This window comes from Coenobita brevimanus, chromosome 61, assembly GCF_032717465.1.
Source record: "Coenobita brevimanus isolate Jiangsu-jjx chromosome 61, ASM3271746v2, whole genome shotgun sequence".
NCBI classification, from domain to species: Eukaryota; Metazoa; Arthropoda; class Malacostraca; order Decapoda; family Coenobitidae; genus Coenobita; species Coenobita brevimanus.
This window is the reverse complement of record NC_137014.1, coordinates 37,255,911-37,307,214: the sequence shown is the minus strand read 5'-3', so window position 1 is coordinate 37,307,214 and position 51,304 is coordinate 37,255,911. Positions and strand designations below refer to the sequence as shown.

The 51,304-nt window shown below is 42.2% G+C and overlaps 2 protein-coding genes across 2 annotated transcripts; both read left to right on the top strand.

Annotated features, from left to right (window-relative positions):
• Positions 1–19,103: 19,103 nt before the first annotated feature.
• LOC145403648 (uncharacterized) lies at positions 19,104–24,522 on the top strand. The gene is made up of 4 exons (XM_080275335.1): positions 19,104–19,246; positions 20,038–20,268; positions 22,045–22,151; positions 24,388–24,522. The coding sequence occupies exons 1-4, from the start codon at positions 19,126–19,128 to the stop codon at positions 24,430–24,432; spliced, it is 504 nt and encodes a 167-aa protein (XP_080131461.1). The 5' UTR covers positions 19,104–19,125; the 3' UTR covers positions 24,433–24,522.
• Positions 24,523–32,385: 7,863 nt separating this feature from the next.
• Positions 32,386–37,464, top strand: LOC145403757 (uncharacterized). Its single transcript, XM_080275435.1, has 4 exons — positions 32,386–32,551; positions 33,179–33,406; positions 35,928–36,034; positions 37,084–37,464. Exons 1-4 carry the CDS (start codon positions 32,398–32,400, stop codon positions 37,462–37,464), a joined length of 870 nt encoding a protein of 289 aa, XP_080131561.1. The 5' UTR covers positions 32,386–32,397.
• Positions 37,465–51,304: the final 13,840 nt, after the last annotated feature.

The window sequence follows — 51,304 nt, the reverse complement described above, 5'->3', positions numbered from 1 at the left end:
TCAGTGAAACTTTTCGCAACCTGAGCGAGGCGCGAACTCCCGTCTACCAGATGGCAAGCGAGAACGTTACCACTGCACCAGCGAGCGGTGTGTGTGTGTGTGTGTGTGTGTGTGTGTGTGTGTGTGTGTGTGTGTGTGTGTGTGTGTGTGTGTGACCTGAATTCAAAAGGGTGATTCCAGGAGGGAGAATACGAAGAATGGATGAGAGATGCAAGAGGAGGAGGAGAGGAGAAGAGAGGAAAGAAAAAGGTGGAGGAATGATGGAGAGAGGAATGAGAAAGAGAGAAGAGACGGAGGAAGGGAATGGAAAAGAGGAATGGAGGAGAGAGGGTGAGGATGGAGAGAAGGAGAGGAGAGGAGGAAAAGAAGAGAGAGGATGAAGACTGAAAGAAGGAAAGGAGAGAAAATTAAGAGGAAGCTTCAATACAGTGTCAAAGGCTAGGAATCTTTTTGTTCATGACAGTACATTACCTACCAACTTCCCTCCCTTCCTCTCTTCTCCCTTGTCCCCTCTTCCTTCCATTCTTTCCTACCTCCCCTATCCTCTCTTCTCTCCCTCCCTCCGTCTTCCCTCTCATTCCCTCCCTCCACCTCTTCCCATTTAATTCCCTGCATCTTTCCTTCCTTTCCCCATCCTTCTCTCTTTCCTCCCTCCACGCTTCCTCCCTCTAGTTATTTTTTTCTTCTTTCCCTTCTTCTCCCTGCTCTCCCTTCCCTCCCTCCTTTTTTCGTCCTCTCCTCCTCCTCCCTACGTTCCTCTACCCCCCCACTTCCCTTGTCTTTCTCTATTTAAGAAAGCCTGCTTCTCCACTCATCCATCCATTCACCTCTCCCCACCACCAATCTCCAAGTTAGTGCCTCTCTCTCTCTCTCTCTCTCTCTCTCTCTCTCTCTCTCTCTCTCTCTCTCTCTCTCTCTCTCTCTCTCTCTCTCTCTCTCTCTCTCTCACACACACACACACATGCACGCAGTGTTGATTGGTTCCTATGGTTTCTAACTTCATCGATCGGTCAGGCTAGGCAACTCACTCACTAGTCATTTATGTATGTATGTATGTATTTATGTATCTATCTATCTATCTTCTCCCGCATTTTTTTCTATCTACTCTTATCTACTTGCCTACTCAGCGTTCAGTTTAAGAAATCTCCTCTACCCCGTTTAACTGATCGCTATTTGTTACGTGTATTATTATTCTTTTTTATAGTCACATACCGGTAATTTCTAAAATCTATCTACTGTCCAACTTTTGTCTGTCTAGTACCGGGTATCTATCTATTTGCCTTTTCTATCTGTATTATACTTTTATCTGTTAATACCTATCTATCTATCCACATTATCTATCTATCTATCTGTACGTTGCTTATCTCTCCGTCTAGTATCTATCTACTTACCTTTTTTATTTATACGTTAAAAATGTAACGTGCACTAATCAGCTTATACTGTAATAATGTTCAAATCAATGGATGCAAAAGAAACATTCCGATTTATGTATGCGAGTTAATTCAAGCACTACATAAGCCATGATTTATATGGAACGCACGACCTACTTTAGTTACCATTGCTGATATACGCTGTACTGAAGTATAAAACTATGAAGAGGTGATAATATAATCCAACTGTACTGCAAAGGGGATCGTAACAATCTGAAGAGATACACATTCGTTGAGATTTTCGACGGAGTGAAACAACTAAGCTAAATATTAATGAAACTAGCTGCAGTAAATCTGATCCCTATTATATGTGCCACACAGCTATAACAGCATCGTATATTAGATTTTTATTTGTTGTTTCCAAATATTATTAAGAGCTTCTAGTCACTCGCCGCTTGCCGAACAGCTACTATCTTCAGTCTCCAATACCACTTTAGAATGGCTGAGGTGAATACTCATTAAATTAGCATTTAACAAATAGCCAATATTTAGCTAAAATGCATAACAGTATTATGCTTTTGGCATAAAAATGTTATTAAACTTCGTCTAATATTAACACAAAAATATATGTTGCCTTTATTCAATACAGTAAAATAAGTTCTCTTGACAAGTGTCGCAGACTCGCAGACAATCCTTCAAATTAACTTGAGCACGGTCGCGCGTCTGGGTCATCGGGTGATATAACCTGCCAAGTTAGGATAACAGAGTTGCCTGCAACTCATTCCTCGTCATTAATTGTCGCTGTAAGTATCCGTATACAAAATGTGCATCTCGGATGTGTGTTGCAACTGTTGCCACTCCTGTTATCCATACATTACTGTCTACTACGCAGCCTCAATCACTGGCGCTGGCCGCAATTGGATTTGAAACAATAAAAATATAAAGTTAACGGTCGGGCTGCCCTGTCACTATAATAGGCTATCCATTAGGTAGTATGCAAACAAGCGATAGTGTAATCAGGTTTCAAGTAGATTACGAATAAACATCACAGAGCAAGTAAACAAATTATATTTAAAAGATTTCAAACCTAACCAACTTCCTTACAGTATCATAAAGGTCCTTGCCGGAAGTGTATTGCAGCTGCTGTTGCCACTTTGGCTTTATACATATTACTATATAATTATTAACACAATCACTGGATATTAGATACAGTAGTCAGACTCTGTGATATAAAACTACCAAGAACGTAACAAATTCACGCTACTTCCGTCACCTGGTTATGCATTAACGAATATGCAAATACGCCACTGCCTACTTAAGCACTCAACTGTCATCATAAAAACATCTCCGTAAACAGCATATAATTCGATCAACTCTATTACTGTCTGTGTAGGATGCTTTAGAATGATTAGCTACGTTACTGATGATCTCAAATAAAGAGGCTTTTTTACATTTATTTTTCACACCTTTTCCGACGTTCGTTGCGAAAAAGTTGAACATTTGAAAGTAATTTGTTGGAATTTCACATCATATATCTAAATAAATAATAGCTGTGGTTATTAGCCAATTCTGATCATTCCATGTTAGTGTGTACAAGGCAAAATAACAAATGCAGTAATATCTGTGAGGAACACAGTTAGATTATTCAATTATTGATGCCACAAACACAGCTATACAGAAAAATGAGGTGGGACGAAATCAAGAAGGTAGATATCAAGATTATCTGTGGCTAAATAGTTATCTGGTTACAGATAACTACATAATGCCTACCCTCCTATCAAGATAAATAACCAGTATATGACGACTGAAGTTATGATATCAAGGGTAAAAGAAAAAAAAAGATAAATTGTAGTTGTAAATTAGCACAAAGAGAATAAAGAGAATAAACAACCTATAATAAGGTTTCTCATCCGATGTAAAAAGGTAGTCAGCCTAACCGGCTGCAATATATCTATCTATCTATCTATTGCCAGACGCCTCAATCCCGTTTGGGGTGGCCACAAATAAATCGCCTCCAAGTCGCCCTGTCCCCCGCCATTTCACTCCCCTGCTCCCAACTCACACCCCCCTCTCTCATACACCTCTCCACCCCATCTCTCCATCTCATCCTCGGCCTCCCCCTCCCTCTTTCCCCCTCCACCTCACTCACATACACTCTCTTCGTCAGTCTTTCACCCTCCATCCTCTCCACATGGCCAAACCACCTCAGTGTGTTCCTCATAACGCTTCCTATCACATCCACATCAACACCACAACGCTCCTTTATATCCTCATTCGTCAGCCTGTCTCTCCATGTGACTCCACAGGCTCCTCTTAAATAACTCATTTCCACGGCTCTCACTCTTGACTTGTGTCCTTCCAACAACGTCCACGCTTCACTTCCGTACGTTAGAGTTGGTATCACAATACTGTCATGTAGTAACTTTTTCACTTCCATGCTCACTTCCCTGTTTCTTATCACTGCTTTCAAAGAACCAGCAACCTTTCTTCCCTGCTGTACCCTTTCAAGCACTTCACCCTCCAAACCTCCATCCTTACTCATCACACTACCCAAGTACTTAAACGTACTCACATTTTCCAATTCCTCACCATCCAACCTCGCTGTACATTCACTGACTTCACCTCTCTCAAAGACCATCACTTTACTCTTCCCTACATTCACCTTTAGATTCCGTTTCCTACACACTCTCTCAAACTCATCCACCAAGCCTTGCAGCTCTCCTTCGTCTTCACTCAACAACACGGTATCATCTGCAAACAACAATACAGGGAGTTTCCAAACATTATCCTCTCTCACCAAGGCCACTCCAACATCCACTACCCTACCTTGTACCTCTTTTATTACCCCATCCATGTACAGATTGAACTATATATATATATATATATATATATATATATATATATATATATATATATATATATATATATATATATATATATATATATATTGCAGATCGAGCAACCATCTGTGTCAGACTTCTAGTGGCTGAGGTGGAGACTGTCACCAGATCAGCATGTAGCATTATTTTAATACATACCCAACATTCACCAGTTTCAGTAAGCTAATACAGTATTAACAGACTTTAACATACTCGTATATCTACATAAAAACTACACGTTCCTTTCTTTATGTATAGTCAAATGAGTTCTCTCTCAAGTGAGTGCTGTCGGCAAAGAATATGAAGCACCATCTTCCGGATCATCGTTTGATATTAACCTGTAAAGTGTTACAGGCCTCTCGAAAGGCCCGTTCTGCAGGTGCTACAGGGCTCTCGAGAGCCAGCATAATAAATTTCTGAACCCAGTTTGACGTACTCTTTCATCCTGTAAGACAAAAAATGAGATTGGAGCAAGTCAATGTTTTCATGTGTTTTTGCACCTGGGGGGGAGGGGTATAAAATCCCAAAGAACTTCTTAGGTCCTTGGTCACCCGGGCACTTACTGCGGCAGTTAATAGCAAGGGATAAGTTGCCTGCAGCTGTATTCCCCAGATTTAACAGTTAACCTAACTACTGTAGTAGTGAGTATGGAACAGTTTCCTCCGTCAGCAGCTGAGTAATTATGAAGGCGTCTGTTTGTGTGCTTATGTGTGGTGTACATGTGCATCTGTGTGTACGTCCTCCATCAGCCACTCTGTCATGACAAAGTCGGCATTGTGTGTATTTATGTGTGGTGTATAAATGCATCTAAGTGTACGTCCTTCCTCAGAATTTGTGTGATGATGAAGACGTGTGTGTGTGTGGTGCTGACGGTGGTGGTGGCCGTGGTGGTGCAGGTCGGAGCTGTGCTGCCAGCACATGACCAGATCAAGTGTGTGCTGAAGCAGAGAGATTCCAAGGCCCTTATGAACCAGATACTCACAAACATAAGTAAGTCACTGTATTTCAATATCATCGTACTACTACTACTACTACAATACTACTATTGTTTTCATCATCATCATCATCATCCATTATCTTTCATTAATGCTTCATACAACATGCTTAAACACCCTACACTCCACATCATCCCTAATTCACCCCTCCCGTCACCTCCTCAGCCATCACCCTGTGCAAGGCCAGCAGCCCTGAATCCTGCCTGGCCAGAAAACAATCCTGCGCCATAACCCTCAAGCCCGACGACCTGCCCAACACCGTGGACGACAGACTGCTCAAGTGGATCAGGGCTAAGATGGTGGAGGTGAAGCAGGAGGTGGAGGAGTGCGCCGATGAGATGGACTACACCAACATTAACACTGAGGATGTCTTTGTTCCCCCCATCTCACTCAAAGGTTGGTGGTGAGTTGGTACTGGGATTGGGAGTAGTAGGACAGGGTTGGATATAGCAAGGCTGGGGTGGATAGAGTAGGGTGGGACATGTCTAAGTAGATCAAGAGAGAGGCTGAATTCAGTAGTAAAGGGAAGAAATATATAAGCCAAAAATAAAGCCAGGGTTGCTGATGTTATGCTAAATAAAACATTGTAACGGTACGTAAAGAACATGACTCGAACAGGCTCGAGGGAACATATCCAGAGAGGTCAAGGACAGGACAGAGATGAGGCACAGCTAGAGCAGCGCTGAGGTGAACAGGTTCTGCATAGCTAGGACAGCGACGAGTTAAACGAGGCTGGGAAATGGGCTAACAAGATCAGGTTAAGTACAGGTGAAGAGATGGGAATTTATGAATTAGAGCACTTTGGGTAGGACATGATATACATACACACGCACACACACAAACACACAGATAGATGGACAGATAGATAGACAGACAGATCAATAAAGAGAAGGACAGTTTGTGTGTGCCTTGCTATAAAAAAAAAAAAAAGACGGATTTTTATTCTTGCGTCATTTCCGCCATGGGAACATAGCTCCAGTCGCCATGACGGACTTTGCGGACCATGCACAGACTACACTGACTCACATTATACACCCACACAGGACTCGTCACTACATTTACACACCCATACATGCTTAAACACTGTATATTATGACACTATAAACCCACACTGCGTTATATAGTGTGTGGCGCCGGGTAGTGATGTGTGGTGTTTTTTCAGAGCTGAGAGAGAAGTGCATCACCCCGACCGACATCAAGAAGAAGCTCAACTTGAAGGATGATCAGCTAGAGCCAATGGTCACCTGCGTCCTCACCAAACAGGGCTTGGTAGGTATGCTCTACTTTAACATACTCACATGTCTTCTGGCATACTTCCACTTTCTTACATGTACTTGTATATTTATATTCACCCACTGTATTACTTCGAAATAGGGTGGTGGTGGTGGTGGTGGTGGTGGTGGTGGTGGTGGTGGTGGTGGTGGTGGTCGTGATGATGATGATGATGACTATGTATGCCATTGTCGCGGGGTAAAAATATGGTGCACACGTTCTCTCCCCTAACCCTTTCAGTGTGATGAAGTCATTTATTTTACTGCTATTACTGAAGCCCCTGAATGATATGAATTCACAATGGCTCTCTCGTCCTGAACGGATTATGGAAGGTTACCTCTAGGTCGTTCAGTTCACAAAGTCTCTCGAAAGCTAAATAAAATCGTATGGAGATAAGAGTAAACTACAAAAATAGGTTCTGTAATTGAAGGGGTTAAATCAGTGTATTGACCAAACCTAACATCATATTTCCCCTCAGCTGGACCAGTACAGCAAGTGTGTCAACGGGGAGACCTACGCCTGAGCCTGAGTCCTGTCTCTGCACACTACACCTCAACACCTACACATACCTGACCACACATGAAGACAATTAGATACACCTGAGGATACCTGATGACACTTAGACACACCTGAATATGCCTGATGACACCCGAGGATACTTAAACACACCTGAGGATACCTGGGGGCTGACACCTGAGGATACCTGGGAATACATTAGGACATCACGTGGGGCTCTCTGGATAGCAACTAAACCATCGAAAAGCAACTCTCTCTCTCTCTCTCTCTCTCTCTCTCTCTCTCACACACACACACACACACACACACACACACACACACACACACACACATCTCTCTCTCTCTCTCTCTCTCTCACACACACACACACACACACACACACACACACACACACACACACACACACATCTCTCTCTCTCTCTCTCTCTCTCTCACACACACACACACACACACACACACACACACACACACACACACACATCTTTTGTCTCTCTTTCCCCCATCACTCACAGCAGAAAGCCACTGACAAGAGAAGCAGAATGTTTAAAGATAATAATTAGACAACTATTAATAAAAAAAGGATAAAAAACTTAATGTTTAAAGAAAGATACTGGTGGTGTACAATATTAAAAAATAAAAAAGGATAAATAAGTTCAAGCATAAATAAGTTCAATGGAAACTTAACAGGGGCAACCATAGACGGGGCAGGAGGGGGGTGGATCCTTACTCCCTGGACCTCCTTCACCTCCCTGCCGTCAAATCCGCCACCGACTCGCCATCAACCATTCGGACGATCTGTTTTATGTGTGTTAAGTTCATATTTTGTTTGGATTCAAGTAAATAAACATGCCTGGTCAAATATAGCTGCTTGGTGTGCTGTTTTATTATTCATCCTTCTAAGGCAGATTGAGATGTTCAGCTAGGACGATAAAATTAATAATCTTGAGTAAATGGCACTTTCGAGTAACAAAGAAGTCAATGTGGTAGTCAGATAATTGAGTACCTTCCTCAATTTGACTGAAGATTATTTAAAACTAGCGAGATATAAGTAAACTCTTAAACTAAGCCCTGTCCTCGGATGGTTCCATTTTTCCTCTACAGTATGTGCTATTGTGGTTAGTAAACTAATATCAATCCACCTCGCTATGATAAACGCCGAAAATGTCATAACTTTTGAAACTCGGCCATGTTATCTTCGGCACACAACAAACTTTTAAGAATACTGTGTGAAAGTTTCACAATTTTTCGACCAAAGAGTGAAGCGATACTCCTGACCACAACTGTACCTTCCAAAATTTAGGATGATATTTGAACCACTGGAGTACTTATGACGGTCGTGATGAAGTGTGAGAGCGCAAGTGTGGACAAGACTCGATTATTTTTATGATTATCTCTGAAGTACATGACGATCATAGTGCATTTCAGACACTTTGTATTATGGGATGAAGACTGATCAAATCTAATAGTAACAAGTCTGAATTATTGACCGTCATAAATTCGTGGTTTGCTCACACCGTTCACTTAGCTTTAACAGTACAGCCGTGAGTATCAAAGTGTTGGGGGGAGAGGCTGAAGGGTGTGACTGTCACTGTGTAGGCTTTTATGCAATCTTCATTTACCCCTTACCATCATGAACTGTTATCTTATTGCCTCCGTCGGATGATATAGTGCTCTGCTTAGGGAATGACCTTGAAGTACATAGGTTAATAAATTACGGGCCTGAGTGGTAACTGAGAGCAATAATGAATCCCGGGGTGTATTTGCAAAACCTCCTGAATTCAAGTTGCGTATAAAATTGCTTGTCGTTATCTGTCTTGCCTTGACTCATACACCTATACAATGCAATTTACAGTCAAATTAAGATAACTACTAAAATTACAGAATACGAAAAGCAAAATCATCTGTGGCAATATTTAACTGTTACGAGTGACTGACCAAGCTTGGCGGGCGAAGGCTCTTGCCTAGCTTGGGGGGTGGAATCGCCACATACAGTAAAGTTGGGAGGGGAGGAAAAGCATAAACTCCACGTACAAAAGTTGCCACATTTCATCTTCGCCTTTGCAGGGATGCAAACTATTGGATTCTAGTGGCTGTGTGTGTGTGTGTGTGTGTGACAAGAAGAAAGGAGATGAAAGATATAAATGAATAACTGACAACAATTATTTACTATTTTATGTATTCTACAGTATACGAAACCATTCGCTACGCTGCGTGGTAACTATATAACTAGTCTGACGCCTGTTGGTCTAATGAGTTACGGCGCTCCAACAGGATATAATTCATAAGGATTTACCCTTTCAATGCGCCTAGTACAACTTCAGGCTAACACCAGACGATTTTGCTGAGCTGTGAGAAATACCAACAGTCATAGGCCTCAAAGGACAACTCGAGTAGTCTTTGTTATTGGTACACATGGCAAAGTTATTTACGCTAAAACCAGACTAAATGAGGAAGAGAGGCTGGGTTGGGTAGGGTTTATTCCTGACATGATAACTCACACGATGCTGCTTCGGGAGGAACGACTGGCCACTTTTCTTAACTATCTGGACTGAGCTGCCTGGCTCCGCGCCCCTATGCTCTCGAAAAGAGATTGAGGGATTAGATGATGGGAAGATACAAGGCTGTTTATAAAGAGATAAATATGATACCTTAAACTTCAGGGAGGGAAGTGAGGAAGAAGGGATAAGTAAGGACTGAGGGGGAGGAGAGGAGGAGACAGGAGGACTGGGAAGGGGAGGGTAAGAGGCAAGAGGGGGAGAAGGGAAAGAAGGAAAGGATAGGAGAGGAGGGGAGAAGGGGGAAAGGAAAGGAGAGGAGGAATGGACTGGAAAAGACAAGAGGTGAGGTGGGGAGGAGGGAAGGAAGGAAAGGACAGGAGAGGATAATTGAAGAGAGGAGAAGGAGGAAAGGAGAGGAATAACAGAAGAGAGAGGGTATTGTGAGAGGGTAAGGAGGTAAGGAAGAAAAGAACAGGAGAGGAAGAGAGAATAAGGAGAGGAGTAATGGAAGAGAGTGGGTAAGGGTGAGAGAGGGAGGAAGTAAGGAAGGAAATGACTGGAGAGGACGGAAGTGAGGACAGGATGGTGAGAGTAAAGAAGCTTCAATACAGTTTCAAAGGCCGGAACTCTTTTTGTTATGTTACCCGACAAACTACCTTTTCTTTCCATCTCCTCCCTCCCTCCCTTCCTCTATCCTCCCCTCCACCTCCCCGTCCCTCCATCCTGCCTCCTCTCCTCCACCCCTTCCTTCCTCCCTCCCTCTGTCCTTCGTTCTCATCCTCTCTCCGTCCTTCCTTCTAAAATTCCCTCCCCCTCTCATTCACTCCATCCCTTCCTTCCTTCCTCCATCTTTCCTTTTCTCACCCTCCTTCCCTCTCTCATTCCCTCTACACCTCCCTCACTTCCTCTCCGTTAATTCCCTCTCATTTATCCCTCCCTCCATACTTCCCCTCTCTCTCCCACCTTCTATTCTCCTCTCCCTCTATTCTTCCCTGCACCTCCCCCTCTCCTAAGCTTTCCCTCCCTCTGTCCTTTCCCCCACCTCCACCACTCCACCCACCGCTATATAAACACCCCGCCTCTCCACTCATTCAGTCACTCTAATCCACTCCACTCCAACACTCACTCCCAGGTCAGTCCACCCCCCACCTCTCTCTCTCTCTCTCTCTCTCTCTCTCTCTCTCTCTCTCTCTCATACCAGCAGAGTAACGTAAGAAAAAAATAACACAAATATCAAAACAGTATACACCTTTCTGTCACCAGGTACGAAACGAGGGGAAAATACCCTCTCAAGGAATTCTAAGTTATATATATATACCTGAAAAAAAAAAGTGGTAAATTTTTCTGTTAATAATAAGGCCTGACCACCTCGTATAAGTGTGTGTATGTATGTATGTATGTATGTATGTATGTATGTATGTACGTCTTGTCCCCTGTCAGCAGCTGTGTATTAAAAAAAGGTGTTAACGTGTGTATTTGTGTGGTGTATATATGCATCTATCTGCCCTATATATGCATCTATTTGTCCTATATATGTATCTATCTGTCCTATATATGTATCTATCTGTCCTGTACACGATCTATCTGTCCTATATGCATCTATCTGTCCTATACATGCATCTATCTGTTCTATACATGCATCTGTCTGTTCTATACATGCATCTATCTGTCCTATATTTGCATCTATCTGCCCTATATGCATCTATCTGTCCTATATATATATGCATCTATCTGTCCTATATGCATCTATCTGTCCTATATATGCATCTATCTGTCCTATATATGCATCTATCTGTCCTATATGCATCTATCTGTCCTATACATGCATCTATCTGTTCTATACATGCATCTATCTCTCCTATATATGCATCTATCTGTCCCATATATGCATCTATCTGCCCTATATATGCATCTATCTGTCCCACATATGCATCTACCTGTCCTATATATGCATCTATCTGTCCCACATATGCATCTATCTGTCCCATATATGCATCTATCTGTCCCATACATGCATCTATCTGTCCTATACATGCATCTACCTGTCCTATATATGCATCTATCTGTCCTATATGCATCTATCTGTCCTATATATGCATCTATCTGTCCTATACATGCATCTATCTGTCCTATATATGCATCTATCTGTCCTATATATGCATCTATCTGTCCTATACATGCATCTATCTGTCCTATATATGCATCTATCTGTCCTATATATGCATCTATGTCCTATATATGCATCTATCTGTCCTATATATATATATATATATATATATATATATATATATATATATATATATATATATATATATATATATATATTTATGTGTCCGACTTCTGGGCATAGGCTTCACAGCCTGCTCTCAAGGCCCAGTAGTCCTCCTACATACCATACACCTCTCTACATGTCACCACTTCGGCGCTAACACCCACCGTCCATATTGAATACATGCTAGGGCTGTCTCATACAGGACTGGTGTATTGGTATTAGCGGGGGTACTTTTATGACATGTCGGCGGGTTATCTGGTAGATCAGGAAAGTCTGCTTTTATGAAATTCAAATCCTTAAACTGTATATATGCATCTATCTGTCCTATATATGCATCTACTTGTCCTTGCCCAGCAGTTGTGTCGTAATGAAGGCGTCAGCGTGTGTCCTACTGACGGTGGTGGTGGTGGCCCTGGCGGTGAGGGGCGGGAGTGCCATGCCTCAGGGCCAGAGTGAGTGTCTGGAGGAGCGCAGGGCATCATTGGCACTCGTAGACCCGCTCATGAAAAACATATGTAAGTCATTTGAATAGAATTTCTTTTGAATCTCTCTCTCTCTCTCTCTCTCTCTCTCTCTCTCTCTCTCTCTCTCTCTCTCTCTCTCTCTCTCTCTCTCGTGTTTTTACCCATGCTTGATGTAGCGGCCTCACATCTCAAAAAAACTTAAACGAGATTTTCGATTCATGCCATTAAGAGTATTTCACAGCTTAAAAAAAAATAATAAATAAATAAATAAATACTCTGATGGGCATGTAATTACTTAAAGGCGCTCGTGCACCCCTCAGACGCCAAAATAACCCTGACGGTAAAGGCGTGTTATGCTTGCGCTACGAGGCAAGTTTGAAGTAAATGTGTCATTTAGCCTGTTTGCTTTTTGCGATTCTTTAAGGAGTTTATGTTGTAAATACAAATAAGTACATGTACAGTACTTCATTTTACAAATACGATGCAAACCTCTGAAATTTTCACACACTTATCGTTCATACCGCCTGTAGTAATAGTAATAAAAAATTTTGAAAATTATTATTATTAAATTACTATTATTATTATTTACTATTAATATTATTATCATTATTATTATTATTATTATTATTACTTTAATCATTCTTACTGTTATAGGTGATTTAATTTTTTCTTTAAATAAGTGCTTTTGTAGAAATCTGGGACCCCGTTTTCTCTATCGAAACCCCTGACCCCCCCAAAATTAAAAATAATAATAATAATAATAATAATAACTTCCCTCACCTCCCGCAGCGGCGTCCGTCTGCACGGCTGCCAGCACCGAGGAATGCCTGGCCAGGGAGGAACGCTGTCGCCTGGAACTCAAACCCGACGATTTTCCTAACACCCCGGGGGACGGTTCCCTGCTCAAGTGGATCAAGACGGAGTTCGAACTGGTTAAGAACTACGTGGTGGACTGCGCCAAGGAGAACAACTACAGCGGGATTGTCACCGGCACCGTCTTTGACCCCCCCACCACATTCAAAGGTCAGGGTGCGATGCGACGCGATGGGTTTCCGATGTACACTCTATCCAATGGCCTTTCTTTCTTAGTACTTTCTTATCTCGGAGTTCTATTCTTTCTTGGTCCTTCCTGCCTGAATCTTTCTTGGCTGTCCTTAATTGTTTTGTAACCTTTTATGTCTGTTTTTATCCAGAATTTATGGCGACTTTTACCTGTTTGATGTTATCCTAATTGAAAAAAAAAAAATCTCCCATCACCTCGCCTCTGTATAGTTGTTGTAATTCTCTCACCTGTATTTATTTTTGGCAATACTCTGTTCGGTCTAATATAATGTGTTGTAGATCGACTGACACTTGCCTTCTTGATTTTTATTTTTTTTTGTTATTTTTTTTTTGTTCTGCATTTACACAAGGTCACTGAAGCTGGTGATTTATCGTGTCTTCTTCACTTCCAAGAATGGTCCTCCATGTTCTATATATTTTTTTTACTTTATGTTGTGTGAGACTGCATTATATTGCGTGGTGGTGCGTGCAGCTTGCGTGGTGTTGTGTGTCAGTGTGATGTTGTGTGGTGTAGTCTGATGAGTGGCTTGAGAGTTGTGAGGTGATGTATGGTGATGTGTGGTGTTACATGATGTGTAACTTGCGATGTGTTAGTGTGATACTGTATAGTGTTGTTCCATGTAAGGTATGTGAGGAGTTGTGTGGTGATGTATGGTGATGTGTGCTGTTGTGTTGCTTGTGTGGTGTTACATGATATGTGTAACCTGTACTGTGCAGCGTGGGTTTTGACGTGTGGTGATGTATGGTGATGTGTGGTGTTGTATGGTGATGTGTGGTGTTGTATGGTGATGTGTGGTGTTGTATGGTGATGTGTGATGATGTATGGTGATGTGTGGTGATGTATGGTGATGTGTGGTGCTGCATGTTGACGTACGGTGTTGTATGGTGATGTGTGGTGCTGTATGGTGATGTATGGCGTTGTGTGTTAGTTTGTCTGTGCTATGCTGTAATGTGTAGTGCTTTTTACAGAGCTGCAGGAGAGATGCCTAACTATGACCGGCTTGAAGGAGCAGCTCAACGTAGGGGACGACCAGCTGCAGTCATTGGTCACCTGCGTCTTCACCAAAAGGGGCACGGTAGGTATTCTTTAGTCACCCATACCTCTCTCTCTCTCTCTCTCACTTTGTCGTTCCCATACGCATACAACTTTATTTCCATAAGCAGTCTCTTTTTTTTTTTTTTTAGGTCCCATAAGCATTTGCTTCCTCATATGCAAACGACTTCTTCAGTTCACCATAAGCATACCTCATCTTAATCTGTTATAGTCGCATTTGTTTTCTTTCTCCTTTATATTCTTTTCACCCACACCCACCCAGTGCTCAGATGTATCAGTGTAGCGAGTCACTTCCAACCCACTCAGACCGGCCTAAGCTTACTGGACCTCCCTATGCAGTAGATGTTCGCAAGGATAGAAAGATCGATCCTGTTTTGAATGCTGCGATCCTATTTTGAATCCTGTGATCCTATATTGAATGCTGCGATCCTATTTTGAATCCTGTGATCCTATATTGAATGCTGCGATCCTATTTTCAATACTGTGATCCTACTTTCAATGCTATGACCCTATTTTGAATCCCGAAATCCTATTTTGAATGCTTCTCCTGTTGACTACCAGATTGAGTGGGAATAGTCATGAAGAAGTCGGCAATGTAAACAGGAAGCGAGGCTATTAAATCAAACCAACTATTAATATCAAGGTTATTAACGTGTTTTAACGTGTTATTAACGTGTTATTGCTTATCATGTAAACACATGATAATTCAGCAGTGTTCACCATCACATCGTCATGATAATGGGGTCCTTAATTTACGACATAAATTTAAATAAACGTGCAGCCTACGACATAAATAACCGTACAGCCTGCCTTGTTAATGAAAAGGGAAATCTACTCGTCCTTGTGGAATTCAGTGAGAACTAACAACAAATGCCGTATTTATCTCACACTGATCCTTGGAGATTTACCAGCCTTACGATTCTATCTGACATATTTATCTCACTAAATCATATATATATAATGTACTCTTTTAGTTTATGAGTGAGTAGTCTGCCATAGTCTAAGGGTAAAATTCCGATGCATATATCCTTACTGGTAAAATGTAAACAATGTAAACACGTATATTCCCCCCAGCTGGACAAGTACGCCAAGTGTGTGAACGGGGAGACCACTACCTGAGCCCAGACTGACCCATGATGCACACACCTGAATACACACACACACACACACACACACACACACACACACACACACACACACACACACACACACACACACACACACATGAGGATACACGCCAGAAGGCACTTGGGGACACCTCAAGGATACCTGGGGACACCTGAGGACACTCGAAGCAATCTTACCTGGGGATCTACACCTGGGGACACACCTGTGGATACCTGAAGCCTTCTCGTCTCTGGACAACAACTGGACCATCGGAAAAAAAAAAAAACTGTCTTGAACTTCCCTAATCAGTCTCTGTCTGTCTGTCTGTTTGTCTGTCTCTGTCTGTCTCTCTCTCTCTCTCTCTCTCTCTCTCTCTCTCTCTCTCTCTCTCTCACACACACACACACACACACACACACACACACACACACACACACACTGCAGACCTGGCACGTCTTTTGTCTCTCCTTCCCTCCATCACCCACAAGAGAAAAATTAACCATACAAGGCCAGTGACTTAAAAAAATCAATATATATACTTCAAAAAAGCTACTTATGACATACTGTTCAGTTTGATTGGCCCTGAAATAAACTGAACTGCTTGCTGCCCTGTTTTATTTGCATCCTTGATATTGGAGAGGGACGCCTTCACGTGGTGGCACCGACATAACCAGGTGGCTCAACTGCCTGGTTGTACAGCATCCCACAACTACTTCCCTATCCCTATTGCGGATTAACTTAAGTCTGCAGGCCACCGTGATCACGTTTCAGATGAACCTGGGGTTACAACAACAACTACAACAATACTATTATTACTACTACTATTACTACTACTACTAATATTACTACCACCACTACAGCTACAACAACAACAACAACTACTACTACTACTACTCCTACTACTATTACTACTACTACAAGTATGTGGATATCTTTTAGCACACGACTTTCATGACGAATTCAAAAAAATCACCAATCCTAGCCCCGAACCCTACGCTCCAGACGGTAAAATAGTCTATCGCCATAAATAAATAAATAAATAAAAATAAATACGACTAACCACTTCTCCACGATGACATTATTTTGTCTTTTCCCTCACCCTTTATCAAAATCTTTATCTTATTCTTATCTTCAGACGATTTTATTCAGCTTAAGAAAGGGGTTTAGCCGAGAAGAGGTTAAGGAGGGCCGTATCCAACCCCTCCAGCTCGAACAGTCTCTCCTATGCGTAAGAAAATCGTCTGGAGAAGTTCTTAAATGTAAAAATGCGTAACTGTAGCGAAGGGGTTAATTCCTAGGCCGGAGCTCCCTAACACTTTTTTCTAGGTGGTTTATTTTGCTTATTATACCTTGCCATCCTACTCGCTGTCACTTAATCCAACATTGCCATACGCTGCATAAATAACGCCCAGAAGGATATTAACTATCCATATCCAAAAATAAATCACTAAGGAAGAGGTGTTCCGGAGCTTCCTCACCTAACGATGATGAGCACTGGGGTGGACTAGCCCAGGGTCCCTACGCTCCTGATGGTGTATTATAGGATAGGGCGATGGACAGATGGATAGATTTTTATAGAAATATAATACTTTAAAATTACCAGAGAGAGAGAGAGGGGGGGGGAAGACAAGAAAGGAGAGAAGAGAGGAGAGAGGAGAGAAGCGGAGAGAGAGGAAAGAAGGGGAGGGGAGGGGAGGGGTGGGGAGAGGAGAGGAGAGGAGAGAAAGGACGTGATGAACAAGGAGAGAAGGAATGTAAAAGAGAGGGAAGGAGGAGGAAGAGGAGGACGGAAGCAGAGAGGAAGAGGAGGAGGGAAGCAGAGAGGAGGAGGAGGGATGCAGACAGAGGAAGAGGTGGAGGGAAGCAAAGAGAGGAAGAAGAGGAGGGAAGCAAAGAAGATGAGCAGGAGGGATGCAAAGAGAGGAAGAAGAGGAGGGAAGCAAAGAGAGGAAGAGGAGGAAGGAAGCGGATAGAGAAAGAGGAGGAGGGAAGCAAAGAAAGGAAGAAGAGGAGGGATGCAGAAAGAGGAAGAAGAGGAGGGAGGCAAAGAGAGGAAGAAGAGGAGGGAGGCAAAGAGAGGAAGGGAAAAGGTACCATTTAGTATCTGAGGCTGGAACTCTTTCTGTTATGGCTGTTACCCTACCTACCAACCTCATTCCCTCTTTCTCCTCCTCTCTCGTTCCTCGTCCTCTACTTCCTCCTTCCTCTCCTTTCATTATCTCCCTCTATCCTTTCCTTCATCATCCCTTCCCTCTATTCTCTCCCCACCTCCCCCTCCCTCAATCCTCCCTCTCCACCCCCACTTCCACCTCCTACTGCCGATATATAACACCCAGCCTCCACTCACCCACTCACTCATCTCTCCACCCCATCACTCCCAGGTCAGCTCTCTCTCTCTCTCTCTCTCTCTCTCTCTCTAATTACAGACCTAAGCCTTACCTATCTATCCATGCATACATCTATCTATTTATAGCCAGACGCCTTATACCTGTGCAACAATGGACTTCAGTAGATAATTCTGTAAATCCTCTAAGCCTCATATTAATTTTGCTAATAGAGTATAATTGACTCTGTCGGATACGTTTATGTGAAGCTACAGTACGTGGTGAATGTTTTTGGCGTAACAGATAGAACCAGGATTCCGGGAGCTTGAACGGTGAGTGAATGGAAGCGTGGCCCACTGGACTGGGTAAATTTGGGCTGTCTGGACGTTGTTACTCCTAACCCTACCCTGGGGTGGGAAAGGAAGTCCGGATGATGATGATGATGATGATGATAATTAGTTTGCACACACTACTCTCCCGTACTGGTACTGAGCCAAAATTGCAGGCAAGAAATTTTTCCTTCATGCTTCGCTCCACTAATATTATTTAATGTATAAGAAACGTACAAAAAAAGGCTGAAATTTAACATGAACATCTCAAAAGTACAACAGGACAATAAACAGATACACTTTGAAGGCGTAGAAAAAAATGAAAACTTGATCAATTTTCCTTTCCCCTTATACAGGACCTACATATTTTCATCTATTTTTTTATGCTAGGAAGAAGGAACCAAAGACCACGAGCCCGCAAACTGTTCCTTCCAAGAAAAAAAACAAAATATATCTATTGACATCAAAGACAAATGGAGTGTAAAAAAAAAAATCATGAGTAAGAAGGCGGATTAAACAGAAACATGATAAACTAAATGATAACGGAAATACAAAAGTCTAAAGTAAAACAACAACAAAAACTTATGTGCGCGGTCATGCACACACACAAAATCTTTACACTGTACACCAATTTAGTGTTCGAGGATTTTTTTTTCGTGGAATCAGTTGAAAAGTTGTGTGTGTGTGTGTGTGTGTGTGTGTGTGTGTGTGTGTGTGTGTGTGTGTGTGTGTGTGTGTGTGTGTGTGTGTAATTACATATTCACATCCTAAAACCTTCTCAGCAGAAAATAAATCAAATGGGATACTCAAGTCGTACTTAGAATCAAAATCAAGTGACTTCTTTTGGTTACTTTTCGTGGCAGCAACGGCAATCACAGCCCAAGAGTTGAAGTTGTTGGCATTGTGCTGTATATAACTATTTCTCTGTCCTTCCTTCATAGAGTTTCGTGACGATGAAGACGACAGCGCGTGTGGTGTTGGCGATGGTGGTGGTGGTGGTGGTGGCGGTGAGGGGTAAGACGGTCATGCCAGATCATATCCACAGGTGTATTGAGGAACAGAAGGAATCACTGAAGCTACAGCACGAGATCATGGCAAACATCAGTAAGTTTTGGTGTGTGTGTGTGTGTGTGTGTGTGTGTGTGTGTGTGTGTGTGTGTGTGTGTGTGTGTGTGTGTGTGTGTGTGTGTGTGTGTGTGTGTGTAATATCGTTACGGATACTGATGAGGCGAGGGAACTGACAGGGGATCGAGCTGGGTGGATGAACTTTGATCGGTGATGTGTATGGTAAGAGTTTAGGACCCCCATTTTTATAATCTGTTAAGTAGTGGGACTGACTGTATCTGATATGTGATGTGAAGGGCGCATGTGTGGGAAGGTTGTGCTTGTGAGGTAGAAGCAGGATTCCAGGGGCCTGAATAATGAGAGAATGAGTGTGTGGCCCCTCTATCAGGGCATGCTGTCGATTAGTTCTGCCACTGTATATTTATTTATTTATTTAATATATATTTATTATTATTATTATCAGTCATTATTATTATTATTATTATTTGCTTTCTGGAACCTACTTCGTTCCACTTGTGAGTGGGAAATAAAGGCAAGATTATAATGACCATGATGATTGCTAATAGTTTTTATTATTATTATTATTATTATTATTATTATTATTATTATTATTATCCTCACCCTGCCCTAGGGTCCTCACCCTGCCCTTGGGTGGGAAAGGAGGTCCGGATGATGATGATGATGATGATGATGATTATTATTAGTGGTAGTAGTAGTAGTAGTAGTAGTAATTAATTCATTTCTCTCATCACATTTTCATGTAGAACCTGCCAAGAGACCCCATGTTCTATGTCGTCCCCAAGTTACCCTTCTCCTCCCACCTCCCTCAGCCACCAAGCTCTGCAACGCCACCAGCCTCGACGCCTGCCTGGCCAGAGTGGAACCCTGCGACGTGGCACTCGTACCTGCAGACCGTCCACACATCCCCGACGATACGCTGCTCAGGTGGATCAAAACTAAACTGGAGGAGATAAAGCTGGACGTGGAGAGCTGTGCCAGTGGGATGAACTACACCAACATCGTCACCAACACCACCTTTGTCCCCCCCACCTCCATCAAAGGTACGTGGGTGGACGTACGTGGGGCTTGACGGAGAGGCACAGGGTTGGTTAGGACACGGGTTGGGTAGGTTAGAAAAGGAACAGCTAGGACACGACTGGGGGGGACAGGATTGACGAAGGCAGGGCTAAGACACGGCTGTGAAGTAAAGGGCTGGGTAGAACAGGGCTGGATAGAACGAGAGCTGAATAGCAAGGGGCTGGGTATGAAAAGGTAGGTTGGATAGCACAGATCCGTGTCGAAGTGAGCTTGGGCAAAGATGAAGTGGAAAGGACTCGAGCAGGGAAAAGATGGGCAGGACTGCGAAATAAAGCAATGCAGAATAGATTTCGAAACAATATGATTTAGACACAAAGGTACGGAATCCCTGACAAAATCACCAACAAAACCACAATTTTACCCACAATATCACCGAGAAAATCACCGACAAAATCACCGAGAAAGACACAAACAGAATATCAAACAATATCACCAACAAAACCACAATGTCCGCCGCCAAGGACTCAAATGATGCATAGACTGTGTGTGTGTGTGTGTGTGTGTGTGTGTGTGTGTGTGTGTGTGTGTGTGTGTGTGTGTGTGTGTGTGTGTGTGTGTGTGTGTGTGTGTGAAAATATAAAAAGGGTGTGTATTTTTTTCTAGTCACTTCCGCCACTGCAACACCTACCATTAGCCTCAGCCGCAGTGACGGAAGTGTGTATATCATGCACACACACTACAGTCACACATATACACCTACACAACACTTAAATTGACACTCTATACACCCACATTCAACGAAAAGTCACTCAGCATCACATCATTCACACATGGCACTGTTATACACACACACACACACACACACACACACACACACACACACACACACACACACACACACACACACACACAGTATAAAAAAAAATTCCATCTTGAGTGAAGTGGGGTACAGTTTTCGCCTCTCCTCCTTAACCCTTTTCATCCTATTTCTTGTTTTAATACTGACTCCTCCAGACGATTTTTTTCAGGTTAGGGGAGATTTACTGTACTGAGGGTGTCAATGAAGGCTATATCAACCCTACCCCCCATCTCGAAAAAGTCTCTCTGGAGCCAAATACAAATGTCTGGCGGTGGAAAAAATGGAATACAAAAAAAGTGGGTCATCAGGGTGAGGTGGTTACAGGCCAGGATCGTCACACAAGTCCTGAAATCGTTAATAAGACAAGGCTACACGTTAACATTTATAAAGTTTAGTATTTTCGTTACTTAGTGGGGCTGAGGTAGTTTAGTGGGGATGTGAGTACCGTAGCATGTGTGGTGATGTGTGTGGTGTGGTGTTGTGTGGTACTGTGTGTTGTATGGAGATGTGTGGTATGGTGTGTAGCTTGTGTACTGCTGGATGGTGTTGTGTGGTGATGGGTAGCGATGAGTGTTGCGTGTTTGGTGTGTGGTGACGTGTGGTTATGAGTACTAGTGAATGATGTTATGTGGTGAGGTGTGGTGTTGTATGGTGTTATGTGGTATCGTGGTAATGTGTGGTGATGTGGTGATATGTGGTGCAGCGTGTGGCTGGTGTGGTGTGATGTAAAGCCTGTGTGGTGTGTGATGAAGCTTATGTGATGCTGTGTGTGTGTGTGTGTGTGTGTGTGTGTGTGTGTGTGTGTGTGTGTGTGTGTGTGTGTGTGTGTGTGTGTGTGTGTGTGTGTGTGTGTGTGTGTGTGTGTGTGTGTGTGTGTGTGTGTTTTATGTGCAGCTTTTATGTGTGGTGTATGTGGTGTTAATTTGTGCTGTTTCTTCAGAGCTGAGCGAGACCTGCGTAACCTTACTGAAAGTGAAGGATCTACTCAACGTGTGGGATGACCAGCAGGAGCAAATGGTCACCTGCGTCCTCACCAAACAGGGCATAGTAGGTTTTCTGTAGTTTACCATACCCGCCTACGTTTTCTATCTTTTCTTCAGTGTCATACCCACATACGTTTTCTATCTTTACTACATTTTCTCTCTTTATACCGGGGAGGCTTAACGTTCTCCAAAAAAGGAAATTGGTGGGAATTGAATTGAAATATTTGTAGGAAGCATTCTCTCTCTCTCTCTCTCTCTCTCTCTCTCCAACGAAGCACTATAAAAAGGAGTAAAGAAACTTGCCCACGCGCAAATAATAACAAATATTTTATAATAATGCTACACCCAGTACTCCTTTTACCTTAGCTGGCTCAGATTCCGAACTCATGGCCCGTCACCCTGCTTGATATTTATATAACAATCCGGCCCGCAACAGCCTGGCCAACTAAATGAATCACTTCTCCATGGCAAACAGCACCAACCATCCCACTAATTCGCATGTCTCTTGATAAAACTGTTTTCTGCAATCACTGATTTGCATGTTTTTCAATAAATTTCTAGTAATCTAGTCACTGGTTTGCTTGCTTTTCTACAAAATTTTTGTATATTGTCACAAACTGTTTTCTGCAGTCACTGATTTGCATGTATTTCAATAAATTTCTTGTAATCTAGTCACTGGTTTGCCTGCTTTTCTATATATATATATATATATATATATATATATATATATATATATATATATATATATATATATATATATATATATATATATATATATATATTGTCACAAACTGTTTTCGGCAGTCAATGATTTGCATGTTTTTCAATAAATTTCTTGTAATCTAGTCACTGGTTTGCCTGCTTTTCTATAAAATTTTTGTACACTGTCACTTTTGGGTTCTCTTTGGCACTCCGGCCCGCAGGCTACTCCTAGAAGCTTTCTCTGGCCCTCGCACTGAAAAGGTTGCCGACCCCTGTTTTACAGCTTATTTGATGAAGCTCAGAGACAGAAATAATAGTGTTACGGCCCTACATCAATAATAATGTTACGGCCCTACATCCTTTTCACAGATTTGGGCTGAGGTCCACCAGACTTGGGGTCTGTTACTTGGTTTCTATTATTATTACTATTACTATTAATTTCAATTGCTCTCTATTATATTACTATTATAATTACTTCAGTGGTCATCTATTACTATTACTATTACTTGGTCATCTATTAGTAATACTATTACTATTAATATATTATTAATGATAACGGTATTAATTAAATTGAAACTGGTTTTTATTTTTATTATCGTTGCGAGGCTGTTCCACTGAATGCACAAGTGTGTCTAGATCACCTGATGGCCTGTTGACCACTCTCCATTCTGCACGGTCTCCTGTGGTGTACCTGCAGCTTGGAGAGCAGCCAACAGGTAACCAAGGTGAGAAGGCTGTTTTTATTGATTATGGTAAACTGTATTAAAGAAGTGTTTGTAATGGCAAAGTAATATACAATTATCTATTACTTTCCCTTCTATTACTATTACAATTACTATTACAGCCAGGAACTTGTGATCTATTACTATTACTATTGCTTTGAAAACCCTGTAATAGTCTATTACTATTACTATTACATATTACTATTACCCCATGTCTGCAGTCCACCTGGTTCACGTTCTGATGAGCCTAAGGTTATACTACTACTGCTGCTGCTGCTGCTGACAATAATAATAATAATAATAATAATAATGAAAATGGTACTAATAACAACAACATTACCGGTACTCCTACTACTACTATACTACTACTACTACTACTACTACTACCACTAATAATAATAATAATAATAATAATAATAACCAGAACACCATAAACTTGTCCAAGATCAATCATGATACGAAAAAACTAGTCCAACAAGTTTGGTGACTCTAGCTTTAATCCTTCATGGAAAATTAGGTGACAACCGGAATATCCCAATTTTTGACCCCAGGCGATCTCAGAGAATGATCAACCGATTGGAACTATACCCATTTCCACAATGCGGCCGCCTTAAGGCAATATTACAGTAAAATTTCACCTTCCCAGCTTAAGCAGTTTCTGAGATGGCGTCCGGGAATCCGTTTTTTTACATTCTGAATAATATCCGGTGATCCGGTTCATGGATTGTCATCATATTTGGCCAGACAAAGCAGTCAGCTGGGCGATTAAACCTGACAAAGTTCTAGGCCCAAGGTAACAGCCATTTACTTTGTAAAAAATCCAACATCTCTGTGTGAAGTTTTAATAATAATAATACCTAACACATTTCTCCCCAGCTGGACCAATACGAAAGGTGTGTCCACGGGGAGTCCACTGCCTGAGTCCCGCCACAGACCCAAGAAGCTGTCCGTCCCTCCACCTCAACATCCCCACATCAGCACCAACATCCACCCGTAACACCTGCATCACGTACACCACAGGAGTTTTCGGAATTACACGCCTTCATTTTGGGTTGATGTTGGAGTAAAATTATTCGCCTGATATTTTGTTTTCTAATATATACTTTTAACCCTTTCTTAGTTCTCTCACTTCCAAAAATAAATATATGCATAAAACCTTCGTGTACTCAGTTTTCACCCCTTCAATCCAATGGTGTTGTTTTCATACGTCACTCTAGGAACCAACACACTTTTTACCCAGCTTAGGGGGAGTGTCTGGTGGTGGAGGGGTTAATGAAGTCTATCTCTAATCACTACCTGAGAGAGAGAGAGAGAGAGAGAGAGAGAGAGGGGGGGGGATTCTAATCTCTACAAAATCGTCCGGAGATGGCAACAAGTGAAAAAATACGTCCTAGGCCTGAAGGGGTTAATAATACAGTCGTTACAACTTAGAACAACGAAGCCTGAAATGGTACAGTTCAGGGATAATTCAGCCTTTTAATTTATTCCTCTTAGTTATTTTCTATCTATCTATCTATCTATTGCCAGAAGCCTCAATCCCGTACGGGGTGGCCACAAACAAATCGCCTCCACGTCGCCCTGTCCCCCGCCATTTCACTGCCCTGCTCCCAACTCACACCCCCCTCTCTCATATACCTCTCCACTCCATCCCTTCATCTCATCCTCGGCCTCCCCCTCCCTCTCCCCCCCTCCACCTCACTCACATATACTCTCCTCGTCAGTCTCTCACCCTCCAAATTAATGGCATGTTTACAGTGTCTGATGAGTACTTAAAGTCTTCGCCTATTTCCACCCACCCCCCTCTCTCTCTCTCTCTCTCTCTCTCTCTCTCTCTCTCTCTCTCTCTCTCTCTCTCATATACTGTACTCTGTTCATTTTACTTTGTCCTAAAATTGCCATCCCTCCCTCTTGAATGCTGAGCTGTAACAGGGGATTAACATTAGCATATTACATCAGTCACGAAGAAGTGCCACACACTATCGTAGAGCAAAAGTACTGTCTATTTCTGCCACTGAGCTTCGTGAAATAAGCCGCAAGGGGATGACAGCTTGGGTCAGGTTAGAGTGCATCGATTATAGTATCCTAAATATTTGCTGTTATAAAAAAAATATGGAAACACAAGTAGCCTATATGATCACATTTCTGCACTGTCAATAATAATAATAATAATAATAATAATAATAATAATAATGATGAGTATAATAATAATAATAATGATGATGAATATAATAACAAAAATAATAATAATAACAATACTAATACTAATACTAATACTAATACTAATAATAATAACGGTAATAATAATAATAATAATAATAATAATAATAATAATAATAATTAATATGTAAACTTACTCCCAACCGTAATAGTCGAAATTTTGTTCACGGTCATTTCAGTTTACGTACTTGTCTGTTAGCAGAATTTAATGAAGTTTTCAACAGTGGTTTTGGAGTTTTGATACGACTAACGATTCTCACACACACACACACACACACACACACACACACCGCTCGCTGGTGCAGTGGTAACGTTCCCGCTTGCCAACTGGTGGACGGGAGTTCGCGCCTCGCTCAAGTTCCGAAAAGTTTCACTGACGAAGCGGGTGGTTACTGTCCCCCTTGAGCAAGGGGACAGGTGTGTGCGTGTGTGAAGGTCACAGCCTTGCCCTTAGATCGGACTATATGAGCTCTCAGCTCCCTTCCGGGAGGGTAAAAGCTGACGATCACGACCATCAAGTGATCCTGACCGACTCGGTGAATTACACAGAAATGTATGATGATTCAGAGTTAGGTTTAGTTCAGTGTTAGGTTTAGTTCTCTGTTAGTGTGACTTAGTTCTCTGCATTGGTAGCTATGAAACCTTCCACCACACCCCACACTCACGTTTAGCCCCTCACATATATTGTGATTTATATTCTGCAAAATCTACGATTGCAACATATTCGGCGGCCCGTGTCAACAAAAAACACTATACCGGGAACAAAAATCTTCAATGTCATACGCCTGTCGTCACAAGTCTGTGCTGCTGCCCACTGAGGCGTATCAGCATATACAGTATATATATATATATATATCTATATATATATCTATATATATATATATATATATATATATATATATATATATATATATATATACCTAGGCTGCTTCCCCCAAGGAAAGGGAGGTAGCTATGAAATATATATATTGTATATATATATATATATATATATATATATATATATATATATATATATATATATATATATATATATATATATATATATATATATATATACGGTATATTCACACACACACACACACACACACACACACTAGAATGCAACCATAGGGCGCATAACTCCGCCAACGTTAATAAAATTTGTTTTACTGCTGTTATTCCTCTTTCCTGCCAGATTAATACATTACAATTTCACATTGTCAATTAATTCTACGAACGTAGTCTGACCAGTCACACAGTCTCAAAGAACGGGTACCTTGGCCAACCCCAATAAAAGTTATTATTTATTCCAACATCCGAGCCTGGATCCACCGCAAAATGTAGCTAGAGGCCCCCCCCCCCAGGGGGAATCACACCAGCCGCGAGCCGATACACATTTAGCGCGGCTCGGAATAGGACCTTGACCTACTTTCACCAATTTCGAACTCGTACGAGATTTTCATCCCTACCACATACCTGTAAAATTTTGTGATATCTTAAGCGGTTGCGAAGTTATCGTGCTAACAGACACACAGACCTTGACCTACTTTCACCAGTATCGAACTCCTGCGAGATTTTCATCTCTACTACACACCAGGCCTGTAAAGTCTTGTGAGGATATCGAGAGCGGTTACGAAGTTATCGTGCAAACAGACAGATAGACAGACAAATTGAAAACAACATTCGTAGGAGATTTTCATCCCTACAACACACCATAAAATTCTGTAATGATAATTTGAGCGGCTGCAAAGTTATCGTGGTAACAGACACACACCACTTCACCTGCTTTCACCAATTGCGTACTCATGATCGTTTTTTTCTCCTACTACACACCTGTAAAATTTTGTGATGATATCTTGAGTGGTTGCAAAGTTATCGTGCTCACACACACACACACACACACACACACACACACACACACACACACACACACACACACACACACACACACACACACACACACACACACACACACACACACACACACACACACAAACTGAAAACAATATCAGCTTCGCTATCGCGGCTGGTAATCAACTCTCCCTCATCCCACCGCCCACCAGCAACCAGATTTTATTGATGTCCGATAACTTTTTGAGACAGGTACCTTATACACAAGGAGGGGAGAAGGGAACAGCAGGGGAGAAGGGAAGAAACTAGTATGGGTACGGGGAGGGGAGAAGTGAGGGAATGGAGAAAAGGCGAGGGGGAGGAGGAACAGGAGGGAAGGGGAAGAGGGGACGGGGAGGGAGCACTAAAACGAGGTCGGGGAGGGGACAGGAGGGGAAGAGGGACATGAGGGGAGAAGGGACGCAATGGGGAAAACTGAAGGTGAAGAAGGAAAGGCTCGGGGCAGGACAGAAAAAGAAAGGGGAGGTAGGTGGGGAGAAGGACAGGAGGGCGTGAGGAAAGGGACTGGAGGGGAAAGGGGAAGGGGGAAGAAAAAGGGAGAAGTAGAGACAAGGGAACATGAAGGGAGACGGAAGAGGAAAAGGAGGGGAGGGGGATGATGGGGAGGAAATGGGGGAAAGTAAGGGCTGGTGAACATGTGATAGGATATGAGGGGAAGGGAACAGAAAGGTAGAGGGGAGAGAGGGAGAAAAAGGGTGAGGAGAGTGGATGGAAAAGGGGAGAGAGGAGGAGGAAATGAAAGGGGAGGGGAGGAGAACTGGAAATGATGGCACAAGATGAGAATGTCAGGACAGTTTCCCCCAGAGGACAATATCCCTCCATGCACAATATCTCCCGAGGACAAATTTTACCCCATTTTTCTGTACCCTAGCTCCATGCCCTTACTGGTTACATATCGCAGCTCATATAGACTGGTTGGGTTAGGTTAGGTTAGGTTAGGTATACAAACATGCATGTGTCTGCATATACTGACTACATATCGAGAGAGAGAGAGAGAGAGAGAGAGAGAGAGAGAGATTACGGTATATATTTATATACATATATATATATTTATATACGTATACACATTTTAGGCATTAGCCAGGGGGATTTTGTCCTCGGGAGATATTGTCTGGGAGGGGGTTTGTCCTCGGGAGATATTGTGCATGGGGGGATATTGTCCTCCAGGGGATTTTGTCCTAGAATCCGGGACGGGAAAGAGAAAAGGACAGGAGAGGAGAGGACTGGCGGACAGAAAGAGGTGAGGCAGGAGGAGCAAGGAGGGAGAGGGAAGATGAAAAAAGAGGATATTGTAGTGAGGGAGGAAAATTCTCCCTCGAATATTCAAAGGCCGGAACCGCCTTGATTCTCTGAAGGATTTTAGTTTTCTTCCCTTCCCTCCTCCTTTTTCTCCCGGCTGCCTCCATTCCTTTCTTACTCACTCCTTCCTTCCTCCTTGTCTGCTTCCTTCTTAGCTTCCGTTTACTTCTCCCTGCCTCTGTCCTGCAACATCTGATAAACACTCGCTGTCGTGTACAATACAATGAATCCCACAAATCGGATGTATAACTACGAAGGCACAGGGCAGCACGATGAATAAACGTTGGGGTTTGGTACAGTTTCCTTCACTCGAACTGTTTCTGTGTCCACACCTGTACTGTTTAAGCATGTTGGGGCTGCTGGATAATAACAGCTGTTTATATTTAAAAAAAAAAAAAAAGTTTGTTACCTTTGCATGTTTGGGGATGACTTATCCGCTCTGCTCCGGTTAACGCCATGTGATTTCACTCGTTACGAGGAACTTGCCAAGGTCAGCGAGGTAAGAAAAAAGTTTATATGCACGAGCAGCACGTGGCTTGGCTGAATATAACTTCAGAATGACGAAAGGTTGAATGTAAACACTAGGTTCTCAGATAATGGTGGTGGTAAATTGCAGCCCTGCGAAGCGAGGCAACAAGAATTACTGACAATGTATTTATACAGTAAAATATATCGGTACCATAAAAGCTTCCACTGCGGGGTACAACGACTACCATATTAAGTAAAATAATGGTGGATGATCAAGTTAAACACAAGAGTGTGTGTGTGTGTATATATATATATATATATATATATATATATATATATATATATATATATATGCGTTACAAGTATAAAATCAAGCATTACAGTATATACATTGCCAAAGCCATGTTTAATATACTCCAAAAAGTTAAAAGCAAAAATTATCTATTCAGGTGCATCCAAACCCAAACATAATGCAAACGTAATTCTATTCTTTTAGTAATTTTACACATCGTCTGGCTATATATCTGTCCATCTACTTACAGCCACAGACTTTAATCCCGGATGGGTTGGCCATGAAAAAATCAACTCCATGTCGTCTTCCTCCGCTGTCAGGCTGCCTTCCTCCACGTCACACCACACTGATTCATAAACAGTAGCTTTACCCCTCGCCCCTCCTCCTCGTCGGGCTCTCTCTCTCTCTCTCTCTCTCTCTCTCTTTCATATCCCAAAAGTAACACTTAATCTTTTAAAATACCTACAAATTCTCTCATCAATGTGGCGTCTCTAACATTGTGCATCACTTAATGTTAGAAGATACCGTAGTCAACTATGTATGAGTAATAAGAGCACTGAAATATTATGCAGATTAGGTTACGCATATTATCAATCCTATCGTGTTCGCAACAATATAAAAAGGAAGACCCGTAGGAAAAGAGGTTACTACATTTCCCTCCTCTCCCATCAATCCCTCCCTGTGTCTCTCCCTTCCCTATGCCTCCTCTAGCCTTCCTTCCTTCCCCCTTGTTTCCCTCCTTTTTTTTTTTTTTTTTTTTTTTTTTTTTTAATGTGTCCGACTCTGGGCATAGGCTTTCACAACCTGCTTTCAAGGCCCAGTAGTCCTGCTACGTACCGCACACCTCTACATGTCACCACTTCGGCGCTGACACCCACCGTCCATATAGAATACATGCTAGGGCTGTCTCATACAGGACTGGTGTATTGGTATTAGCGGGGGTATTTTTACGACATGTCGGCGGGCCTTCTGGTAGATCAGTAAAGTCTGATTATATGAAATTCAAATCCTTAAACTGTTCCCTGCCCCAGCGGGATTTGAACCCGGGTCCGTCAGGACTGCAGGCCAACAATCTACCGATTGAGCCACCGCCTCCTGGTTTCTGTTCACCCCTTTCCCCTTCATCATTCCCTTCCCGAACCCTATCCTTGCCTTCCACCCTCTGTATCTTATCTCCTAGCTCTCTTTCCGCTACATTTGTTCTTCTCTTCCTCACCCTTCCGTCCTCTTCCTCACCATTCCGTCCGTCCTTCTCTCCCTCCTCTCTCTTAACTCCCTCGTCCCTCCTCCTCTCCCATCCCCCTCACCTCCTCGTCCTTCTCCCCTCCATCCTTCATCCCTCCATCCTTCTCTCCGTCCCCCCTCCGTCCGTCCGTCCCTCCCTCTCTCACAGTCCAGCATATAAACCATCACGCCTCCCACCAGAACACACTCCTCAATATCCCTCTCCACACAGCAGGTCAGTCCTCATCTCCGTCTTTTCAGTCCCTCAGTACACCAACACTTCATCTCTACCAACCCCTTCAGTACGGTAAGGCCTGTTTTTCTCTCCATTTTTCTTTCTTTTCTTCACTGTTTTCCTTCATTCTTTCCTTTTCTATTTTTTTTTCTTCCTACATCAGGCGACTTCATTCAAACTAGGTAGGGGCTCAAGAAATGAACAGGTTACGGAAGGCTATATCTCTCACATATAAAAATTTAGCCATCTGGTGTTGCCCAAAACGCAGCAAAAAATTCCGGTGACTGAAGGAATTTACCCACGGAGGACAAACTATTTCTCAACACACTGAAATAATTTAGTGTTATCCAGATGAACACATTTTCCGTCACGTCAAAGAAGGTTCCTGTAGACTGAGCTTGATTCTTTGGGGAACAGGAATCGCCTTAAGCACAACAAACTCGTCTTAGCTCGAGGTCAAGAGGTTAATAGTCACGTTATGGGGTGGATGTCCTCTGAGGTGTGCACAGGGAAGACTCTAAGGGTAGCTAGAGCCCCGACCCCTTTGCCTTGCCGGTTACAAAGGTCCGTATTCCCCCTAGCACCTCTTCCTTAGCGATTTATTTTTGGATACGGCTGGTTAATGTCCTTTTGTACGTTATCCATGCAGAGTGTGGCGATATTGGAATGATTTATGCAACACGGAGAAGGATAGTAAGGTGTAATAAGCAAAATATATCCCTAAGGAAGAGTTGTTAATAGGTAAAATAAGTTGCTACGGAAGAGTTGTTTGGGAGCTTCGGTAGCCGACGAGAGCACGAGCCAAAGTTACCTCTAGGACACGCCCAAAAAAAAAAAAAAAAAAAAAAAGGAGCATGGAGGACTGCAGGTGTAGGGCAACTTCAGCCTGCAGTCCACTGGGTGCATGTTTTCATATGAACCTGGGGCTACAACTACCGCCTCTCCCATCATTACGTTCTCCAATAATTTTAACATTTTCATTACGTTCTCCCTCCTTACTTTGCCTCTGATTTCACCCCGTTCTCCATTCCTAATTTTATCTTTTATATCAATACGTTCTTCATTAATGTTGACTTAATTTTACGTTCTCCATTATCAACCTTTACTTCGTTACGTTCTTCATTAATTTTACCTTCAATTCACTACGTTTTTTTCCCTTCCTTACGTTCTTTAACCTTTGCCTTCATTACGTTCCTCCATACCCAAATTTCACTCCAGCACGTTCGCCATTCTCTCTCCCTCAGGAAACTCCAGCACAATGAAGAACGTGAGGGGTTTACTTGTGACGGTGGCGGTGACGGTGGTGCTGGCGGTGGCTGTGACGGCGGGACCAACGATGTCACTGGACGAGAAGGAGTGCAAGGAGAAGAAGGAGATGTCTCAGAAGATTATGACCCTTACGGACAACATCAGTTAGTATTTATTTGTTCTTATTTATTTATTTATTCATTTATTTATTTTTTTACTATCAGCATCGGGTAGTATTAATTTTCAGATCTCTCTCTCTCTCTCTCTCTCTCTCTCTCTCTCTCTCTCTCTCTCTCTCTCTCTCCATCTTTGTAACCCACCCACAATCATTTTCTTCAGCTTATCACTTTTGTTTCCCGGACTCATAGAAAAGATATCATAAGTAGCACCCATAACTCAGCATTAGTTATTTTTCCATCTGGTCTTGTTTCCTTTGTACCAATTATCATTATAAATCAAAGCCAATTAGTGGCCTTCATTTTGTCTTCTTTACCGCAGTCGTGGAAAAGACATTAAACCCTAAAATAACAAAAAAGAAAGAAAAGGTAAAAGAAAAGAAAAACGTCACTTCTTCCCCCCAAAAAGAAAAAAACAGTCACTCCCTCCCCCTTAAAAAAAAATCAGAACACTCCCTTCCTCTAAGAAAATAATGAAAGCAAGAAATAGGAAAATAAAAGTTACTCTACATCTCCGGCGGGTCACTTCCCCTCACAGATAAATAGATAGACAGATTAGGTAAAGTCACTCATATTCCTCAACAATTCACTCCTCTCCCCTCACGCCACTCTCAGCCCGTAGCCTCTGCAACGACAACAACACCGACACCTGCTTGGAGAGGAAGCAAGACTGCCAGAAGACCCTCACCCCCGACGGCATGCCACAAACCAAGGACGAGGAGCTGCTCAAGTGGCTCCAGGTGCTGCAACAGGTGATGCCCGACGTGAAGCGCTGTGCTAGTGAGCTGGGTTACTCCAACGTCGTCACCACAACAGACTTCACGGCACCAAGCAACATGACAGGTGGGTAGACGGGTGTTGCTTGGGCAGGGATGATCTTGACAACGTCTGAATAAGTCTTGGTTAGGGAGGACGTGAAAACTGATAAGGTCGGTTATGATACACTGTCTACTCTAACTTGGTCTATCTTTGCCGTCCCTCCATCATGCATGTCGACTGTAGACTGCAGATTAACGCTAAAATACGGTGCTAGTCACGAAGAAGTGCTAGAGCTACCTTAGGAGAAGCGAATCCAGCCCTAGGTCTTCTCTGAGTAGGACATGATTGGGTAAGACAAAAAGTAATGCGTGAGAGAGTATGATCTGGTTGGAATGGAGACTAAGTGGTTGGTTAAGCAGGACAAGATTGAGACGGGCAAGATAGAGTGGATGGCTGAGTGGGCTGTGACTGGGCAGGATAACAGAGAAGGGAAGTTGTACAACTCTCTCTCTCTCTCTCTCTCTCTCTCTCTCTCTCACACACACACACACACACACACACACACACACACACACACACGCCGGAAAGGAAAGAATAATGCAAGAGGCAACATACAGCAAAGGAACACAACACCCAACTGACACACAAATCAAAGGAAAGTACAACACAATAAACACACAGAGCAGAGCAAAGCAGCACACAACAGACTCATACATACTGTAATGGAGAGGAAGAAAAAACACAGACACACATAAATGGCAAAGAGAAGAGAGAAAAACACAACACAAACACAGACAGCAGAGAAAATCAGAGCACAACAGACACATACATAGAGCAGAGGAAATAAAAAAAAACACAGCAATATAAAGCCTAGGAAAGCACAACACACAAACGCACGAAGCACAATATATAAAAATAAAACACACACACACACCTGCTGCCACCATCTCTCATGCATGCAAAACGACGCAATCAACAAGGCATGGTATGGTGACTGTGGGTTGGATAGTGACTGTGGGGTGGATAGTGACTGTGGGGTGGATAGTGACTGTGACACGGATAGTAACTGTAGCGTCACTTCCCGTCCCCACACCCACCGTCACTACACCCACGCCGCCATGACCAATTGGAGTACGTTCGTGGTCAGTAATTTAGGTACATTTTAGGGTGTGACCCGGTCTGGTGGGGGTCAAGGTCGAATACGTCCATCCGTCCCGCTTGCGTATTTACAAGAACAACAACAACAACAACAATAACCGTAATAATGGTAATACTATTAATGCTAAAACTAATAGTAATAATAACAATAATAATAATAATAATAATAATAATAATAACTAATAATTTCTTCTTAATTATCCTAGTCAAAATGAAAGAAACAGCTAGTAATTTTCATTCACAACCGTCCAATTAGTTTTATCACAACATTAATGAGAAAAAAACTACGTATAAAACAGTAAAATATTTGAACGAAAAAAAAAAAGGGGTAAAATAGTGCTTCCGGGGTGTATGCGAGAAGGGACGAAGGATAATGAGTGGAAATCCAGGTCTGTCAATATCTTTCAAATTTATCACGGCGGCTTTACGTCAGTCTGGCTGTATATAGATAGATCGTTTTACATCACTCGACAGATTTAACAATATAAGTGGTCTTGTCAAATTAAAAAGCTGCAATAGTGAGGTTAAAAAAAAAAAAAAAAAAAAAAAAAAAAAAAGGATCGTGTTGATTTAGTCTATTGTTGATTATAGAAGTAAGGTCGCGTCACACCAATCACTTGCTGCAGCGGGTGGGTGCGGGCGGGAGTTTTGCATCACTGTAACCCATACCAGTGGCCCTACTAGACGCGGGCGGGTGCAGGCGAGAACTGTAAGTGTTACAGTGATGCAGAACCCAGCCCCTCCCAGCACGCGTTTGGTGTGGACGTGACCTTAGATTACCATAAGTGATTCAATACAGGTTCTCTCATAACAATTTGGATATTGACCCAAAACTTGCAAACCAATCAGTGTTACATGAGTCTGTATAATAAGCTACATTATTTTTTATTTTACCAGAAATTAAGTATATTTTCATGCTTTAAATTTCTCAGTCGTACAAAATAAACGTACGGTACATAAACAATACGAGCTAACGATAAATCTGAGGTATAAGGTACGTGATATTCAAACCATGGTACCCTGTAATGCCTAACTGTGTACACATCCATTTTTCCCCATATAATTTTCAGCTGAGTAAGGAACATAATACTAACTGAATGCACTGTAACTGGGAGAGATGTGTCCGTAGAATTAAGCTGGTATTGTAATTTGGTGAACCGTGTCCTTAGAATTATACATTATGCTCACAGACTCTTAACTTGGCCTAACAATGTCCTCTTTCTCTTTCTCTCTCTCTCTCTTGAATGCTGACCTGTAGCTAGATATTAACACTATATTATGGTGCTAGTCATGCGGAAGTGCTATGGAAAGGATATAGAGCCATAGCATAATCTTTTTCTGCCACTGAGCTACGAGAAATATACTGCGAAGGGATGAAAATTTGGATCATGTTAGCGTGAAACAGGTATAGTTGGATGTACCGTAACTTTGTCCACTTTGTCCACAGAATTAACGAAGTCTTGTGCGAACCTGCTGGATGCGGTGAAGGAGCTGAGGGTGGAGCGGGAGCAGAGGGTACCACTGGCCAACTGTACCATGAGAAAGCAAGGCATGGTACGTCAATTCACTGTACTACTCTATCATCGGTGTCGTAGAGGGACGCCTTCACGTGGTGGCACCTATACTAACCTGTCAGTTCCCTAGTTCCACCAAAATTCATACCCAGCTTCCTCACACACTGACCCTTATGCATCCACCCTTTTCTTACCCAACCACGTCGCCTCCCACCTTTAGACTCACTCATATAAAATGCTGTATATCACTTTTAGCCCCCTATCCACGTACAATAATAATAATAATAATAATCGTCATCATCATCATAACTATTATCATCATCATCACCATAACAATAATAATCATCAATGCTAAACGGAACTGAGAACAATACAAACAGCATAGTTTTTTGTTTATATACAATATGGTAATATTCTTTAGCTTCACCTATTTCACCAGTACTGGATCAACTTCTTGGTCAACAGGATTATCCCCCAAGTTTTTTTTTTCATAAGCCTTTCACTGGTTTTAATTCTGGTTATTACTCCTCTAAACTCTCTGCTTGCATTTCTCACCCAATACGGCGGGCACGCAGCACCTGTCTAGCTTCACACACACACACACACACACACACACACACACACACACTTTTTCTACCCAACTCTCTAATGCACAGCTCATCGGTACTCTCACTCATTCATCTACACAACGGGTGACTTCAGGGACTGTTTTCCTCAGTATTTTTTTTTTTTACTGCCAATGACCTACAGCCTTTTATATGCTACTTATCCATGTATCTGAAAATTAACAAATCTTTAACTATCTTTCCTTTTTTTCTTTCTTTTTCTTTTTTTTCTTTTTTTTTTTTTTTTGCTTCATTGTATTTCGAAGGGACAAGTTTTGAAGGCTCTACACTTTGGATTCTCTCTCTCTTTTTGTTTTTTGTGAGAATATAAAAAAAAATGGTGGACAAAAAAAAATCCAGAAATACATAAAACAAATTGCTGAAAACATGAACGAGAAAATAAATAATCTCTCTCTCTCTCTCTCTCTCTCTCTCTCTCTCTCTTCTCTGCCCCAACAATCTACTAATCACTTCGTTCTTTCAGCTCGAGTCGTATAGTCAGTGTGTCAACGGGCTGAGCAACACCACGGAGGGCGAGGCGAACAATGCTGACTCTGACACTACAACAACATCACCATCTGGACGATCTAGGAATAATGGGACAGATCTGAGCACATCTGAGGATACCCGAACATCTCTGGGCACAACTGGTAATACCCGAACAACTCTGGGCACAACTGGTAATACCCAAACAAATCGGGGCACAACTGGGTATACCCAAACACCTCTGGGCACAACTGATTATACCCAAACAAATCGGGGCACAACTGACTATACCCAAACAAATCGGGGCACAACTGAGTATACCCAGTCACCTCTGGACAAACCTGAGTATAACCGTGGACGCCCTAACAATTCTAGATAAACCTGAGGATATTTGGACAAATGTGGGGATACCTGGACACCCCTGAAGACACCTTAGTACACCTGAGGATATATTTCTAAAATTCAACCAAAAAAAAAAAAATGGAGCTTCACGTAGGCATTCTCTCTCTCTCTCTCTCTCTCTCTCTCTCTCTCTCTCTCTCTCTTTCTATCTATCTACCTATCTATCTATCCTGCTTCCAGTACGCACCTCGCACGTCTATTGGCCACGATGCACAAAATAACAATAATTTTTCACGTCACTATGATTTTTTTCCACAATAAAATTTTGCACTCTAAATTTATCATCCTTCCCACCACAATTTATCTTAGTTACGACAGAGAATTCATCGTAAGTGTATTGTGAATCTACGTTTGTCTCCTTCCCTGGCGTCACCATTCTACACATTAGGATCAACTTGTGGAGAGAGAGAGAGAGAGAGAGAGAGAGAGACTGCCTGGGTGAGGGGGACAGACGAGAAACAAGAAACAAGAAAATAGGCCGTATTCAGTATGTATGAGATTCACTCGTGTACACAAAAAACAATAACTTACAACCTGTCAAAGAACACAAAGAGCATGTGTGAGTAGCCTGACATTCCCTCATGGATCACCATACCACAACACGAGGCCTGACAGAGGAAACAATGCGGATGCTGATGATACATTCCCTCGTGCATCATCGCCAACCACATCTCAGGACTCGACACAGAAAACAAGGGATACAGGGGACAGATGAGATGACACATGTTGAAGATGACGATTAAGATGACAACTGATAAAGATGACACATGTTATAGATGATGTGATAAAGGTGGCATGGTAAAAATGACGCACAATAAAGATGACACACGTTTAAGATGACACACAATAAAGGTGACACAAGTTTAAGATGACACATGATAAAGATGGCACACAATAAAGGTGGCACACGTTTAAGATGATACACGATAAAGATGGCACACGATGAAAATGGCACACAATAAACATGACACATGTTGAAGATGACACATGACAAAGGTGACATACAATAAAAATGACACATGATAAAGATGACAAACGAAAAAGATGACACAAGATAACGATGACACGATTAAGATGACACACGAAAAAGATGATACACCATAGAGCTGACACACGACAAAGATGATACAGTACACATTACAGATGACACATGATAAAGATGATACACTATAAAGATGACACGCGAAAAAGATGATACACTATAAAGTTGACACACGAGAAAGATGACACATTCCCTTATGCATCTGCGTCACCATAACTAGCGACCTGCCACATCCCTAACCAGTTGCACATTCAATTACAAAAGCTCATTCGCCTCTCCTGTTTCTCTTCCACTGCTGGATTACAAAACGCCTGAGTATGACGAGGTGGACTGTGGAGCAAACTATCCTTCTGTGGGTGATAATAAGCTAAGGCTCTCCACTGCATCTCATTCAAGCATCTACATACCATAAGATACTCAGATCCTTTTAATATCGTCACAGTTTGCATTAATAACAAACAAGGAGATCTGAGGTGCTATGTGTAGAATAAATCGATAAGGAGGAGGCGTTATGGTATTCCCAAAGCCACTTACAATGCCACCCCCAACACCCAATTTATATCACTTTAATATCGACAAAGGCGACACTAAGGTGCTAAGTGTAGAATAAACCGTTAAAGAAGAGGTGTTACGGTATCTCCAAAGCTACTTAATAAGCGACCCTTCAAAACCTAACTCGTATCGCCTTAATACATAGTTTGCATCAGTAACAAAGAGGTGATATATGCAGAAAAAATCGCAACAGGAGAGGCATTACGATATTTCCAAAGTTTCTTAGACTCCCAAACCCTCCTATACGACGTGTTTGGGAGTGTGGCTGTCTAAAAGGATGCGATTTCGAACCCAAGCTGAGGAGGGGAAGGCTGATGATGTGGTGTGCAGAGAACCATTACTCACAGTCAACGGAAGATGGATGTGAGATTGTGGAAATATGTATCAGACTCACTCTCTATCGTAAGTTACTGTGTGTGTGTGTGTGTGTGTGTGTGTGTGTGTGTGTGTGTGTGTGTGTGTGTGTGTGTGTGTGTGTGTGTGTGTGTGTGTGTGTGTGTGTGTGTGTGTGTTAGGTGCATTGGGCGCCGTGTGAGTGTGTTGACTCTGGCGAGGCGTGAATGTGTTGATTTTGGTGTGGTATGCGTGAAGGATACGTTAGTTTTGATGTAAGTGTGGGTGCGTTAGTTTTGATGTGAGTGTGGGTGCGTTAGTGTTGATGTGTGGGGTGCGGCAGTGTTAATATATGGAGTGAGTTAGTTTTGATGAGGTGGGAGAGTGGGAGGTGAATCTGGCGAGGTGTGCGTGTGAGGTGTTTCATTTTTAAAGATGTGAATGTGGGGTGCGTCAGTCGTGATGTGCTGTGAGTGTGTTGTGCTTTAGTTTAGAGAGGGCAGAGAGTGCGTTCCCTTACTTAGCCTTCACACAGATCCCCCTAAAACCAAGGAGTCTCTTATTTAATTCTTTCCGCCGCCAGTGGAAGGGTTGTGTAATGAAGGCTGCGACTCACCCTCCTATTCTGCAGACTCTCCCCTCAACTGAGTAAAATCATCCTGAGATAGACACGGCAACAAGGAGCAATCAGAAAATGTAACATTCACGACCTACAAATGGTTTAGTGGCCGAGTACTTGATTCTGCCTTGTGACTTTTACCTTAAACCGACTGTTCTCAAAACCGAACTACTTCACTCTTGCATGACTCTCAACCCTTCCACCAAGTTAGGTCAAAATCGGATCAGTACTTCTTTACTGGTGACCTGGTGTTCTCAAAATCAAATCTGTTTATCCTTGGCTGACCCTCAGTTCTTCCACCAAGCATGGTAAATATCGATTCAAAACTGTCTGACTTTGACCCTGCCTGTGACTCTACATCCTTGCCTAACCTTCAGCTCTTACACCAGGTCAGATCTAAATCGGATCATGATTGTCTAGGTTGATCTTGCCCTGTGACCTCAACCTCTCACCTACTGTTCTTTAAATATATATATATATATATATATATATATATATATATATATATATATATATATATATATATATATATATATATATATATATATATATATATATATATATATATCAACCCAGTTGCTGACCCTCAACCCTTCCATTAAGTTTGGTTCAAATCTGAACGAAACTGTTTGAGTAATTCTCTCTCTCTCTCTCTCTCTCTCTCTCTCTCTCTCTCTCTCTCACACACACACACACACACAAATGCTGCTGTGGACCTAGGTGACACTTCTGAAGTGACAATACCAACTGCAGCCGTCATTATTTTTTGTTTACACAGACACTTTGTACCCAAATGATTTTATATCTATCTATCTATCCATCTACCTAGCTATATATATATATATATATATATATACATATATATATAGAACAGAGACAGACAGACAGACAGAGATGCTCTACCTATTCTTCATTAGGATAAATCACCCCAAAATATTCATAGAACAGTCTGTCGGTTGCTACAAGAAAATCTTACGTCCTCTGACTGAAGGGGTTGATGGTCACGGAGTTAAGGAGAAGCAGAATTAAACACAAACACTTCACTAATACAGGAAAACAGGAAGCAATAACAAAAATACACAACATAAAATAATTCACATATAACGGAAAAAAAGAAAGCATACTCGAAAACATACACAATATAAACTTACAACAAAACAGAAAGTCAAACCGAACCGATACCCAATATAAACAAACCACAAACACAGATAAACAGAAAACAAAGCCCAAGATACGCAATACACACAACTTAGAAAAAAAAAAAAACAGACACCATAAACATCTCACAAACCCTTGAAAACAGGACAAAAAGAATATAAACACCTTCCAAATGCGGGAAAAAAAAAAAAAAAACAGCTACACAGATGCAAATATAGAAGAAAACAGAAAACAAAAACGAACAGACATAATATACGCAATTTACAAATATACGGAACAGGATAAGAGGGAGAGAAAAACGAACAAATGCACAATGTAGAAAAAAAAACTTACATATACAGAAAAACAGAAAACAAAAAACACATATAAACAACAAACACATCTCCGAAAAACAGTGAAATAAAGAACTACAAAGAACACATATACACACAATGATACAAAAAGGTGCAATAGGGGGGACTGTAAAAGCTCTTCGCCAGTGAAAATACAAACATACCGAGGCGAATGATGGGGTGAAGTATTTGTATGCAAGTGATTTCGTAGATATGGAAATTTCCCCCGGGCCATAACGTAAAGACATATTTCACGCCCATGATTACTACCTCTGACAGAACAGAACGTACTGCAACCAACGCGAACACATTTTAATAGTCGGGGAGAAAGGAGGGTGGAGCTCATGTGGGAGGAAGGTGGAGAGGGGTGAGAGAGGGGTGAAGGGAGGCAGCGGGGAAGCGGTACACAAGAGGGATGGGTGGGGAACTGGGGAACTGAAGGAGAAGAGGCTAGGGAATGAAGGGAAAGAAGGTAGGGATAAGGAACAGGGAGGTACAAGGGGAGGGGGTGGGGGACGCAAGAGTAATTAAGGTATGAGGGGATGGGATACGAGGGAAGGAAAGGGAAGGGGGTAAGGAAAGAGAGGCAGAGGGTGGAGTGGATGGGGAATGGGGAGAACGTAGAAGGAAAAGAGGGTGGGGGAAGGGGGAGTAGAAGGGGAAAGGGTTGGGGAAAGGGAAGAGGGCTGAAGGGGGAGGGGGAACGAGGGAAAGGGGACAGGGGTGGGGAAAAGGGTAAGAAGTAGACGGGGGATAGGGGTAAGGAATAAGTGAGTGAGTGACAAGTGTTCGGGTGAAGTGAGGCAGGTGAGGCATAAGTGAAACAGGGAACAGTACAACAGGCAGCAGTACGGGAGAGGAAGCCTGAGGTGAAGGACGCGGCTTCTTGTTTCGGGGATATCAGAAGCAAAGGAGAGAAGAGGCGAGGACGAGCACCAGGAGAGAAGAGGAGGGGAGAAGTGGGAGCAGGAGAAACATCAGCAAAGGCTGGAAAAGCAGGACAAGGAACAAGGTGGGGCACAAGGAGAATCAGAATCCTGCCGCACTACCTGAGTCATCAATGTCGGAAATGAATGCATATCACCGCTGACCCAGTAGGTAAGTTGGCTCTCTGTATCCCTCACTTCTTGTCAGTTCTTCTGACTTTTGTGGTCTCTTTCTGATCTTGATTATATTCACTGCCGTCAACCTTAACATCCCTATTCGTCATAATCTTCAATCACAGCTGACAACTAGAAAGAACTCAGAGAGCGCATACCTCCGTCAATGCCACTGCAGGATCCGGATCCGGATCCGCCCCAAAATTCAATTAATTCTTTCTTGGCCCATGGACCACCCTTCCACAAAATCTCATTGAAACTCACTAAGACCTTTTGGAAATATCGTGTGGACAAACAAACAAAGAAAAACATAGGTGAATACATAACAGCGTTCGTATAGATAGATAGACAGATAAACAGATAGACAGACAGACAGAGGTAAATGAATGGATGGATAGATTGACAGACAGACAGACAGGTAGATGGACAGATTGACAGATAGATATATGGTTTCGGACACGTTTGTAATAAGCGGGCAAATGTACGCTTTGCTTCATAATTACTTTTTAAATTCACCAATCAGATCAGTTAATGTAGCACAATACCGTAGCTTTTCAGTATCATGCACAAAAAGCTAAATATAATACAAGTGATGAATACCACCGAAGTAGATACTTTAAGTGTACAAACAGTACAGAGTGTGAACCAATCAGGATAATCTTGGAGCTTTTCACCACTGTTCTTTCCCTGCACCACACACACCCTGCTCATCACACAGGTTACCGTGTTCCGTCACACCTATCACCCACCACACAAGTGATCACCGAAACAACTATGCAAAATACCACCAAAATGTTAAGAACGGCACCTGTGTTTTTCTATTCCCCGCCATCACCTCCCGCACAGAAGCCGTCTTGTTGCTGGCATAGGAGACTTCATAACACCTCTTCCTCAGTGACTTGTGCCTTATAATGCAAAAGTATGTCGATATTAAACTACAAACCATATTACACCGGAATTTAAGCCTCTGAGTGCGCTTAGAAAAAAAAAAGTCCTTTAAGATGGTCCAGCAAAAATTATCAATCCTGCCAAGCAAGATGGTTTTATTTTGGTCAACTGGCCCTATACCTTTACGCGCGATTCAGCCTGTCTGCGTTCTGTCTGAGTCTTTATTCTTCCAAGAGTATTTGATGGATTTGAATGAAACATCCCGACTGAGTTCATCGGGTTACTGGGAAGGTCTTCCACTAAAACACAATTTTCCAACCAAAATTTTTAGGGGGTCAGGCCTCCCCCTCACCATATTAAAATTTATCAGAAAGGAGGGCAGATGTGGCCTTGATATCGTAGTACATATTGCACAATGGTCTACCAACATCCGTAAAGCGATATTTGGGGTGCAAGATTCTCTATGATTCTTGGGGGAGGGGGGTCAGCCTCCCTCCAAAAAATAAAAACGACGAGGAAAAGGAGGAAGAGAGCACAAAGACTTCAACGAAACTTCTCAGGTCAGTTCGTCTGGTTCCCCGATAATGTCTTCCAATATATAAAAGATTGCACAAATATTTTTTGAGGGGTCAGCCCCCTCTCCAAAACTCATAAAGGAAACAAAATAGGCGAAGGAAGGAAGGCATCACTTTGATATCTTAATACATACTGTAGAATGGGCTCCCAAACTAACTCCTCCTCCTCCTCCTCCTACTACTACTACTACTACTACTTGACTCATCGGGATAGTAGACCAACTTTCGTCCCCTGCAGTGCTTCCTCTAGTGGCAGGAATTGAGGGGGTGGTGTTGTGGTGCTGCAGGTGCCCAATGCCTCGTAAATCTCACCTATATATACCGCCACCTTAAGCATGGCACCAGTGTTCAATAGCTGGGAGGGATTTATCGACGTTTCTGGTACGGGATTTAGGATTTTCTTGGACTACCTGGGATTTATTCTGAAACATAATTTAGACACAAGACTTAGATTACTCGTTCTGGGATTTATCTTGGTATAGGAGTTTGTCGGATTACTTTAGATCATGGGATTTTTTCTGGCACGGGATTTAGACACAGGATTTTGACAGATTACTTGTTAACATTTTATGACTTTTATTCTGCTGCGGGATTACGGATTACTTATGACTATATGGGATATATTCTGGTGCGGGATTTAAATAACGGGATTTATACACAGGCTTTTGTTATGGGATTTATTCCTGCAGCCTATGGGATTTAGACACACTGTTAAAACTACATTATATGGGATTTATTCTGGTAAGGGATTTAGACAGATTACTGAAGACCATATGGGATTTATTCCGGGAAGGGATTTAGACGTTACTTCATGGGATTTAGACTGATTACTTAAAACTATATGGGATTTATTATGTATTACGGCAATTTATAAGAGTTTGACACGGATTACTCTTTGGGATTACATGGGATTTATCAAACAAAAAAGATGAACCCAGTGAGCCAGGGGACGATTTCCATTCTGTTCTTGTTATTCCCAGACGATTTCTCTCTCTCTCTCTCTCTCTCTCTCTCTCTCTCTCTCTCCTGGGTAGCAAGAAGAAAAACTAAGAAAACATGTCATCGGGGTGAAGTTGTAAATTTGTATGTCCGTAGAGATATATTGGTTCCTCCAAATAAATATATAAATAAATAAAATAAATAAATGGGTCCTCTAAATAAATAAATAAATAATAAACATAGAAATAGGTCCCCCAAATAAATAAAAAAGGTCCTTCAAATAAAAATAAATAAAAATTCGGCCTCCAAATAAATAAATAACAACTTGGTCCTCGAAAACAATAAATAAATAAAAATACGTCCTCGAAATAAATAAATAAAAACAGGTCCTCCAAACAAAGATAAATAAAAATTGGACTTCCAAATCACAGAGTACCGTAGCACTGCAAAAGTAGAATGGAGCTGGTTCAAAATGGCGTCCTGTACTATAGGGTATAGGGGCATCCGTGCAAAAACGGTCGCAAAAGCCCCGTTCTAAGCTTATGAACTAAAAGACCTTCGTTATTCAAGTGCAAAACTACTCGCAAAGTCATGTGAACCTGCGTAGGAGTCGCAAAATCGAACCGCAAAGATAACGATTTTGTTCTATCTTTCTTTCTTCTCCATCAGTCATAACTCCTAAACAAAAAGGCGTACGCGAGCGTAATATACACCAAAACGCTGCTTGTCAAGTGTAGATGTTTCTTTTCATGTTTAGAAAAGCATTCAGGCTACGGTTCGCGATTAACGGTCTGAAAACTATATCTCGGTCACCCGTAAGTATGCCATTTTGCGCAATATTGGTTAGCTACAGCTCGCCTACAGTTAAAGAACGTACCAAAACGCTTCTTTTCACGGGAAGGCACCCTCATTATAGTCTTTCAGTATGTTATGCATGTAAAAATCCAAATCTAACACTTGCCTTATGCATAATTATACTTCCACAAATAATTCATAAACTAGAAAACAAAATTTTTTTTTCTAAAATGACTGTTAAAAAGTAGGAATGGCAAAAGTGCACAGATAAGAAATGAAAAAAAGCACAGAAACAAGAGAGCATTCAGGATGGGAGGAGATTTGAAGACCTATGCCCATTACTGCATTCCACCAGCTAGCCTACAAGTCTGTGGCTAAAGTGTGGAATGGAGTAGTAGTAGTAGTAGTAGTTGTTGTTCCCTAGGCAGTCTGGCCGAACAGCCCCGAGTCCCTTAGGAAGACCATGGCCGAGACCGGGCTTTCCCACTGAGCTCTCAAAGACTGTATGTTGTGTTGTTGGTGTAGGTGATTGTGTGCAATGCAGTCTTCCATAATGTGCTTAATAGTATGGGGTGCTGCGTTGCATCCTGGACAAGCATCAGCGACGGAGTCATCCAGCCTCTTCCGGTAGCTTAAGAGGGCTGGATGGTGCCCACATCTCAGCCTGGCCAGGTGGACCCTGTCCTCACGAGGGAGGTAGGATTCAGAAGGGTGGATGTTAGGAGGCCGTGCATGCAGCTGTGTGTTGTCTTTAAGTGACTGAATGGAGCGGCGAGTGATCTGAGTGTGGATATGCTTCCGGAAGCTGGTCTGAGGTGGGCGAGGGGGGAGAGATGACAGTATTTGTGTATGGGATCGTGTGCTGGGTGTTGTTTTGATGTTCCTTGGTGTGGGTGGATGTGCTGCCATGTAATATAGTGGATGTTGTGGGTTTGTGGAGGCTGCAGCAAGAAACTGGGTGCCACTCATGTCTAGGTGATCCTTGACTTTGAGGAATGTAGTAATGGGTATAGGTCTCCATATTTCCTTCCATCCTGAATGCTCTCTTGTTTCTGTGCGTTTTTCATCTCTTATCTGTGCACTTTTGCCATTCCTACTTCTTAAGAATCATGTTAGAAGAAAATTTTTGTTTTCCAGTATATAAATAAAAGCTGGGCCCTCCAAATAAATAAAAATAGGCCCCGAAATAATTAAGTAAATAAAAACCGGCCCCCCAAATAAATAAATAAAAATGTCCTCCAAATAAATAACTACGTCCTCCAAAATAAATAAAAATAGGTTCTCCAAATAAACAAATAAATAAATAAAAACAGGTCCTCCAATTAATAAATACATAAATAAATAAAAATAGTTCCTCCAATCCATAAGGTGCAGTCGGCATTAAAATTCCTGTCGCCTTCCCTGCTTTTTTTTCTCCATAAATTTTTGAAAATTGGACGACACTGATGAGGATGATGTGGCAAAAAAAAAAAAAAAAAAAAAAATTATCAGTGTCGTCTGCTTCTCATTACCCACACTTATTTTTGACATCCAGAGAGAGAGAGAGAGAGAGAGAGAGAGAGAAGCTGGAGATGACAGGATTTTTGGTGGCGACTGTACATCTCTAAATAACCTCCTGAGTCCCGCCATGTTGACTTCTTTGCTGCCACCCACACGATTTTAATCAATTTAGGGGTAGGTGGTGGCGACCATCATCCACTCACTTGATGTAGTGCTGCCTCCTTCTTCCTCAGCCTTTATCATTCTTTTTCTGTGCCTGCCCTCCTCTCTTCCTATTTCTCCCATCTTTCCTGTCACTTCTTATTGCTCTTCTTCCCTTTACAGGTGGCTTTACATTGAGTGACAAGCCAAATGGTTTCCTGTAAGCCAAGAAACCATTTACAACGCTGGGTGGTAACCATATAACCAAACCATACGTGGTCCCTACGTGCCAACATGTGGGTTGCTGGAGGGTTAGTGCCCCTTCCCGTAAAACAAATAACTCAAAGTCAAATGGCCACCCCTTACGGGATTATGGCGTCTGGCAATAGACAGATAGATAGGGAACGGCTCTTATGCTGAAGCGGTTTATCGGTGCTATACCTAACCCTTCTCATTCACACAGCATCACAATCTGCATAAAATCGTCAGGATAATAATAATAATAATAATAATAATAATCCAGAAACTACGCCCAGGGGTTTGGGTGAGGAGTAACAGACTCCCGACCCGCAATCCCAAACACGGCATGAAAATACCTGTAGTTTTCAAGATAAAGGAATGGGATTTTTTAAGTGTGTGTGTGTGTGTGTGTGTGTGTGTGTGTGTGTGTGTGTGTGTGTGTGTGTGTGTGTGTGTGTGTGTGTGTGTCCTAAATATTACAGGTGTGCAATGCAAGGTGTGGGTAACAAATGGTACTGGGGAGATGGCGAGACAGGTGCTTGAGGAGAGCAACGACACTGGCAAAAGGTGTCATTGCCCCACATCTGTCACATCACACACACCTGTCATACCACAATAAACTCCTGTCATATGCTCATCTCTCTCTCTCTCTCTCTCTTTCTCTCTCTCTCTCACATCCAAACACACACCTGTCATACCACCATAAACACCTGTCACATACTCATCACTGTGTGTGTGTGTGTGTGTGTGTGTGTGTGTGTGTGTGTGTGTGTGTGTGTGTGTGTGAAATAAAATAATAATAATTTTCGTTTTATTAATCACTGCAGCCAGTAGTAGAATAGAATACACAGACAAGCTCTTAATCTAATATCCCACCAAGAACGGGTTAACAGGCTGACCATGGTTACTGCTGAAGAAAGCCGACACACTACCAAGCCTCACTCACACTGGTAACACTTTTTATCCGATTTAAACCAAACTTGGCGTAAGGGTTGAGGGTAAGGCAATGATGATGTGATTTGATTTTAAGAATAGTCCATCAAAGATCAAGGTCAACGGGTAAGGTCCAATATTCGACTCTATAACTCAAGCAGACAGGAGGCCAAAAGACAACACCGCAAGACAAGATTAACTCAAACTAATTTTACCGGATTTGGACTGACTCTGTGGAAGGGCCGAGGTTGAGGGTCTGACGAGAATGATGTAATTCGATTTTGGTAAACGGTCAAAGGTCAAGGTAAAAAGGCAAAACCAAAACTGGCTCTAAAACCTTTTGTAGGGCGATGGTGTTACACTCTCTGAGAGTTCCGTCTTGTTTATTCTTAAATTACACGTCACTCCACGTCTTTCACTACTTCATTACCTCCACACTTGTCACCCAAACCTGTCACTACATACCTGCCTGTAATACTTAGCAACACCTGCACTCCAACTTGTTAATGGCAACACCACTCCACACCTGTCAGTCCAAACCTACCGGGAAATAATCAGCACCATTTACACTCCACACCTGCCATTCATTACCGTACTCATTCCACAGCCGTAAGTCAGTGGCAATCTACAAGCCACTCACGAGGTCGTTATGCCACACACCTGTCACCCCACACCTGCTATTCCAAAAAATATTACCCGTACTCCATAAGGGCTGCATACTATTACCCTAGAAGATGAGTACTGGTGGAGGTGTGAGGGTGGGGATGAGGGTTATAGAGATGAAGGATTGTGGTGGATATGAGAGGAAATGAGGTGTGGAGTAAGGGCTTAGGAGTGGTGCTGGAGGGGGAAGGATAGGGTGGTGGTGGAGGAGTGGTGGGATGAGGGGATGTGGGGAGGAAAGGTAAGGGGGTGGTGGTGAAGGTGGGAAGGGGGAAGTACGGGAGAGGTAAGGGTTGAAGTGTGGTAGTGGCAAGTTGAGGGGATGATGATAAACGGGGTGAAAATGTGAGGGGCGACGTGACGGGGCGTCTGGTGGGAAGGGTGTGGGTGGTATCTACTGTATGATGGCAGGGGTGACAGTGGTATCTGCGGTACGTGGGGTGAGGGGTGGTGACTGTGGTGAGGTACTAAACGAGACGGCAAATAATAATAATAAATCACACGGTAAAAAAGACCCACGACGTCAGTGCTCAATAGAAGTAAGGCTTGTGTTCCTAAATACCTCCACACCATACAACTAGCAGTGTTCAGGTTGCTCACATAATTCTCTTTACAACTTTACGGCAAATGGTCTTGGGTCAATTTCTAGCATCCCAGTTGGAGAAGCGTCAACCAGGTGTCATCTTCAAGCAGGATGGGTCTGGCTGTTTCTGAATTATTAACCAAAATCTTTTCTAACAGGTGGATTGGAAGGGGTGGCCAAGTGCTTCGTGCTGCTGATGGTCCTCATGTAGGAGTGTAATAAATCTGTAAAATGAAAAAAAATATTGATTTTTTTTTTCTTAAATTTTTTAATTGTATTTTTGAGAACACCTTGTATAATAACTGGAGGGAAATTGGCAAACTGGTTTAAGTCCTCTCACGGTCGGGGTAGCTCTACTAAACGCCAGCCATTATGACGATGCTGTTGTTGTTTTTGTTGTTGCTGTTATTATTATTATTATTATTATCATTATTATCATTATTATTATGAACATTACTACTGGTACCATTAACCCTCTCATGGTCGGGATAACTCTAGTATTGTTCCAGGAAACGCCAGACGAGTTTATTCAGCTGTGTGAGTCATGGGAGCCAGAGTGTTAAGATTTTTTTTTTTTTCTGTAACTTAAGGTACTGTGGGCCGAATAAACGAATGCCAATGAACGTCTCTTAACAATGAGAACTTACTTATATCCTGAATTAACAAGAGATTAATACTAGACTACGATGCTAGTCATAAAGATGAGCATTGGAATGGATGAAAAGCCGTAGTACTGTCCTTTCTGTCACTGTTCTATGTGATATAACCAGCAAACGGATGAAAGGGCTATTGTCGTCTGTCCTAAGTCGAATATACATTTTTTGAGGATAATAATAAAGTAGAAAAATACGTCATAGTGTTGTAGGGGATATGCGGAAGAAACGATAAAATACTCACATCAGATGTACCGTACTGTTCTGCTGTGTCTGTAAACAAAGGAAATATTATCCACGTGGATGAGAAATACGTGTAGCGGGGTAACGTACTGTGCAATGAACAGTATACGGTACGCAAATACATAACCATACGCCACATGCTTATTGCGTGTTAGCACTACACTCGTTCTTTCATACCTATCACACCACGCAGTCACACTACACAAAACCGTCAGCCTACAATACACATACCACACCACACTGCACCCTTCACACCACACAACACACCAGATAACACCACATTACACCCTTCACACCATACAAAGCCATACCACACCACATCATACAACACACAACACAATACCACACCACACAACACCCATCACACCCCACGACAGCCGTCAGCATACAGTACATCTGTGTCCCTATCTCTGTCAGCGTACATCTGTCATCACACACCTGTCAGCCAGCCTTTCACCCCAACACTCAACTTTACGCAGCAGAGGAGTGTATCGTGATGCAAACTGCTGAGGTGACGGTGTATATAAG

Coding starts and splice junctions, on each gene's coding strand:
- LOC145403648 (XM_080275335.1), top strand. CDS start 19,126: ATGGTGGTGGTGGTGGTGGTGGCGGTGAGGGGTAAGACGGTCATGCCA. Junction 19,247..20,037: donor CGAGATCATGGCAAACATCA/GTAAGTTTTGGT, acceptor CACCTCCCTCAG/CCACCAAGCTCTGCAACGCC. Junction 22,152..24,387: donor TCCTCACCAAACAGGGCATA/GTAGGTTTTCTG, acceptor ATTTCTCCCCAG/CTGGACCAATACGAAAGGTG.
- LOC145403757 (XM_080275435.1), top strand. CDS start 32,398: ATGAAGAACGTGAGGGGTTTACTTGTGACGGTGGCGGTGACGGTGGTG. Junction 33,407..35,927: donor GGCACCAAGCAACATGACAG/GTGGGTAGACGG, acceptor CTTTGTCCACAG/AATTAACGAAGTCTTGTGCG. Junction 36,035..37,083: donor CCATGAGAAAGCAAGGCATG/GTACGTCAATTC, acceptor TCGTTCTTTCAG/CTCGAGTCGTATAGTCAGTG.